This window comes from Rutidosis leptorrhynchoides, chromosome 8 (genome assembly GCF_046630445.1).
Source record: "Rutidosis leptorrhynchoides isolate AG116_Rl617_1_P2 chromosome 8, CSIRO_AGI_Rlap_v1, whole genome shotgun sequence".
Taxonomy (NCBI): Eukaryota; Viridiplantae; Streptophyta; class Magnoliopsida; order Asterales; family Asteraceae; genus Rutidosis; species Rutidosis leptorrhynchoides.
In genome coordinates this window covers 306,593,927-306,666,015 of record NC_092340.1, presented here as the reverse complement: position 1 = coordinate 306,666,015, position 72,089 = coordinate 306,593,927, and the positions used below count along the sequence as shown (strand labels likewise).

The 72,089-nt window shown below is 33.3% G+C and overlaps 1 long non-coding RNA gene across 1 annotated transcript; it reads left to right on the top strand.

Moving 5' to 3' along the window:
* Positions 1-34,332: 34,332 nt before the first annotated feature.
* LOC139861905 (uncharacterized) lies at positions 34,333-48,271 on the top strand. Its single transcript, XR_011763989.1, has 3 exons — positions 34,333-34,408; positions 34,498-34,627; positions 48,146-48,271. It is a non-coding gene; the product is annotated as an uncharacterized lncRNA (long non-coding RNA).
* The last annotated feature ends 23,818 nt before the right edge of the window (positions 48,272-72,089 follow it).

The following is a 72,089-nucleotide window of genomic DNA, read 5'->3' as shown; positions in this document are numbered from 1 at the left end:
ATATTAATATTACAAGTTATTAATTATGTAATATATAATATATATATATATATATATATATATATATATATATATATATATATTACATATTTATTTACAACCATTGTTCGTGAATCGTCGGGAATAGTTAAAGGTTAACTGAATTCATACAAACAGTTCAAAAATTTTGAGACACATGATAACAGACTTTGCTTATCGTGTCTGAATTATTAAATCATATATAGATTTGGTTCAAAATAAGTCAAAATTTTACGGGTCATGACAGTACCTACCCGTTAAAGAAATTTTGTCCCGAAATTTGATTGTGGTCATCATGGCTAACAATAAAAATATTTTCATGACGAATACGAGTTGAAAATTAGAGTTTTATTACCATTGGGTAATATGAATAAAATGATTCGATTACAGGAAGAGTATAAACGAAGCTATCGTAAAAGAGTGAAATGAGGAAATTAAATGTTCTCCTTAACTTTTGACGTAGTCACGATTGATTTCCGGAATTCAAGGAATTAAAAGAATATCTTCGTAATTTGTATAAGATTTGATTCTCCGGTAATTAAGGAAATTATGATTCTCTTTAATTAAATGCGGTAGTCTGCCTTGATTTCTATATCGGATATTTCGCTATAAATTAACCTCTTCCGTTTCATTATTCTAACCACTCCTATGCTTTCTTCCTTAATCCATACTTCCAAAGATTGTGAAAATGCTTAATCCAGTTCTGATTCTTGATATTTTCCTGGCTATCGTATCCTTCATTCTTCTTTTTCATCTGCCACCGGAGGAATTTATTTTCTTCTACTATTACCTTGGGGTTATAATGTTTTTAATTCTCCCGTCTCTTTATATTGCTATACGCATTGATATACACGGTTTGTAATTTCTGTGATGTTGTCGTTCATATTTATATTTCGAAGCTCAATATTTTTGTTTATCTTCTCGTCTTTAAGTAAGCGATTAAGACGTCTCGGATTCATAGATTAAATCTTTGAATTTCGAATGATCATGGCTAACGTTCTAAGAAAGAAATGGTAATAGCACGATCTGACTTGTTAAATTACCAGAATCACGGATGATAGAACTATCAAAAATTTATGTTCTTGATATGTTTAGAGGTTAGATAGAATGATAGAGTCGTGTACATGGCACATGATGATTGTAAGGTCTGTGAGTCATCATTGAAATTTAGCATGACTTACTGTAATATAACCATGTTGGCCCGGCGTCATTATATTATACTAACTCATGCTTCAATTCCCAACACATCTCCAGAAAACATTCATATTTTAAACTCGAATTTTATAGAATATAGAAACTAAAACAGTTTCCTTTATGATGTAATACAGATAGCACGAAGAGATAAATAATCTCGGACAAGATTAGTTATGAAGATATCTTCCAAAATATCAAGGATATTTATAACGAAAGATACGATGATATCTTAGAATTTCTAATATCGAAGGATGATAAAGAAGATTTGTCCGTAAAGGTTTAGAGTCGGGAGCAAGGTATTCGTTAATGACTTTAGCAAATACTGAATCATTTGGATTCTTTGAAGGTGAAATGTCCCGTTCATATTGATTATAAACGTTCCATATTAATTGATTTCGTTGCGAGGTTTTGACCTCTATATGAGACGTTTTTCAAAGACTGCATTCGTTTTTAAAACAAACCATAACCTTTATTTTATCGACAAGGTTAAAAAGACACCACCTAGATTATCCAGAAATAATAATCTAAAAATATCACACTTACACACTGCCAATACATATTGGTTTACAATATTAATATGTTACAACAAAATAAATACCGAATGCCGTTTTAAACAATATTATACAAGCATGCTGACACCAAATCTTGTCCATATATTAGCATGCAACAGCGGAAGCTCTTAATAATCACCTGAGAATAAACATGCTTTAAACGTCAACAAAAATGTTGGTGAGTTATAGGTTTAACCTATATATTTATCAAATCATAATAATAGACCACAAGATTTCATATTTCAATATACATCCCATACATAGAGATAAAAATCATTCATATGGTGAACACCTGATAACCGACATTAACAAGATGCATATTAGAATATCCCCTATCATTCCGGAAAATCCTTCGGACATGATAAAAATGAATTCGAAGTACTAAAGCATCCAGAACTTTGCATGGGGTTCGTTAGGCCCAATAGATCTATCTTTAGGATTCACGTCAATTAGTAGATCGATTTACTAATTCTTAGGCTACCAAGTAAAAAGGGGCATATTCGGCTTCGATCATTCACCCATATAATGTAGTTTCATTTACTTGTATCTATTTCGTAAAACATCTATAAAATTGCATGTATTCTCATCCCAAAATATTAGATTTTAAAAGTGGGACTATAACTCACTTTCACAGATTTTTACTTCGTCGGCAAGTAAGACTTGGCCACTGGTCGATTCACGAACCTATAACAAATATGTACATATATATCAAAGTATATTCAAAATATATTTACAATATTTTTATTACGTTTTAATGATTTGAGTTTATTAAGTCAGCTGTCCTCGTTAGTAACCTACAACTAGTTGTCCACACTTAGATGTACAGAAATAAAGCAATATATATTATCTTGAATCAATCCACGACCCAGTGTATACACGTCTCAGGCTAGATTACAACTCAAAGTATATATAATTTTGAAATCAACCTCAACCCTGTATAGCTAACTCAAACATTACTGCATATAGAGTGTCTATGGTTGTTCCAAATAATATATATACATGGGTCGATATGATATGTCAAAATATTTGCATACGTGTCTATGGTATCCCAAGATTACATAATATATTAGAATACATGTATAATACAATATAAGTTAGCTAAGATATGATTTGTATAGATTTGTTACAAATTTCACGTAGCTACAACAAGCAAAATTATCCAATCTTGTTTTACCCATAACTTCTTCGTTTTAAATCCGTTTTGAGTGATTCAAGTTGCTATGGTTTCATATTGAACTTAAGTTTATGAATCTAAATAGAAAAAGTATAAGTTTATAGTCAGAAATACAGGTTACAAGTCGTTTTTGTAAAGGTAGTCATTTCAGTCGAAAGAACGACGTCTAGATGAACATTTTGGAAAACATACTTCCACTTTGAGTTTAACCATGATTTTTGGATATAGTTTCATGTTCATAAGAAAAATCATTTTCTCAGAAGAACAACTTTTAATTCAAAGTTTATCATAGTTTTTAATTAACTAACCCAAAACAGCCTGCGATGTTACTACGACGGCGTATATCCGGTTTTACGGTGTTTTTCGTGTTTTCAGGTTTTAAATCATTAAGTTATCATATCATATAGATATAAAACATGTGTTTAGTTGATTTTAAAAGTCAAGTTAGAAGGATTAACTTTTGTTTGCGAACAAGTTTAGAATTAACTAAACTATGTTCTAGTGATTTCAAGTTTAAACCTTCGAATAAGGTAGTTTTATATATATGAATTGAATGATGTTATGAACATCATTACTACCTCAGGTTTTGTAGATAAACCTACTGGAAATGAGAAAAATAGATCTAGCTTCAAAGGATCCTTGGATGGATTGAAAGTTCTTGAAGCAAAATCATGACACGAAAACAAGTTCAAGTAAGATTTCCACTCGAAATAAGATTGTTAAAGTTATAGAAATTGAATCAAAGTTTGAATATGAGTATTACCTTATATTAGAAAGATATCTTACTGTAAATAAGAAAGATTTCTTGAGGTTGGATGATCACTCAAAGTGGATTTGCAAGATTGGAAGTAAGCTAGCAAACTTGCAAGTGTCGTTGGTGTGTTCTTGAGTAGTTGTTTTATAACTTGGTTTATGTATGGATTTATGAACTAGATTGAGCTAGATTTTGATGAAGATGATGAAGAACACTTAGAAAAATGGAAGAACACTTGAGAGAGAGTAATTTGATTCAAGAAAATTCTAAAGTGAATGTGTTTGTGAGTATGCAAGTTCACGTGAATATGGTGCTTCCATATAGGCTCCATTTGTTTGTAATTTTGTGAGATATTTCATGCTAGATGTTAAATGATGGTTCCCACATGGTTAGGTTACTCACATGGGCTGCTAAGAGATGATCATTGGAGTGTATATACCAATAGTAAATACATTTGGAAGCTGTGTATTGTACGAGTACAAATACAAATGCATACGAGTAGAATTGTTGATGAAAATGAATGAGGATGAAATCGTAAGCATTTTTGTTAAGTAGAAGTACTTTGATAAGTGTCTTGAAGTATTTCAAAAGTGTATGAATATATATTAAATCACTACATGTATATACATTTTAACTGAGTCGTTAAGTCATCGTTAGTCGTTACATGTAAGTGTTGTTTTGAAACCTTTAGGTTAACGATCTTGTTAAATGTTGTTAACCCATTGTTTATTATATCTAAAGAGATGTTAAATTATTACATTATCATGATATTATGATGTATTAATATATCTTAATATGATATATACACATTTAAATGTCGTTACAACGATAATCGTTACATATATGCCTCGTTTCGAAATCCTTAAGTTAGTAGTCTTGTTTTTACATATGTAGTTCATTGTTAATATACTAAATGATATGTTTACTTTTCATAATATCATGTTAACTATATATATATATATATATATATATATATATATATATATATATATATATATATATATATATATATATATCCATATATATGATATCATATAGGTTTTACAAGTTTTAACGTTCGTGAATCACCGATCAACTTGGGTGGTCAATTGTCTATATAAAACCTATTTTAATTAATCATGTCTTAACAAGTTTGATTGCTTAACATGTTGGAAACACTTAATCATGTAAATATCAATTTCATTTAATATATATAAATATGGAAAATTTCAGGTCACTACAGTACCTACTCGTTAAATAAATTTCATCCCGGAATTTTAAGCAGTTGGAGGTGTTGACGTATCTTCTGGAAATAAGTGCGGGTATTTCTTCTTCATCTGATCTTCTAGTTCCCAGGTGAAATCGGGTCCTCTACGAGCATTCCATCGAACCTTAACAATTAGTATCTTGTTTTTCTTAAGTCTTTTAACCTCACGATCCATTATTTCGACGGGTTCTTCGATGAATTGAAGTTTTTCGTTGATTTGGATTTCGTCTAACAGAATAGTGAGATCTTCTTTAACAAAACATTTCTTCAAATTTGAGACGTGGAAAGTGTTATGTACAGCCGCGAGTTGTTGAGGTAACTCAAGTCGGTAAGCTACTGGTCCGACACGATCAATAACCTTGAATGGTCCAATATACCTTGGATTTAATTTCCCTCGTTTACCAAATCGAACAACGCCTTTCCAAGGTGCAACTTTAAGCGTGACCATCTCTCCAATTTCAAATTCTATATCTTTTCTTTTAATGTCAGCGTAGCTCTTTTGTCTACTTTGGGCGGTTTTCAACCGTTGTTGAATTTGGATGATCTTCTCGGTAGTTTCTTGTATTATCTCCGGACCCGTAATCAGTCTATCCCCCACTTCACTCCAACAAATCGGAGACTTGCACTTTCTACCATAAAGTGCTTTAAACGGCGCCATCTCAATGCTTGAATGGTAGCTGTTGTTGTAGGAAAATTCTGCTAACTGAAGGTGTCGATCCTAACTGTTTCCAAAATCAATTACACATGCTCGTAGCATGTCTTCAAGCGCTTGTATCGTCCTTTCGCTTTGCCCATCAGTTTGTGGATGATAGGCAGTACTCATGTCTAGACGAGTTCCTAATGCTTGCTGTAATGTCTGCCAGAATCTTGAAATAAATCTGTCATCCCTATCAGAGATAATAGAGATTGGTATTCCATGTCTGGAGACGACTTCCTTCAAATACAGTCGTGCTAACTTCTCCATCTTGTCATCTTCTCTTATTGGCAGGAAGTGTGCTGATTTGGTGAGACGATCAACTATTACCCAAATAGTATCAAAACCACTTGCAGTCCTTGGCAATTTAGTAATGAAATCCATGGTAATGTTTTCCCATTTCCATTCCGGGATTTCGGGTTGTTGAAGTAGACCTGATGGTTTCTGATGCTCAGCTTTGACCTTAGAACACGTCAAACATTCTCCTACGTATTTAGCAACATCAGCTTTCATACCCGGCCACCAAAAATGTTTCTTGAGATCCTTGTACATCTTTCCCGTTCCAGGATGTATTGAGTATCTGGTTTTATGAGCTTCTCTGAGTACCATTTCTCTCATATCTCCAAATTTTGGTACCCAAATCCTTTCAGCCCTATACCGGGTTCCGTCTTCCCGAATATTAAGATGCTTCGCCAATCCTTTGGGTATTTCATCCTTTAAATTTCCCTCTTTTAAAACTCTTTGTTGCGCCTCCTTTATTTGAGTAGTAAGGTTAGTGCAAATCATTATATTCATAGCTTTTACTCAAATGGGTTCTCTGTCCTTTCTGCTCAAGGCGTCGGCTACCACATTTGCCTTCCCCGGGTGGTAACGAATCTCAAATTCGTAATCATTCAACAATTCAATCCACCTGCACTGCCTCATGTTCAGTTGTTTCTGATTAAATATGTGTTGAAGATTTTTGTGGTCGGTATAGATAATACTTTTGACCCCATATAAGTAGTGCCTCCAAGTCTTTAATGCAAAAACAATCGCGCCTAATTCCAAATCATGCGTCGTATAATTCTGCTCGTGAATCATCAATTGTCTAGACGCATAAGCAATTACTTTCGTTCGTTGCATTAATACACAACCGAGACCTTGCTTTGAAGCGTCACAATATATCACAAAATCATCATTCCCTTTAGGTAATGATAACATAGGTGCCGTAGTTAACTTTTTCTTCAACAATTGAAACGCCTTCTCTTGTTCATCTTTCCATTCAAATTTCTTCCCTTTATGCGTTAATACAGTCAAGGGTTTTGCTATTCTGGAAAAGTCTTAGATGAACCTTCTGTAGTAACCAGCTAGTCCTAAAAATTGGCGTATATGCTTCGGAATTTTTGGGGTTTCCCACTTTTCAATGGTTTCAATCTTTGCTGGATCCACCTGAATACCTTCTTTGTTCACTATGTGACCGAGGAATTGAACTTCTTCCAACCAAAATGCACACTTTGAAAACTTAGCGTACATTTTTTCTTTCTTTAACAACTCTAGCATTTTTCTCAAATGTTCTTCGTGCTCTTGGTCATTCTTTGAGTAAATAAGTATGCCATCGATGAAAACAATGACAAACTTGTCAAGGTATGGTCCACACACTCGGTTCATGAGGTCCATGAACACAGCTGGTGCGTTAGTCAACCCAAACGGCATAACCATAAACTCGTAATGACCGTAACGCGTCCTAAAAGTAGTCTTTGGAATATCATCCTCCTTCACCCGCATTTGATGATACCCAGAACGTAAATCAATCTTCGAATAAACCGACGAGCCTTGTAGTTGATCAAATAAGTCATCGATTCTCGGTAGTAGGTAGCGGTTCTTGATGGTAAGTTTGTTTAACTCTCGGTAGTTGATACACAACTTAAATGTACCATCCTTCTTCTTGACAAACAAAACAGGAGCTCCCACGGTGATGTGCTTGGTCGAATGAAATCACGATCTAAAAGTTCATGTAACTGACTTTGAAATTCTTCCAGTTCGTTGGGTGCGAGTCTGTATGGAGCACGAACTATTGGTGCAGCTCCTGGTATAAGGTCTATTTGAAATTCAACGGATCGGTGTGGGGGTAATCCCGGTAATTCTTTCGAAAATACATCGGGAAATTCTTTTGCGACGGGAACATCACTGATGTTCTTTTCTTCAGGTTTAACTTCCTTGATGTGTGCTAGAATGACGTAACAACCTTTTCTTATTAGTTTTTGCGCCTTCAAACTACTAATAAGATTTAATTTCGCGTTGTTCTTTTCTCTGTACACCATTAAAGGTTTTCCTTTTTCACGCACAATGCGATTCGCATTTTTGTAACAAACGACCTCTGCTCTCACCTTTTTCAACCAGTTCATGCCAATTATTACATCTAAACTCCCTAACTCGACTGGTATTAAATCAATTTTAAACGTTTCATCCCCCAGTTTAATTTCTCTACCCCGACATATATTATCTGCTGAAATTAATTTACCGTTTGCTAATTCGAGTAAAAATTTACTATCCAAAGGCGTCAATGGGTAACTTAATTTAGCACAAAAATCTCTACTCATAAAGCTTCTATCCGCACCCAAATCAAATAAAACATAAGCAGATTTATCGTCAATAAGAAACGTACCCGTAACAAGCTCCGGGTCTTCCTGTGCTTCTGCCGCATTAATATTGAAAACTCTTCCACGGCCCTGCCCATTAGTATTCCCTTGTTTCGGGCAATTTCTAATAATGTGGCCTGGTTTTCCACATTTATAACAAACAGCGTTGGTATTACTTGCTCCGGCACTATTCGTTCTGGCATTACTTGTTCCGACACTATTTGTTCTGTTAGTTCTGTAAAACCTTGGTCCGTAAAGCTCACACTTTATCGTGCTATGACCATTTCTTTTACACCTGTTGCAAAATGTCGTGCAAAACCCCGGGTGATTTTCTTCACACCTATGACATGGCTGATTTTGGTTTTTGTTGCCGTTGTTGTTATTGAGGTTGTTGTTGGGATTGTTATTGTTGTTGGAACGGTTGTTGTAGTTGTTGTTGTTGTTGGGATGTTTGTTGTAGTTATTGTTAGGATTGCGGTTATTGTTGCGATTGTTGTTGCGGTTGTTGGGATAGTTGTTGCGATTGTGGTTGTAATTGTAAAGTTCAATGGCATCATAGTAAAGGTTCCGAGTTTAATTGGGAGTCCGAAGAATTCGTGTTGGTTTACCTTCCCTCTTGTTATACGGCTTGGATCGCGAGGACGCGCTCCGATTCAAGTGGGGGAGAGTTGTAAGACCCTAATCTTCATTGTACAGCAGGGTATATATGGTACATAGCGTGTGGGTGAAGTTGTGTAGTCAAACAGAAGTCAGAAGCTGAGCTGGGCAAGGTGCGCTCAGCGCACACCTAATGGTGCGCGCCGCGCACTGTTCACTGTAGCCGGATCCAGCTCTTTTATTCAGATATTTTGATGGGCTTTTTGGTAATTTCACTTGTGGACGAGTTAAAGGCTAGTTGGTCAGTTTGTGGAGTATCATTAACTCCATTATCAACAACCTTATCCTCTTCACTTAAATTTTAGAGAGAGAGTGTGATTCTTGAGTGAGAAAGCTCAAATCCAAGAGGAAGAAGTTGTTCTCGGACCAAAGTGCGGGTATTAAAGTTGTTCATCTCCTCTCTAGCTCCGTTGTGGTTGTAGTGGTATGTTCTAACTTTAATTTCCTTACTTGATTTTGTGTAAGGGTTAGGGTTTGGGTAAATGAAGAACATAAAACCCGTATTTGGTGATTTTGGGTGTTCTTGGGTAAGATGGAGTCATGAAGACTCAATGGTGACTAACCTTGGGTTTTAAAATGTTATTTGATGTTTATGAGTTCTAATTGGTTAGTTAATCACTAGCACACCTAGTTAATTTAGTAAATGGGTGTTAGATGGGTTAGTAGATAACCCAAAATGGGTGTGTTGACTTTAAATTAGTCAAAGGGCTAATGATTGACCTAATTAGGAAATATGGGTATGAAATACCCTAATTGTGTAATGGTTAGCGTTGTTGGACCTTAATCACTAGCTTTTAAGTGATTAATGATGGTCTTGACCCTTAAAGGGCGGTTTTGGTGAAAATGGGGCATTTAATGCATTTAAGTCATTAAATGCACATAAGTGAAATTGTTGGTATTTAGTCCAACTAGTTATGTGGGTTGATTGAAGTACTTATTATATTAGGTACTTTGCTTTGAAGCTTGCGGAAGTATAAAACCGTCACCAAATCGTTAAAGGTGAGTGGAATGATTATATGCATATGTATGTAATGTATTTATTTGTATGCTATGGTATGAACCAAAGAGCCGGTAGTGCCATAGTATGTGCGAGCGTGCTATGATGTGAACCAAAGAGCCGGTAGCGTCATAGTACGTGTGTTATAGTGTGAACCAAAGAGCCGGTAGCGCTATAGCACGATTTGTTAGGGTGTGAACCAAAGAGCCGGTAGCACCTTAGCGCTGTTAGAGTGTGAACCAAAGAGCCGGTAGCACTCTAGCGTGAGTATGACTCGAGTTGTGATGTGAACCAAAAAGCCGGTAGTATCGTGACAAATGCGTATGGTGTGAACCAAAGAGCCGGTAGCACCATGACGCGAGAATGGTTAACCATGGTTGTGTATTTTGTTTTGTAGCATATTATATTATGTCGATTATATGTATTGACTATGCTAGTAGCGGTTTGTTGGAGACTATTAGCTTTGTACTTGAGATGGTATGCTAATTGTATTACTAGCGTGTATGCGGTATATGTGTAAGTGATTGCAAGTAGGTATGTTATATATATATATATATATATATATATATATATATATATATATATATATATATATATATATATATATGGGTATAATTATTGCATTCACTAAGCTTTGCTTACCCTCTCGTTGTTTATCTTTTTATAGGCTCCGGCGTTAACAAGGGTAAGGGCCTTCGATTGGATTAGAGATCCCGCTTGTTGTTTGGGGGACGCTTTTGGGATGTGATAGCTTGTGGAGTTTGACCGAGATTTGGGTAGTTTAACCCCAAACACCATGCTCATAGTGTCGTTTGGAATTTAAAAACTAGTGTGGTCGAAACTCGAACTTTTGTATGAAACTCGTAAAACGGCCGATTTGGGCCCCGTTTTGTAAAACTCATTTTATGTTTGAATCGTATGAGTTTTCCATATTAGAACATGTTTTGAAAAGCGTTTCGTCTAATTATGTCGAGAAGTGGGAGATCTTTATTTGAAAATTTGCAAATTTGGACAGAACTGAATTGGGGCCTGTGCGCGCCGCGCACCCTATGGTGGTGCGCATGGCGCACTCCTCTGTAAAAAAAAAAAAATTTGTTTCGCGAAATTAATTGGTTATTGGTTTGGGTTGTTACAAGTGGTATCAGAGCATTGTCTAAGGGATTTAGGCGACTTGAGATAGGTGCCTAGACTTAGATTTATTTGTATATGTGCTTTATGCGGGACTTGTAGGAGACGGGTCGGACCGGGTGTTGATTAGTGCTTAGGTTTATGTGAAGTAACCTTGCGCTAATTGTTTTGTGTTGTGTTAGCAATCATCAAGCAAGATAGACGTTGTACTAGCAAGTTAATGCGACGTGCTCACATAACAATGATTAGCTACCATTGTTACGGGTTCAAATCGTGTCAAACAAGCGATGTACGACGATTGTTGAGCAAGATGGAGTAGTGTGGTGTATATGTACATTCATATGTGTTAAGTTTTCTCGTTCGTTGCTTAACCATTTCCGTTTTATAGTATGAAGACGAGAAACGGACCCGAGATCAATGAAGGGGGTTCGAGCGAGGATGTTGAGTTTACGGCCAAGGTTGAGGCCATTATGCAAAGGCATCATGAGGCCTTCTTAGAGGATGTTAAGAAGATGTTCTTGAATTCGATTGACGAACAAGTAGTCAATCTAGTCAAGGAACAAGTTAAGATTGTTCTTAAAGAGGATAACGCGGGAAGACGAGACTTCCACTATAAAAACTTCAAAGATGCTCAACCTCCCACCTTTGAAGGTGAACGAGACTCGCTCAAGAGTGCTCGATGGATCTCCGATATGGAGGGGGCTTTTCGTACTAGTGAGTGCCCTCTCGATAAAAAGACGAGGTTTGGTAGTAGCATGATGAGGGGTGATGCCAAGTTGTGGTGGGACGCGAAAATCCGACTTTATGGCGAAGAACAAAGTATGAGTTTGACATGGGACGAGTTTAAAGAAGAATTTTTCAAGGAGTACCGAACTTCGGCCGATCTTTCAAAGCTTAAGGACGAGTTACGTACCTTAAGGCAAGGGTCAATGGATTTGAACACTCTCAAGTCCACTTTCTTATCAAAGACCCAATTTTGCCCGGAGTATGACGGGAACGATCACATGTTGAAAGAAGATTTCTACCGAACCTTGAATGATAACTATCAAGAAAGGATTAGTAGGAATTCGATGAAGACTTTTGATGAGCTATTTGATATCGCTAAGGGTTTTGAGTCGCTTGCTCCAAGAAAGAGTGACTTCACCTTTGGCAAACGAAAATTTGAAGCAACTAGCCACTCAAACAAGAAGAACAAGAGTGTGACTGAGAGCGTCGGTAGTGCAAAAAAGGGGGCTTCTAAGAGTTTTGGGCCCACGTGCTACAATTGTGGTCGACAGGGGCATTTGGCCAGTGATTGTACGAACTCATCTTCAAACAAAATCGTTTGTTTTAATTGTAACAAAGAGGGGCACAAGAGGCCGGAGTGTCCCAAATTGCGTAACGATAATGTTAAACGACTAGAGAAGGTGGCGGGTACAGCTAGGGTTGAAATTATTTGATGACCAATGAGGAGGCCAAGCAATCTAGCGAAGTTGTCTCAGGTACTTTCATGGTTAATTCCAATCCGGCAAGGATACTCTTTGATAGTGGTGCAAACTTATCGTTTGTGTCACCAAGATTTGTGCCTAAACTTAATAAACCGTTAGCTAAGTTAAGTCGTCCGGTAGAAGTTGAAATAGCGGATGGCAAAACGGTGCTAGTGGTAGATGTGTGTAAAAATTGTAATGTTGTGTTTGGTGTCGAAAACTTTAAAATTGATCTCATCCCGATGACTTTGGGTGATTTTAATATCGTTGTTGGTATGGATTGGCTCGATCATAATAGAGCCGATATTGCATGCCATGAAAAAATTTATTCGAGTAAAGACTCCTAGTGGGGAGAGTTAATTATTCATGGCGATAAACGAAGAAGACTTGTGCCGATATGCACTTTTGGACGGGCACGTCGTTTTCTTATTGGTGGTGGCATGGCTTTTCTTGCCCATGTTATTGATACTCGTGATGACCCACCACCCATTCGTGAAATTCCGGTGGTGAGTGAATTTGAAGACGTTTTTCCGGATGAGTTACCGGGTGTTCCGGCGGAAAGACAAGTTGAATTTCGCGTTGAGTTGATTCCAGGGGCTACCCCCATTGCTAAAACTCCTTATTGTTTAGCGCCGATGGAAATGCAAGAGTTGTTAAATCAAACCCAAGAGCTACTTGAAAAGGGTTTTATCCGACCGAGTGCTTCGCCATGGGGCGCTCCGATTTTATTCGTGAAGAAGAAGGATGGTAGTATGCGGATGTGCATCGATTATCGGGAGTTGAACAAAGTGACGATCAAGAATCATTATCCATTGCCTAGGATTGACGATTTGTTCGACCAACTCCAAGGTGCAACGTATTTCTCTAAAATCGACCTACGGTTCGGCTATCACCAAATGCGGGTCCGTGAGGAAGACATCGAGAAAATGGCTTTTCGAACGCGTTATGGGCATTTTGAATTCGTAGTTATGCCTTTTGGTCTTACGAATGCACCGGCGGCATTCATGGATCTTATGAACCGAGTGTGCCAACCTATGTTGAACAAGTCGGTAATTGTGTTCATCGACGACATACTTGTCTATTCGAAGAGTATGAAGGAACATGAACATCATTTGCGGAGTGTGTTAAAGACGTTGCGGAAGGAGAAGTTGTATGCTAAATTCTCCAAATGTGAATTTTGGCTAAGGGAAGTTCAATTCCTTGGCCACATTGTGAACGAAAATGGTATTCAAGTAGATCTGGGGAAAATAGAGACGGTAAAGAGTTGGGGACGACCGACTACGCCTACGGAAATCCGAAGTTTTCTCGGATTGGCCGGTTATTATCGTCGGTTTATCCAAGACTTTTCCAAGATTGCTTCTCCATTGACGAAGTTAACGAGAAAGAATGCGAGATTTAATTGGGAGAACGAGCAAGAAATTGCTTTTCAATTGTTAAAAGAGAAGTTGTGTCAAGCTCCGGTGCTAGTTTTGCCGGAAGGGGTGGAAGACATGACGGTCTATTGTGAGGCTTCTTTAAATGGGCTCGGTTGTGTTCTAATGCAAAGGGGTAAAGTCATCGCTTATGCCTCGCGATAATTAAAGGAACACGAAACGAGATATCCGACTCATGATCTTGAGTTGGCGGCGGTTGTTCATGCGTTGAAAATTTGGCGCCATTACTTGTATGGTGTCAAGTGTACGATTTATTCGGATCACAAGAGTTTGAAACATCTTTTTGATCAAAGAGATTTGAATTATCGTCAACGTAGATGGATGGATGTGGTGAAAGGCTACGATTATGAGATACTTTATCATCCGAGCAAGGCGGATGTGGTCGCGGATGCGTTAAGTCGAAAGAGTCATCACCCGGCGTTACGATTGGGATTGTTACGTATGATTATTACTAATGATTTTCTTGAAAAACTTGGTGTGATTCAAATTGAAGCTTACGTTCACAACAAGCATGCGGAACGAATTGTGGGGCAATCGGAGTTCATTACTATGGGCTCGTGTGGTTTGTTGTCTTTTCAAGGAAGAGTGTGGGTACCTAAGATGGGTGATTATCGACAAGTGCTACTTGATGAAGCACATAAGTCAAAGTATTCCATTCATCCGGGCTCGACGAAAATATATCTTGACTTAAGGAAAGATTATTGGTGGCCGGGCATGAAACATGATGTTGTAAAGTATGTTGAGCAATGCATCACGTGTTTGCAAGTTAAGGCTGAGCACCAAAAGCCGTATGGTAAGTTACAACCGTTAGAAATTCAGAAGTGGAAATGGGAGCACATTACCATGGATTTCATCACAAAGTTACCTAAAACAGCGAGAACCCAATTCGATTCGATATGGGTGATAGTTGATCGATTGACGAAGAGTGCCTTGTTTCTTCCCATTCAGGAAGCGATATCATCGGAGACTTTGGCTAAGTTGTTTATCAAAGAGGTAGTCGCTCGACATGGGGTTCCTATATCTATTATTTCGGATCGAGATACCCGTTTTACATCTCGATTTTGGGAAAAGTTTTATGAAGATATGGGCACACAATTGAAATTGAGCACGACGTATCATCCTCAAACGAACGGTCAAACCGAACGTACGAATCAAACTTTGGAGGATATGTTACGGTCGTGTATTATTGATTTCGGTGGTAGTTGGGATGAGCACTTACCTTTGGTGGAATTCTCGTACAATAATAGTTATCATACTAGTATCGGGATGCCACCTTATGAGATGCTTTATGGGCGAAGGTGTCGAACTCCGATTTGTTGGGGTGAGATTGGTCAAAAAGAAATCGGGAGTACCGATTTGGTATTAGAAACGAATAGCAAGATTGATATGATTCGGGATCATTTGAAAAAGGCGCAAGATAGACAAAAGTAGTATGCGGACAAGCGTAGACGAATGATCGAATTTCAAGAAGGTGACATGGTGATGCTTAAGGTTTCGCCATGGAAAGGTGTTATTCGGTTTCGAAAACGGGGAAAGTTAGCTCCTCGGTTTTTTGGGCCATTTAAGGTTTTAGCTCGTGTTGGTGAAGTCGCGTATCATTTGGAATTACCCGAAGAGCTTGCGGGAATCCATAATACATTTCATGTTTCCCATCTCCGCAAGTGTCTTGCGGATGATTCATCTTGGGTACCGTTAGACGAGATTGTGCTAAACAATAAGTTAGAATATATTGAGGAGCCGATTGCCATACTCGAGGAGAAGGTCAAAAGGTTGAGAAATAAAGAAGTGAGAACTTATAAAGTTCAATGGCGTCGTAGTAAAGGTTCCGAGTTTACTTGGGAGTTCGAAGAATTCGTGTTGGTTTACCTTCCCTCTTGTCATGCGGCTTGGATCGCGAGGACGCGCTCCGATTCAAGTAGGGGAGAGTTGTAAGACCCTAATCTTCATTGTACAGCAGGGTATATATGGTACATAGCGTGTGGGTGAAGTTGTGTAATCAAACAGAAGTCAGAAGCTGAGTTGGGCTAGGTGCGCTCAGCGCAAACCTAATGGTGCGCGCCGCGCACTGTTCACTGTAGCCGGATCCAGCTCTTTTATTCAGATATTTTGATGGGCTTTTTGGTAATTTCACTTGTGGACGAGTTAAAGGCCAGTTGGTCAGTTTGTGGAGTATCATTAACTCCATTATTAATAACCTTATCCTCTTCACTTAAATTTGAGAGAGAGAGTGTGATTCTTGAGTGAGAAAGCTCAAATCCAAGAGGAAGAAGTTGTTCTCGGACCAAAGTGCGGGTATTAAAGTTGTTCATCTCCTCTCTAGCTCCGTTTTGGTTGTAGTGGTATGTTCTAACTTTAATTTCCTTACTTGATTTTGTGTAAGGGTTAGGGTTTGGGTAAATGAAGAACATAAAACCCATATTTGGTGATTTTGGGTGTTCTTGGGTAAGATGGAGTCATGAAGACTCAATGGTGACTAACCTAGGGTTTCAAAATGTTAATTGATGTCTATGAGTTCTAATTGGTTAGTTAATCACTAGCACACCTAGTTAATTTAGTAAATGGGTGTTAGATGGGTTAGTAGGTAACCCGAAATGGGTGTGTTGACTTTAAATTAGTCAAAGGGCTAATGATGGACCTAATTGGGAAATATGGGTATGAAATACCCTAATTGTGTAATGGTTAGCGTTGTTGGACCTTAATCACTAGCTTTTAAGTGATTAATGATGGTCTTGACCCTTAAAGGGCGGTTTTGGTGAAAATGGGGCATTTAATGCATTTAAATCATTAAATGCATATAAGTGAAATTGTTGGTATTTAGTCCAACTAGTTATGTGGGTTGATTGAAGTACTTATTATATTAGGTACTTTGCTTTGAAGCTTGCGGAAGTATAAAACCGTCACCAAATCGTTAAAGGTGAGTGGAATGATTATATGCATATGTATATAATGTATTTATTTGTATGCTATGGTATGAACCAAAGAGCCGGTAGTGCCATAGTATGTGCGAGCGTGCTATGATGTGAACCAAAGAGCCGGTAGCGTCATAGTACGTGTGTTATAGTGTGAACCAAAGAGCCGGTAGCGCTATAGCACGATTTGTTAGGGTGTGAACCAAAGAGCCGGTAGCACCTTAGCGTTGTTAGAGTGTGAACCAAAGAGCCGGTAGCACTCTAGCGTGAGTATGACTCGAGTTGTGATGTGAACCAAAGAGCCGGTAGCATCGTGACAAATGCGTATGGTGTGAACCAAAGAGCCGGTAGCACCATGACGCGAGAATGGTTAACCATGGTTGTGTATTTTATTTTGTAGCATATTATATTATGTCGATTATATGTTATTGACTATGCTAGTAGCGGTTTGTTGGAGACTATTAGCTTTGTACTTGAGATGGTATGCTGATTGTATTGCTAGCGTGTATGCGGTATATGTGTAAGTGATTGCAAGTAGGTATGTTATATATATATGGGTATAATTATTGCATTCACTAAGCTTTTCTTACCCTCTCATTGTTTATCTTTTTATAGGCTCCGGTGTTGACAAGGGTAAGGGCCTTCGGTTGGATTAGAGATTCCGCTTGTTGTTTGGGGGACGCTTTTGGGATGTGATAGCTTGTGGAGTTTGACCGAGATTTGGGTAGTTTAACCCCAAACACCATGCTCATAGTGTCGTTTGGAATTTAAACTAGTGTGGTCGAAACTCGAACTTTTGTATGAAACTCGTAAAATGGCCGATGTGGGGCCCGTTTTGTAAAACTCATTTTATGTTTGAATCGTATGAGTTTTCCATATTAGAACATGTTGTGAAAAGCGTTTCGTCTAATTATGTCGGGAAGTGGGAGATCTTTATTTGAAAATTTGCAAATTTGGACAGAACTGAATTGGGGCCTGTGCGCGCCGCGCACCCTATGGTGGTGCGCGTGGCGCACTCCTCTGTAAAAAATAATAATTTTTTGTTTCGTGAAATCAATTGGTTATTGGTGTGGGTTGTTACACTATGTTTGTTGCAAGGAAAACACGGAAGTCTTCCTCGCTCATATTCAAATTCTGACGAGTCGTCGGTGCCATTTCCTTCAAAAATAGCCCAAAAGAATTTAGTTAATCATATAGAATTTTAAGAGTAGTCAATAGTATTTCGTAGCATAGTATGAACTCATTTATAAAAGCTTTTTCTTCATATTAGCGTTTTATAGTTTTAATTCGGGTAGTACCTACCCGTTAAGTTCATACTTAGTAGCTAATATACAATTCAACTACTACAATTCTATATGAAAAAACTGATTATAATAAAATTTCGCGTTCAAATTTTATACAATATTTTACAAACTTACAATACCGCTAATATACATATAGGATGAAATATAGCATATAATAACTTTGCTACTCGGCAGCTATAAAGGCAATTCTAGTTAATACGCAAGTTGTTCAACAAAAGAAATAAAGACACGTAATTCATAAGTCCAGAAACAAGTCATGCATTCTGGTTTTACTAAGACGACTTCCCATCCTTGGTCTTGTGGAAAGTAACCATTATGACCATTGGCTAGGCAGCATGTTGTAATGTCGTCAAAAGGACGAGGGTTTCGTAATGTCCAACAGCCCCGTAATAATCTAAAAACCTTGTTTCTCACCCCAACTACTGAATCCGTCACTTGTGGGAAGGTTTTATTTAAAAGTTGTAACCCGATGTTCTTTTTCTCACTTTGGTAAGAAGCGAACATCACTAACCCATAAGTATAACATGCTTCTTTATGTTGCATGTTAGAAGCTCTTTCTAACTCACGAAATCTTATGTTGGGATATGTTGAGTCAAAATAGGTTCTTAACCCATAGCGTAAAATTGCATTTGGGTTCCCCGCATTTAACGCTTTAAAGAAAACACGGCGTAACTTACGGTCTCCCCAATGTGATATACCTCACCTATCAAAGGAAAGCCTTTTATAAACTAAGGCATTTCTGGAAAGTCTTTCAAATGTTTGACAAGTTAATTTCGCCATAACTAAATGTGCTGATGAATTCTGACCGACTCTAGACAAGATTTCCTCAATCATATCCTCTGGTTGGTCTTCTAAAATATTCGGTTGTCTACCCTTAACGTCCATTTTGTTTTTATACTGTAAAATAGACAAGGATTAGATTCGTAAAAGATAATTAACAAACAATACAAGCAATTTTTACATAGAACATAAAAGTACAAGCACACTACAATACATATAATATACAACATGATTACAACCCTCTAATCTGAATCACTGGTTTCTTCTTCTTCGGACTTGGTTCGTTTTCCTAGTTTTCTAGGGATATATGGTGTTCCTCTAATACGAGCCGTCATTTTCCACAATGGTTTAGAAAAACCTGGTGGTTTAGAGGTTCCCGGGTTATTGTTACAATTTAGGAAATACGGATGTTGCCGATACATATAAAGTTCATCGGGGTTGGAATCAGGTTTCTCTATTTTTATACCTTTTCCCTTATTATTTTCTTTTGCTTTATTAAATTGGGCCGAGGTAATTTCTATAACATCATCGGAATCCTCATCGGGATCCGATTCATCGAAAAATTGGTAATCTTCCCAATATTTTGCTTCCTCGGCGGAAACACCATTGATCATTTTTAACTTTGGTCCGTTAGTTGAGGATTTTCTTTTATTTAATCGATTTACTGTAGGTATCAATATTTCTTCCTCCGGAACCTCTTCTTCTTCCGGTTCCTCCTCTTCCAGTTCCTCCTCTTCTGGTTCCTCTTCTTCCAGTTCCTCCTCTTCCGGTTCCTCCTCTTCCGGTTCCTCTTCAGGAATTTGTGAATCTTCCCAAAGTATATTCGACTCTTCATTATTATTAGGTGTCGATGGGATTTGTACTAGAGGTAGACATCTATCACACAATATCAAACACGTTAAGAGATTAATATATCACATAATATTTACATGTTAATAATATTAGTTTCCAACAAAAAATGTTAAGCAATAGTTTTTGAAGAAAAACACGGTTGAAGTCCAGACTCACTAATGCATCCTAACAAACTCGGTAAGACACACTAATGCAAAAATTCTGGTTCTCTAAGACCAACGCTCTGATACCAACTAAAATGTCCCGTTCGTATTGATTATAAACGTTCCATATTAATTGATTTCGTTGCGAGGTTTTGACCTCTATATGAGACGTTTTTCAAAGACTGCATTCGTTTTTAAAACAAACCATAACCTTTATTTTATCGACAAGGTTAAAAAGACACCACCTAGATTATCCAGAAATAATAATCTAAAAATATCACACTTACACACTACCAATACATATTGGTTTACAATATTAATATGTTACAACAAAATAAATCCCGAATGCAGTTTTAAACAATATTATACAAGCATGCTGACACCAAATCTTGTCCATATATTAGCATGCAATAGCGGAAGCTCTTAATAATCACCTGAGAATAAACATGCTTTAAATGTCAACAAAAATATTGGTGAGTTATAGGTTTAACCTATATATTTATCAAATCATAATAATAGACCACAAGATTTCATATTTCAATATACATCCCATACATAGAGATAAAAATCATTCATATGGTGAACACCTGGTAACCGACATTAACAAGATGCATATAAAAATATCCCCTATTATTCCGGGAAATCCTTCGGACATGATAAAAACGAATTCGAAGTACTAAAGCATCCGGTACTTTGGATGGGGTTCGTTAGGCCCAATAGATCTATCTTTAGGATTCGCGTCAATTAGTAGATCGATTTACTAATTTTTAGGCTACCAAGCAAAAAGGGGCATATTCGGCTTCGATCATTCACCCATATAATGTAGTTTCATTTACTTGTGTCTATTTCATAAAACATTTATAAAATTGCATGTATTCTCATCCCAAAATATTAGATTTTAAAAGTGGGACTATAACTCACTTTCACAGATTTTTACTTCGTCGGGAAGTAAGACTTGGCCACTGGTCGATTCACGAACCTATAACAAATATGTACATATATATCAAAGTATGTTCAAAATATATTTACAACATTTTTATTACTTTTTAATGATTTGAGTTTATTAAGTCAGTTGTCCTCGTTAGTAACCTACAACTAGTTGTCCACAGTTAGATGTACAGAAATAAAGCAATATATATTATCTTGAATCAATCCACGACCCAGTGTATACACATCTCAGACTAGATCACAACTCAAAGTATATATACTTTTGGAATCAACCTCAACCCTGTATAGCTAACTCAATCATTACTGCATATAGAGTGTCTATGGTTGTTCCAAATAATATATATACATGGGTCGATATGATATGTCAAAACATTTGCATACGTGTCTATGGTATCCCAAGATTACATAATATATTAGAATACATGTATAATATAATATAAGTTAGCTAGGATATGATTTTTATAGATTTGTTACAAATTTCACGTAGCTACAACAAGCAAAATTATCCAATCTTGTTTTACCCATAACTTCTTCGTTTTAAATCCATTTTGAGTGATTCAAGTTGCTATGGTTTCATATTGAACTTAAGTTTATGAATATAAACAGAAAAAGTATAAGTTTATAGTCAGAAATACAGGTTACAAGTCATTTTTGTAAAGGTAGTCATTTCAGTCGAAAGAACGACGTCTGGATGAACATTTTAGAAAACATACTTCCACTTTGAGTTTAACCATGATTTTTGGATATAGTTTCATGTTCATAAGAAAAATAATTTTCCCAGAAGAACAACTTTTAATTCAAAGTTTATCATAGTTTTTAATTAACTAACCCAAAACAGCCCGCGGTGTTACTACGACGGCGTATATCCGGTTTTACAGTGTTTTTCGTGTTTTCAGGTTTTAAATCATTAAGTTAGCGTATCATATAGATATAGAACATGTGTTTAGTTGATTTTAAAAGTCAAGTTAGAAGGATTAACTTTTGTTAACAAGTTTAGAATTAACTAAACTATGTTCTAGTGATTTCAAGTTTAAACCTTCGAATAAGGTAGTTTTATATATATGAATTGAATGATGTTATGAACATCATTACTACCTCAGGTTTTGTAGATAAACCTACTGGAAATGAGAAAAATAGATCTAGCTTCAAAGGATCCTTGGATGGCTTGAAAGTTCTTGAAGCAAAATCATGACACGAAAACAAGTTCAAGTAAGATTTCCACTCGAAATAAGATTGTTAAAGTTATAGAAATTGAATCAAAGTTTGAATATGAGTATTACCTTATATTAGAAAGATATCTTACTGTAAATAAGAAAGATTTCTTGAGGTTGGATGATCACTCAAAGTGGATTTGCAAGATTGGAAGTAAGCTAGCAAACTTGGAAGTGTCGTTGGTGTGTTCTTGAGTAGTTGTTTTATAACTTGGTTTATGTATGGATTTATGAACTAGATTGAGCTAGATTTTGATGAAGATGATGAAGAACACTTAGAACAATGGAAGAACACTTGAGAGAGAGAGTAATTTGATTCAAGAAAATTGCAAAGTGAATGTGTTTGTGAGTATGCAAGTTCACGTGAATATGGTGCTTCCATATAGGCTCGATTAGTTTGTAATTTTGTGAGAGATTTCATGCTAGATGTTAAATGATGGTTCCCACATGGTTAGGTGACTCACATGGGCTGCTAAAAGCTAATCATTGGAGTGTATATACCAATAGTAAATACATTTAGAAGCTGTGTATTGTATAAGTACAAATACGAGTGCATACGAGTAGAATTGTTGATGAAAATGAATGAGGATGAAATCGTAAGCATTTTTGTTATGTAGAAGTACTTTGATAAGTGTCTTGAAGTCTTTCAAAAGTGTATGAATACATATTAAAACACTACATGTATATACATTTTAACTGAGTCGTTAAGTCATCGTTAGTCGTTACATGTAAGTGTTATTTTGAAACCTTTAGGTTAACGATCTTGTTAAATGTTGTTAACTCATTGTTTATTATATCCAAATAGATGTTAAATTATTACATTATCATGATATTATGATGTATTAATATATCTTAATATGATATATATACATTTAAATGTCGTTACAACGATAATCGTTACATATATGCCTCGTTTCGAAATTCTTAAGTTAGCAGTCTTGTTTTTACATATGTACTTCATTGTTAATATACTAAATGATATGTTTACTTATCATAATATCATGTTAACTATATATATATATCCATATATATGACATCATATAGTTTTTACAAGTTTTAACGTTCGTGAATCACCGGTCAACTTGGGTGGTCAATTGTCTATATAAAACCTATTTCAATTAACCAAGTCTTAACAAGTTTGATTGCTTAACATGTTGGAAATACTTAATCATGTAAATATCAATTTCATTTAATATATATAAACATGGAAAAGTTCGGGTCACTACAGAAGGCAGGTTTGAGCTTTGTGATTTGTCAACAGTCTCCTTCATAGTTTGCTCAATCCGTTTTTCAGTTCCAAATATGAGCTTTTTCAACACGTTATTCTTTATTATCAAGCTTTTGGTCATTAAGACCATCTATAGCTTTTACTGCTTCATCAGCATTCTCATATCTGAATCATTGGTTATCAATCTGAATTGTTTTCAAGAATTTTGAAGAGTTTGAACGCAGATAGTAATCGTCAATATACATATGATGTTCTAGAATTTTTAACGACACGAATATTTTTCCGGTTTTTATGAATAGAAGTGATGTTCTAGTATAGTTTGAATTCAAAGTATGATTTTGAAAGATGTAGGAATTTAAGAGTAATGTCATTTGTTAAATCTTGACTTGGATTCTAATCTGTAAAATTAGAATATGTAATCGAATTTGAATGAGAATGATTGTTCTGATTTCTATGATAGAATATATATCGTTGTGAAAGTAGTGAGTATGGTTAACAATTTTTGAATTAAAATTGAGGATTGTACAGTGTAGCATATTAATTGTGAACTTATATATTTCTCGAGTATTACCTACCCGTTAAAAATTTCACAAGTAATATTTTGTACAAGATAATTTTTATTACATTCTTTATGAAAATGTATATTTTCTGCAGATGTAATATAGATTTAATGAGTTAATATACTATTAAACTCATTTGATTTTAGCTGGAACTAGAAATGAATAATCCCTAAAACTTTAGAAATTACGCAATCTTTGCGGATTATTTCTTCAATGAAATTATGAATCAATACTTCATTATTCATTTTATTGATATTTCCTCGGTGAATGATGTTGGTGCTCGTGGAATTCTTGTGAACTTCGCAAGGTACGAATGAAGTTTTCTAAAAAGTTTCGAGTACATCGAAAATGAAAGTGTACAATCAAACATGTATTTGAATAATACACTTAGTTTATTATGAAATGGAATTCGTTGAGTTGAAACAGAGATTGTAGTTAATGATGGTTAAGTCGTTAACGAAGGATGTACATCATAGCATATTAGTAATATAATTTAACCGAGTAGTACTTACCCTTTAAAATTCATACGTAATAGCTTAATACGAATAGGTACATAATGGTTTTTCCAAGATTCATATATTTATAATATATAAATTCTTTGGAAATAATGAGTTAATACTTCATAACTCGTTATTACAACATACTCATTGGTGATTGTGGTGTTGATATCTACAGTGATTGCGGAGTTTGCAGAGCTTGTGGTGCTGCGGGTGCTTACAGTGCTTGCGGTGTTGGTGATGTTGGTGGTACTAATGGTGGTGCTGCTGTTGCTGATACTGGTGGTACTGTCAGTGCTGGTGATGCTGCTGGCGCTCGTAAATTTTGCACCATATTCTGCAAAGCTGCTACTCGAGCGCGAAGCTCGTTGACTTCTTCTATTACACCGGGATGATTGGCGGTTCGGACGAGTGGATGAATAAGATCTAGAATTCTAGATATTATATAATCGTGACGGGATATCCTGGAAATGAGGGTGAAAATGGTGTTCCGAACGGGTTCGTGGTAAGTGCTTCAGGTTCTTCACCAATAGGGCAATGTGGTGGGTGAAAATGATCACCTTCTTCACTTCTCTATTGATTAAGTCGACTACGAACCCACCCCCAATTCATCCAGAAACTATGATGACTAATTAGTTGGTTCATTCCGGTTACGCTGCCATTGGAGCTCGAGGAGTTCGAGGAATCAAGTGAAAAATCCATATTATATGGTCGGATAAAGGGTTTTTGATATGAAATAGGTGTTGAATACTGAATGATATATTTGTCTCCTCGAATACGTATATATAGCAAAAAGATTTCCCTAATTTACGGAGGAAATTTAGGAAAAGTGTCAGACAAAGTCTATTGGGATAGATATGATAATATATGATTTGTCTATACTCCATTTATGCAATAATTGCAGTATGACGTGTCTAGATTAAAAATGATAAATATGTAATCAGATAAACTTTCGATTAAAGACTTTCAATTCGTAATGGCCTATTTAGGTCTAGGGGCTTGAGCTATAGGATCCTTTAAATCGGTAATCCAAACCCTTCCGTTCTAGAGTTTCGTAGACGCCACCCGTCAAGAAAGTTCAATGATAAAAAATAACGAGAAAACAAAAATTTTAAAAGTAATGAAATTATAATGTCTTTGAGTTATCAAAAATCTTTATGACATTTTTCAGTTCGCAAACCAATGCATAAAGGTATATGGCACATGGGTACGTGATATACCAAGGAGATTATATACGTATGAGTATGAGTAGTAACAAATATAGAAATTTCAAAAATCATGGATGACATTTCATGTAATACATACGTAATACACAAAACCAGGTTAGATGACATAGGAATGTCAAGAATTTCAGAAATCATGAGTGACATCCCTTGGTTTTACCAACCGAGGTGATCTTATAAAGATAAGTTATAGAATATTGTGAATCATAATGGGAGTTCCTCCCGGAGTGACAGAATAAAAGATATGTATATGTATGATGCAAATAATAACATTTTAAAGCTATAGGTCAGGCTGTAGACTAGACTTTAATGCACCCTATTAATCCGGGTTATCCACATTAAGACTGCCTAGTTCCCTACAACTACTGCTCTGATACCAACTGAAGCGACCCGTCCTAATCCATCTGGACGAAGTCTTCAACTGTTGGTCCCATTGCGAGGTACTGACCTAAATATACCATGAACGACTCCATGTAATATCTTTAAAATGAGCAAATGCACATCGAAAGATTTCTTTAATACCTGAGAATAAACATGTTAAAAAGTGTCAACCAAAAGGTTGGTGAGTTCATAGGTTTATCATAAACAATGATTTCAGTAATAGTAATAGACCACAAAATTTTAGTTTCCATAAATATCCTTACACCGCAGTGTAATAAAAAAATTCTACAACCATGGGCACTCGGTAACAAGCCTTAACAACAATAATAATGAATACCCCTGATGTATATATTGCACTGAATCAAGTGCGATAATAACCTCGAAGTACTAAACATCCATTGACTGCTAGCGCGACTAGCCCGGATGGGGTTGTCAAACCCGATAGATCTATCAATAGGATTCGCGCCTACCAGTTCATAAACCAATAGATTAATGTACCAAGCTAGGGGAATATTTGTGATTCTAACCCACGTATAATCAAGTTTAGTACTTGTGTCTATTTTGTAAAACAGTTATAAAACATTACATGTATTCTCAGCCAAAAATATAGATTGCAAAGCAATTAAAAAGGGAGCTATGAAAACTCACGATACTGTATTTCGTATTCTGTAGTAATTATGCATATGAGCGGCACTGAACAAGTGCAGAGTTGACCTAGGATTCACGAACCTATATCATTTATATATATATTAACATATAATAGTAATCGAATAATTTATATATTATCATTAATTGTTATTTTATTAAATTACTTGTTTCATTAATAACTTGCTTAACTATATTTATTTGGTAAGGTAATATCAATAATAATAAATAAATAAAAATTTATTTGGTTATAATAATATTATTAATAATAACATTACTAACAATAATATTAAATGATAGTAATAATAATGATAAAAATAATACTAATTATGATAAAATCATGATAATTCTAATAATAATAATAACGATAATTTAATCATAAAAATGATAATTTTAATAAAAATGATAAATTTAAAAATAATGATACTTTTAGTAATAATGATAATAAAAATGATAATGATAATAATAATAATAGTAATAATAATAATAATACTTATATTAATAATAATAATTATAATAACAGTAGTTTTTAATGAAAATGATAATGAAAATAATAATTTTGATAATAATACTTAATACTAGTAATAATAATTACTATAATAATAATAATTATAATAATAATACTTAATGATAATACTAGTAATAAGAATAATGATAATACTATTAATTAGATTAATGATAATAATAATCATACTTCTAAATGTTAGGAAATAATAACAATTATAATAATAATAATAATAATAATAAATAATAATAATAATAATAATAATAATAAATATAATAATAATAATAATAATAATAATAATAATAATAATAATAATAATAATAATAATAATAATAAAGAAAACTACCTTAGGAGCCTTTCTAAAAAATTGCCACAAACCGGGCTCGAACCCGAGACCTCTCGAAACCCAAAACACCCCTTAACCACTCTGCTATTTCTGTTTATCTGATTTATACCCAAACCATTTAAATATAACCCGTAATGTTTCTGTTTCCTATTCTTCTTCTTCTTCAACAGAACCAAGTCGACCAGAAACTCCAAATCACGATCAAAAGAATAACTTTAGATTTGAATTAAGATTTGAAACTTAATTATAAACGACCTTTGATGAATATCTTTGTTTAAAAATAAAAAAAATAAAAGGCCTGTTGTATCGAAGAACATACACAAACTTTAATTGTGATTTTGAATTTAAGAATGTTTTAGCCTATGATTTCTTCATGAAATAACTTTCAAACCTCTCCTAGAAACTTTTTGAATCGTTAATTTAACTTGAAACATCAAAGTGATTACAAATTTCTCAATGAACACTTTCTTTGACTTTTTGAATAAATAACTTTGACTTCAAAATTCGTACACGATATAATGAATTGGGTTTTGAAACTTTGCAGATATTTTGAGTGAATGATTCCTAACACAACTGCAATTCTAGTTTTTGAAATTGGATTTGAATTCAAGCTTTGGGTAAAACAAATACGCGTACAGGGGGACTACCTGTTCTTCTTCATTTTTTTTCTGCTAAATTCAATTAAATAACTGATGATGTAATTGATAATTGATAATTTATGATAGAAGTTGAATGAATTTATTATGAACACGAGCTAATCGATTGTTATATAGAGATGAAGGGGTCGACAGAAAGCACACATAAGAAGAAAGAAGAGAAAAAAATAATAAAAATATAAAAAGCAGATTTATATAATTAGTACATTGTTTTTGACTTTTATTTATTTATTTATTTTTTATTTGATATTATTATTAAATATATATATTAATAAATATATTAATAACTAATTAATAAATATGTTAATAATAATAATTTGATAATATTATTAATAAAAGTAATAATAATGATAATAATAATAATAGAAATAATAATAATAATAAATAATTATAATGATAATGATAAATATAAAAATTATAATAATATTATTTATGATAATAATAATAAATTGTATAAATAATAATAATAACTATATTAATTTTTTTAATGATAATGGTAATTATAATTATAAAAATAATAATAATATAACAAACTACGTATAATAAATTTCATATTGTATATTAATAATAATAATATTAGTAATACTGATATTAATATTAATATTTAATATTAATATTAATAATAAAGTAATAATAATAATATTAGTATAATAACTATATTTTTAACTTGTAATTTAATATATTAATATTACTAGTTATTAATTATGTAATATATAATATGTGTGTATATATATATATATATATATATATATATATATATATATATATATATATATATATATATATATATATATATATATATTACATATTTATTTACAACCATTGCTCGTGAATTGTCGAGAATAGTTAAAGGTTAACTGAATTTATACAAACAGTTCAAAAATTTTGAGACTCATGATAACAGACTTTGCTTATCGTGTCTGAATTATTAAATCATATGTAGATTTGGTTCAAAATAAGTCAAAATTTTACGGGTCATGACAGTATCCCTACTAGATGTTATTATCCGCATACTAACAGGAGCCAAAACCTACCCCAACCCACTATTCCACGTACGCAAATTTTTACTGCTCACGATTTGCACCTCATTTTAAACCACAAAAATTTAACAGAAACAAAAAGAAAAAAGAAAATTAAACAGTCTCCCTCTCCCATACCTCTTCCCCATCCCTCTCGCCCAACCCTATCGCCCATCCCTCTTCCATCTTATCTTCATCTTCTTAAGAATTTGTGGAAAACAACTCAGTTATACAATTTCAAACATCGCCCATCCCTCTCCTTTTTTCTTGCTCTATTTCTCTCATAATTTTTTCTTAAACAAACCCTATAATTTTTTCTTAAATTAACTGATACGGAGTAATCAAGAAGGTGAAACCTTAACAATGAATGATGTGAGTAAACCTACAAAGATCAGATTCGAGTACAACCCTAACCCTAAATCGTTCGTTCCAGACTCTTCACCAAGTTACAGGTACATTTTCTGAAGCTAAGAAACGCATCAAACCGATTCCACAAAATCCCAGTTATTTGATTGGTGGTTTAATTTTGTTATTTTTGTTTCAACAAATTGATTGATTAATTGTAGCAGAGAAGAAAATATGTGCGATGGAGCAAAAAGGGTAAACGAATAGCAGCGAATGATGATGATGATTCAAAGGAACCAATCCATAACGAAATCTCTAAAAAAGGTACGTACATCATTATTAATTTTTACGAGTATTATTATTTATTAGGAATGATGATTTAAGCTCAAATTTACTGTGCATAATTTATTTGCAGCATTCATTGAAGTTAGATAAGTAACTTGATTCGTTAAATTTGCTATTGATTAGAAAATTTGCTATTGAATTTGCTATTGAATCGGATAATAAATCTGTCAGGTAAGTAATTTGATTCTTGTTTATGTTTATTTTATGTTGATTTAGATGAATTTGAAGTGTTTTCTAGGGTTTATGTTGATTCAGGGTTTTTTTTAAGTGTTTTTATATTGAAATTATTTTAACGTTTAGGTGATTTTAGTTTTTCCTTTATTGTCATAGCAGATTCATGTGATTGAAGGGGATAACTGTTGCATAATGTTTTTTTTTTTTTTTTTTTTTTTTTTTTTTTAATTTGAACATTAGTCGTATTCATGCCCTATAATGATCTGCCATCAATAGATGACTCAACTAAGTGATGAGGATGATGTATCCAGTTGGGGTCTTCAAGTTGTTGGGAACCAGGTTTGCATTCTTAGAATAACCAATTGTCGATAAAGCTCTTGAGTTTAAGTATGATAATAACGCATTTAATTTCCCTTGAAAGTTACAGAAAGTCTTTCCATCGTTTGAATTTGGCGATCTTTCAAGCTGCTCACTTTTTAATTCTTTAGTGTGCAATGAAGTGAATTCATATGATAATCTATTGTTTATGTTGATTATTGTTTCGGTTGATTCAAGCAAATCGATTTAATTAGGAACAAAAATAGGGTTCAAATATGTCAGATGCAGATCGATCAGCCCTATTGAACAAAACTTATGTTTCTGATGTTTCAGAAAGAAACGACGAAGCCGCGTTCCCGTATTAAATTGAAATTAAGGTTATTCGTCGTCGCCATCTTTAACAATCTTTTATGTCCGTGTAGTTAAAATCAATTCCGGCAAGTTTGATTATCAATAAAGGTTTTATTGTTATTCAATTTCATTAATTAGGGATTTTTAATTCTTATACATTTTCTAACTTTTTATTTATATTTTATCTTTCAATATGGTATGTGTTTAATCGATTGATTCTTTTATATATCACACTTTTACATCTTTATTGATCTAGTTTGCTTGAATCAACATAATCGATTGAAACGAATATGTGTTTCTTGATCCATTCGTATTGATTGTGAAACAGTTTGCTGAAGCCTGAAGGTGATCTGATATGGTTTGGCATTAGAAGAAGGTTATCTCATTAAACAAAATGGATGAGTTCGATATGTACGTTTGGAAAAGTGATTGGTATACTTTAATACCCTATCTATATGTATTGTTGGATATTGATGTGATGTAAACATTTAGCTCTGCATTTTTTGGTTTCATGTGTATAGGAGCGGTGTTCACGAAGGATAAATAAATCTAATACAACAAAGATGTTCTATTTTGAAATCTTAGCGGTAAACAAATCTATTGTTTACTACTATATACATATGTTTGTTTATGTAATTTTATGGTGTTAATGGTATATTTTATGATGAAGTAGATAATTTTGCAAAGAAAACGTGAAGATAATTTCATCAATTGATTCATAATTTGTGGTCTGTGTTACCCAGGAGATTTATGTAGGTTAAAAGGACAGCTTTCGGAGACTCGGAGCACAATATACCGGACCTAAAAGAACTCAGGTTTTATGTTTCCATTTATATCATATATAAATTTCTCAAATGACACATCTATTTCAACTTCGCGTGTAATTCTTTATCTATATGTATTTGACTATTTTGAAATGGGTCGGTCAATGGGTGAGAACGAGTTGCATAGAAAATAAGTGATTTTTGTTACATGTTAAAGTGAATCGGGTCAGTTTAGGTTTACTCGAAGAACATCTTTACAGTGTGAGTCTCTTTTTTGGTTTATTAATTTCTATCAGAAGCGCGCATTGCAGTTATAGGTCGAATCCTATTGGGAGGTTCAATAGCGAATGCAAAGTGGCTCGATCAATTTCTAGCTTCGGTGATCCTGAATTCAATGGATTAGATCCACTATTTGGTAGCACGCATTGCAGGAACCCTTTGGTACCATGCTCATATTTCGTGGATTAGATCCACTCTTTACGGCCCAATTATCATTCTCCCCCGGGTTAACACTTCGTACCCATTTGTGAAGCCTTACAAGGAATTCCCTATTATATTTGGTAATACATAACCCATTCTTTTTAAATGCTGATACCATTAGTATATGTCATTTTATTGTACACACTAATAATGGTTTGATTAATAGGTGAGTGGTGGAAAAGTGATACAGAGGCTGTCATTAATCAGGCCCTTCAGACCGGAGCTGGACCGAATAATTCAGACTCTTATACCATTAACGGGCTGCCTGGCCCATTATACAACTGTTCATCACCAAAAGGTGCCTAATTCCCTACCAGTAAGAGTGTGCTTAGCCCATTATACTAGAAATGAAAATTTAATAACCTTAAAATTATATGCAGAAACTTTTCGTCTTAAGGTGAAGCCCGGGAAGACTTACCTTCTCCGTTTGATCAACGCTGCCCTCAATGACGAACTGTTTTTCAAAATTACAAACCATACTTTTACAGTTGTCGATGGTGATGCAAACTACGTGAAGCCATTCGAAACATATACAATCTACATCACACCGGGCCAAACGACCAACGTTCTTTTCAAGACCAAAAAACTCAACTCTAATGCCAAATTCTTAATGGCAGCCCGACCATATTCGACAGCTGCTTCTGGAACCTTCGATAACACCACTGTCGTAGGTATCCTCGAATTCAATACCAAAATTAAGTCATCATTCACCAATAGTACAATAAAAGGCCTACAACTACCTTCGCTCCCAGCTATCAATGCCACGTCATACGTAGCCAACTGGACCAATAAATTTCGTAGTTTAGGAAACTCACAGTTCCCTGTAAACGTCCCACAAACCGTTCAATACCACTATTTTTTTTACAGTCGGGCTAGGGACTGACCCGTGCCCCAAAAATCAAACATGTCAAGGCCCGAATGGTACCAAATTTTCGGCCAGCGTGAGTCTTTTTTTACAGTGTGAGTCTCTTTTTTGGTTTATTAATTTCTATCAGAAGCACGCATTGCAGTTACAGTTCGAATCCTATTGGGAGGTTCAGTAGCGAATGCAAAGTGGCTCGATCAATTTCTAGCTTCGTTGATCCTGAATTCAATGTAAGTTTTCCTTTACACTATTTACATTTTGATATGCAATGTTTGAACAAACCTATCTAGCCATTTGGTTATATTTCGAACGAATGACATTAGCAGTTAGCTTCAATTCATCTTATTCATAAAGGTGTTGTAAGCATACGCCCGAGCCCATTCAAAATTATAAGTTAACATGCCGACGTGGCTATTTGATTGTGTAGTAAATAATAGTAGCTAGACCTCTATGTTTATAGGTGTTGTAAGCTTAGAAATGACATTGAAAAAGATCATGTTTCTGAGTCCATTATTCTTTCTTTTAAGAAAGAGTGTATGATTATTTTACTTTTAAAATGTTAAAAATCAATTAAAAGCTGTTTGTAAAAGAGCTTTTACAGATTTCCCAGTCAAGCTGTTTGACTTTGACATGTGAAATATAGTCAAGTTGGAGTCAATTTATAAGATAATATTTTTAAAAAAAGAGATCGGAACTCAATTCAGTTAGTACACTTATTTTGTGGTACACTTATATTAACAAATTTGCTATTGAATCGGATAATAAATCTGTCAGGTAAGTAATTTGATTCATGTTTATGTTTATTTTATGTTGATTTAGATGAATTTGAAGTGTTTTCTAGGGTTTATGTTAATTCAGGGTTTTTTTTAAGTATTTTTATATTGAAATTATTTTAATGTTTAGGTGATTTTAGTTTTTTCCTTTATTGTCATAGCAGATTCATGTGATTGAAGGGGATAACTGTTGCATAATTGTTGCATAATGTTTTTTTTTTAATTTGAACATTAGTCGTATTCATGCCCTATAATGATCTACCATCTATAGATGACTCAACTAAGTGACGAGGATGATGTATCCAGTTGGGGTCTTCAAGTTTTTGGGAACCAGGTTTGCATTCTTTGAATAACCAATTGTCGATAAAGCTCTTGAGTTTAAGTATGATAATAACACATTTAATTTCCCTTGAAAGTTACAGAAAGCCTTTCCATCGTTTGAATTTGGCGATCTTTCAAGCTGCTCACTTTTTAATTCTTTAGTGTGCAATGAAGTGAACTCATTGGTTGAGCTTAGTACAGAATCAGGTCAGCGTGTGTTTTAAAAGAAGCTTCTCTTTGTTTTCACTTTATTGATTTTTTTTAAAAATTTTGTAGGAGAAACGTTCTTTGAAGGTTTGTTGACGAACGGGTGGCTATTGAAATTTGTCTGCAAATGTGGCAAAGTAGATGAGTTCTTAGCAAAATGGACATTTCACTTGAGTATGTCGACTATACCCTATCTTTTGCTAAAGTATTATTTGATATTATGTTTTTTTAACAGTATTTGTTGTTTACAGTGCTATACTCATCGAAGGAACTGTTAAGAAGTGCTGTAGTTGAATTTTCGTGTGGTATATTATTGCTGAAAAATGAGGTGTGATGCCATTGTGTTATTTATGGATTAAGTTAGTGTCTCCTATTTTTTTTTTTACTTAATTGAGTTTATTTGTAAGCCTTAATTAGGGAGACTCATTACCGTTAAAGATTAATTGGCTACCGAGCTATTCGGAACTCGTAGGTGCAATTGAAACTTACGGGTTCTTATTGCATTCACCTACGAAAGACTATTCTGATGCCGAGATGGTTTGTGAAGGTAATTGTGACGACCCGAAAATTTCCGACCAAATTTAAACTTTAATCTTTATATGTTTCCGACACGATAAGCAAAGTTTGTTAAATTGAATATCAATAATTTTAAACTGTGTTCATACATTCATTTAACCTCGACCATATTCCAATAATTCACGAACCATTATATGAACGGCTATGATTATATATATATATATATATATATATATATATATATATATATATATATATATATATATATATATATATATATATATTATAACTTGAAAACGTTAACAAAGTATTAGACGTATAATACTTTACATAAACGTATTTGTTTCAAAATATATTTAGAATAATTATCGATGGAATTAAAAGATAATATCAAAAGATTGAAATATCAAATACATTGAATTATGATTTCGAGTTTCTATTGAGAGGTCCACTTTGATTTAGAAAAACCTTTCCTTTTTAACGGTATTCGGAATAAATGGTAAAGTGATCTTCGAGTAAGGACAAAGTGTCAAGTAGTGAGAGCAAGTCAGATTGGTGGAAATTTCTGTTAAATTTCAATACATGCCTTACAATAATTGCTTCGTGACTTTTGATAAGATAAATTAATTAACCTTCATATTAGGTATTGTGAAAGTGAAATTAGGGATTATAGGTAAATTAGAGAATAGATATTGACAAGTTAAATAGATCGACATTTTACATTAAGATGATTCCTTACGTTTGATTTTCCTTTAGACTTAATCCTACGAGTCATGATTAAACTGGAAGTTAAAATCTTGAAACCTGATATGATTTATATATGATTTTTACTTTCATAAACGAAAACGTCATTTCGATATAATAGACTTTTTAAGAACGTCTTATGACATAACAACTTCTTCTATTATAACCGTTGTGATAAAATGATTTGGAATATAAAGTAATTGGAATATTAAAATGTCTTTGTAAACGTTTTATATAAATAAAGTATATCAAATTTAAACTTTAAAAATACAAATGTTACGAAATAGTAATTCTTGATATTTAAACAATTTCTAAATACATAAATTTTGAATATCATTAGTTTTGAAAAACTATATATTAAGTAAAGAGTTCAAACTTATATTTTGAAATGAAAATATATATTTTAACTTAGTCATAAAACGTCCTGATTTAAAATAATATATTTCGACAAACAAAGAGTCACTGATTTATAGAAGCAAATGATCACAACACTCAATTTTACAAGTTACATTTATCAAAAAATAATTTATTGATGAGTAAGTCAAATTATTAATAAGGGTACACGTCGCGTAACGTAAAAGGCTAGTTTTCTAAACGTACGAAAATGCGTTCGAAAAACCGAAAGTGGTACATGAGTCGAGTGACAACGTCCATGTCATTTGAGTAAAAATTACATTTTTACCATGAACGAGAATATAATATAATATTTAATTAATTCTAAAAATTTAATATATTATATATTAAATATTATATATTTATAACATATGTTGTAAAAGAGTGTCGGCTGTGGAACATGAACTGGAAATGAGCTGTTGGTTGGTATCATTCGATTACATGATTTTATCATATGGACTCCATGCGATCGCATGGAGTCAAGTTTCTGAAACTCTATATAAATCACTCGATCGTTCGCTGAAACACACACATATCAAACATCCATTTATATTACTCATTATATATTATTTACTTATATTATTTATATTATTATTATTATTATTAAGAGTAATGTTATTATTAATCTTATTAATATTAGTATTATGAGTGATATTATTGAGTATTATACATAAAATATTACGACGAGGTCATGAGCGAGCTATTTCAAAACTGGTTTTCGAGTAGGATAAGGCTAGGGAAATTATGGGTTATAGCTATGGAGGTGATGGGTATGGTTTATGGGTATGCTCGTAAGGTCAATTTAATGCTTATCATCTCCGTTGCGTCTACGTACCTTTCCTGCAATATTGAATCTCAATATTGATAAGTGAGTACTCATAAATTAACTTTTATATATTAATAGTGTATCCCTGAACTAGTGCTCGAGTATATAGGATTATGCATGCTTGTACTTGTACTTTTGATATTGCCATTAGATAGGTTATGTTAAATCCTAAGTTAGTTACATATGCGATTGAGATAAGGTATAAGATATGCATGTCGTTGGAAAGCTAGCGAAAAATTAAGAACTTTTCATTTAGATATCGAATGGTTTCGATGAACGGATTAAAAGTTATAGTCAATTAAATATTTGTATTATTATTAAAAATGATTATTATTATCGTCGTTATTATCATCGTTATAGTTTTTATTATTATTATTATTATTATTATTATTATTATTATTATTATTATTATTATTATTATTATTATTATTATTATTATTATTATTATATTATTATTATTATTATTATTATTATTATTATTATTATTATTATTATTATTATTATTATCAATAAAAAGTATTATCATTAAAAATTGTTATTTTTATTACTATCGTTATTATCGTTAAAGATATAATTAGTATTATCATTAAAATTATCATAATATTTATTATCATTAGTATAATTATAATTAAAAACTAATATTAGTAACACTTAATTAGTATGATTACTATTATTATCATTAAACTGAACGCGATATAAAAGACGATTAAAAGCTATTAAACGAATCGATTAGGAAATAATGAGTAAGAGTATCATGATGAAATTAAGATATTGTAAGATATTGATATAGACAAAATTATCGTTCTTATTATTTTTATCATCACTATTATTAAAAGTATCGTTAGTATTAAAACTATCATTTTAACAAAAATTATCATTTTAAATGAAATGTTATTGTTATTACAAAATATCATTATTATTATCATTTTAAATAAAATTATTATTTTAAAGTTAATATTAAAAAGTATCGTAAATATTAAAGTTATCATAATTAGAATTATCATTTTACCAGTATCGTAAATATTAAAGTTATCATAATTAGAATTATCATTTTATCATAATACCATTTTTCGTAATTATAAATATTGTTATTATTATTATTATTATTATTATTATTATTAGTAGAATAATAATAATTATTATTACAAAATAATATAACTTTTACTTACCATTGTTATTATCGATATTATTTTAATCAAATAAATATGTAATACAAAGATATTGTACTACGTGAAACATAATTACATTAATACTACCTATCATATTATTTTTATGATATTAAATGACCTTTATAAATTTTATTACTTAAAATATATAAAAAGTATATTCTTATTATATAGATTTTTATAATAATGAATTATATTATTTACTCTAATGAAATCTTTTAAAAATATTTAAAAATATAAAACGACGATATTTAAACTATATAATAATCATGTATGAATTTTGGAAATCATTTTAGGTCAAATTGACTTTTATTGACCTTTGCATATTAGTCTCGGGCATTAGGATTGTGGTACACTATGACTTGACCTAATTTGTTAGACAAATATTGACCAACATATAAATATATATACTTAATTTAGGTTCGTGAATCCGAGGCCAGCCTTGCACTTATTCAATGACGTTATATGTATTTTTACTACGAAATACAGTATGATGAGTTTCATTTACCTTTTTACCCTTTATATTTTTGGGCTGAGAATACATGCGCATCTTTTATAAATGTTTTTACGAAATAGACACAAGTAATCGAAACTACATTATATGGTTGAATGATCGAAGCCGAATATGCCCTTTTTTGCTTGGTAGCCTAAGAATTAGGGAACATCACTAATTTTGAGAATTAGTGTACCCCTAATTGACGCGAATCCTAAAGATAGATCTATTGGGCCTAACAAACCTCATCCAAAGTACCGGATGCTTTAGTACTTCGATGTTGTTTTATCATGTCCGATGGATGTCTCGAAATGATAGGGGATATTCTTATATGCATCTTGTTAATGTCGGTTACCAGGTGTTCAATCCATATGAATGATTTTTGTCTCTATGCATGGGACATATATTTATGAGAAATGGAAATGAAATTCTTGTGGTCTATTAAAATGATGAAAATGAATGATTATGATAAACTAATGAACTCACCAACCTTTTGGTTGACACTTTAAAGCATGTTTATTCTCAGGTATGAAAGAAATCTTCCACTGTGCATTTGTTCATTTTAAGGATATTACTTGGAGTCATTCGTGGCATATTTCAAAAGACGTTGCATTCAAGTCGTTGAGTTCAGTAAAGATTATGATTAAAACATTGATAGTTTGATATATTATGAAATGGTATGCATGCCTGTCAACTTTCGATGTAATGAAAGTTTTTATTTTAAAAACGAATGCAATGTTTGTAAAATGTATCATATAGAGGTTAGAACCTCGCGATGTAATCATATGTCATTGTATTAGTCCTTATGGATTAGGACGGGTCTTTACATGTGGTATCAGAGAAGTGGTCTTAGCGAACCAGGTCTGCATTAGTGTGTCTAACTGATAAGTCATTAGGATGCATTAGTGAGTCTGGACTTCGACCGTGTCTGCATGTCAAAAGTTTTGCTTATCATTTTGTGTCGAAAATTACCTACTATCACCCTTAGGAAATTACCTGCTTATCATTCTTAGTCTAGACACGTCTTGCTACATTGATTGCATGAATAGTGTATAGACAAAATTCATATCTTAGCGTATCTGCTAAATCATATCTTATCGTATCTGTTACTGTAAACTTTGCCTGACATATTCCGTAAATTCCTCCGTAATCTACAAAATCTTTTGATATATATATATATATATATATATATATATATATATATATATATATATATATATATATATATATATATATATATATATATATATATATATATATATATATCCTATGTAATTAGAATACCACCCGATAGACGGAAAATCAGTTTATATCGAAAAATCCTTTATCCAATCGTACGATATGAAATTCGTCATCAGTTCAAGTCACTCGGATTCCGAAATGGAATCTCACTCAAGCTCCGAAAGCAGTGTGACCGGAATGGATCAAACAATCAGCCATCATCTATTTTGGATGAATTGGGGATGGGTTCGTAGCCTCCTCAATCATTGGAGACAAGAAGAAGGTGATCCCTTCCATCCACCACATTGCCCTCTTGACGATGAACCTGAAGCACTTACCGGCGAACCTATCCGAAACACCATTTTCTCTCTCATTTCTAGAGTATCTCGTCACAATTATATACTACATCAAATTCTAGATTTTATTTATTCGCTCGTCCGAACCGACAATCACCCCGGTGTAATAGAAGAAGTCAACGAGCTTCGCGCTCGGGTAGTGGCTTTGGAGAATATGGTGCAGAGATTACAAACACTAGCAGCAGCACCAGCAGCATAACCAGCACCACCATCATTAACGCCAACAGTACCATTACCACCTCCAACCACGACCACGTCGTAAACCTCAACTTCACAATCTGTCCCATGAGCATCAACGTCATACGCACCATAGATACCAAGGAGTACCAACAACAATAACTGACGAAGTATTAATTCATAACTTCATTGGAGAAACATTCCGCGGCGATTATGTAATCTCTAAAGTCTTAGAAATTATCTAATCTAGCCCTAACCATAAATCGGTTAAGTGAGCCAAAATGATAGAAGGAAGAGTAGAAACCCTGACAAAAATGGTGTGTGGTTAACAAACTAAACTTGTTTTACCAACAACATCAACAGTACCATCAGCGTCACCAGCATCGTCAGTGCAGTCAGCATCGGAATCAACAACACCTATAACATCACAAACTCCGTCAGTTCAAGAATCACTGTGGACATCATTACGAATAAATAATGCGTATATTGTATCAACGAGTTATGAAGAATTAAATCATTCCCTCTGAAGAAATTATATGTATTATATATATATATATATATATATATATATATATATATATATATATATATTTTGAAATAAAAATAAATCTTTCCGTGCTAAGCTATTGTGTGTGAATCTTAACTACTCGGTTAATTCATATTACAAATATGAAATAAGGTACGTCCTTCGCCCGTAACTTAACCATCGTTAACTACAATCTCTGTCTCAATTCAACAAATTCCAAATTCATAATAAATCAAGTATATATTTGATTTTACACTTTCATCATCGATGTACCCGAAACTTTTCAGATAACATCATTCGTACTTTGCGAAGTTCACAAGAATTTAACGAAAACCAACATCACACCTCAACAAATAACAAAGTATTGATTCATAATTTCAATATATTGAAGAAATACTTATGTAATCTCTAAAGCCTTCAAGGGATTATTCAATTCTAGTTTCAACCGTAAATCAAATGAGTTTAATTTAATATTAATTCATTAAATCTATGTTACATCTAAAGAAAATATATATATATATATATATATATATATATATATATATATATATATATATATATATATATATATATATATATATATATATATATATATATATATATATTTTCATAAAGACTGTAATAAAATTTTTTTGTACAAAATATTAATTGCGAAATTTTTTTTTAACGGGTAGGTAATACCCGAGAAATATATAAATTCACAATTAATATGTTACATTCTTCGAATCCGATTCAACAATCATCAACTATACTCACCATTTCTCAACAATATACATTCTTTCATAAAAATCAAAACAACCATACTCATTCAAATTCAATTACATATTCTGATTTTGAAATCGCAAAACTCAATTCGAAATATAACCAGTATCATCACTATTAGATTCTTACATCTTTCAAAGCTATATTTTGACTTCAAAACTGTGTTAGAACATCATATGTATATTAACGATTACAATCTGTGTTCGAACCCTCCGAAGTTTCCGAAGACACTTCAAACAATGAACAATCGAAATGATGATCCAACCACATGTTACCCACAGTTATGTATCTGAAAAACTCTCGAACCCAAAGTCATAGTTTAACACGTATCCGTGTCAGACCCTTTGGCATTTATTAGCTAAAATGACTTTTCAATTCCTTTTCAATGTAGCCAGTTTTGTCACAGCTCCAGCAAGTCAACTTTGACTTTTCAGTCGAACTAGTCTTATTATAACCTCGATAGATACGTTGCCCTTTCACCATCGTTACTGGGGAACCTTTCATATTTCACCACATTAGCAATAAACTTACCGACAACTTCACTGATCTTTGACTTTCCGAAAAATCATTATATTTATCGAAACCCTATCATTTACTCATCCGCATCTTGTAAGAAGAATTTTCATGCCAATTATTGGGAATCAACAATCAGTATTTTGAAAATCTCGCAGCATGTGTACGCCAACAGTTATATGTATACATACAACATCTATCTCCTGGACTTATATACTTTGAATGTGAAGTTTCTGAAAAACACCCTGAACTGCGAACTAGTTCTCGAAATGCTGATGAAGCAGCAAAAACTATAAACGACCTTAAGAGTAAAAAGTTTGATGATAATGAATAGTGCGCTGGCAAAGCGCAGAAAAAGAGAAGTTTTGGAACTGGAAAACGGATTGAGCAAAGTATGAAGGAGGCTGTGGACAAATCACAAAGACTGAACCTGTCTTCAAAGAATCCAAATGATTCAGTATCTGCTGAAGTCATTAACGAATACCTTGCTCCTGATACTAAACCTTTACGGACAATATTCTTCATCATCCTCTGATATTAGAAATTCTAAGATATCATTGAATCTTTCATTATAAATATCCTCCATATTTCTGAAAATATTTCCATAATTATTCTTATCTGAAATCATTTACCTCTTCACGCTATCTGTGTTACATCATAAAAGAAATTATTTTAGTTTCTAAATTCTGAAACCGTCGAGTTTAAATTATGAATGTTTGAAGTAGTGTTGGGAACTGAAGCATGAGTTAGTATAATATAATGACACTTGATCAACGTGATTATATTACAGTAAGTCATGCTGAGTTTCTAAATGGAACGTGATGATTCACAGATCATAACATCATCATGTGCCATGTTATACTACTCTTGTATTCAATTTAACCTCTAAAATATCAAGAAAATATTTCTTGATGATTCGGCCTTTTTCGAGGTATTCTAGTAATTTGACAAGTCAAGATTGTGCCATTACCATTCCCTTCTTAGAACATTAACAATGTTCATTCCGGAACTTATATTTGTGAATTCTGGACCATTACAAACGATGCTTAATCGCAAGAAGAAGAAACGAAAGGACAAAGCTCCGGAATAGAAATTGGAGTATAAACCGCAGCAAATAGGAGAAAGCATTAACTGAGGATGACAAAGATTATAGAAGACAGAAGCAGGGACATCAAAATATAAGGGAAGATATAAAACCCAACAACAACCCAGAAACTATAAACCATATATATCGATGCATATAGCAATATAAAGACACGGGAGAACTAAAAACACTATAAAACCAAGTGTATAGTAGAAGTAAATAGATTCTTCCGGCGGTAGATGAAAAAGAAGAATGACCGATATGAAGGTTAGGAATATATCAAGAAGCAGAACTGGATGGAGCAAATTGATGAATGCTTTAAAGTATGAGTTAGAAATAATGGAAGGTGTGAGTTAAAAGGAAACGAAGGAGGTGGATTTATAGTAAAATATCTAACAAAGAAATCAAAACAGATGATCACATTTAAAGCAGATACTAATTCCTTTGATTATCGAAGAATCAAATCGTATTACGAAGATTTTCTCCAAATCTCTTGAACTAGGAAATCAATCCTATCTACGTCAAAAGATATGACGAATCTATACCTACTCATTTCACTCTTTTGGTGATAGGTTTACTCGTACTTTTCACAAACATCAAATGGTTTTATCCATATTACTCAATGATGATAAAACCCTAATCTTCAGCTTATATGCGTCATGAAAACATACTTATTGTCAGCCATGACCATCCCAACCAAATTTCGGGACAAAATTTCTTTAACGGGTAGGTACTGTGACGACCCGAAAATTTCCGACCAAATTTAAACTTTAATCTTTATATGTTTTCGACACGATAAGCAAAGTTTGTTAAATTGAATATCAAGAATTTTAAACTGTGTTCATACATTCATTTAACCTCAACCATATTCCAATGATTCACGAACCATTATATGAACGGATATGATTATATATGTATATGTATATATATATTATAACTTGAAAACGTTAACAAAGTATTAGACGTATAATACTTTACATAAACGTATTTGTTTCAAAATATATTTAGAATAATTATCGATGGAATTAAAAGATAATATCAAAAGATTGAAATATCAAATACATTGAATTATGATTTCGAGTCTCTATTGAGAGGTCCACTTTGATTTAGAAAAACCTTTCCTTTTTAATGATATTCGGAATAAATGGTAAAGTGATCTTCGAGTAAGGATAAAGTGTCAAGTAGTGAGAGCAAGTCAGATTGGTGGAAATTTCTGTTAAATTCCAATACATGCCTCACAATAATTGCCTCGTGACTTTTGATAAGATAAATTAATTAACCTTCATATTAGGTATTGTGAAAGTGAAATTAGGGATTATAGGTAAATTAAAGAATAGATATTGACAAGTTAAATATATCGACATTTTACATTAAGATGATTCCTTACGTTTGATTTTCCTTTAGACTTAATCCTACGAGTCATGATTAAACTGGAAGTTAAAACCTTGAAACCTGATATGATTTATATATGATTTTTACTTTCATAAACGAAAACGTCATTTCGATATAATAGACTTTTTAAGAACGTCTTATGACATAACAACTTCTTCTATTATAACCGTTGTGATAAAATGATTTGGAATATAAAGTAATTGGAATATTAAAATGTCTTTGTAAACGTTTATATAAATAAAGTATATCAACTTTAAACTTTAAAAATACAAATGTTACGAAATAGTAATTCTTGATATTTAAACAATTCCTAAATACATAAATTTTGAATATCATTAGTTTTGAAAAACTATATATTAAGTAAAGAGTTCAAACTTATATTTTGAAATGAAAATATATATTTTAACTTAGTCATAAAACGTCCTGATTTAAAATAATATATTTTGACAAACAAAGAGTCACTGATTTATAGAAGCAAATGACCACAACAGTCAATTTTACAAGTTACATTTATCACAAAATAATTTATTGATGAGTAAGTCAAATTATTAATAAGGGTACACGTCGCGTAACGTAAAAGGCTAGTTTTCTAAACGTACGAAAATGCATTTGAAAAACCAAAAGTGGTACATGAGTCGAGTGACAATGTCCATGTCATTTGAGTAAAAATTACATTTTTACCATGAACGAGAATATAATATAATATTTAATTAACTCTAAAGATTTAATATATTATATATTAAATATTATATATTAAATATTATATATTTATAACATATGTTGTAAAAGAGTGTCGGCTGTGGAACATGAACTGGAAATGAGCTGTTAGTTGGTATCATGCGATTGCATGATTTTATCATATGGACTCCATGCGATAACATGGAGTCAAGTTTCTGAAACTCTATATAAATCACTCGATCGTTCACTGAAACACACACATATCAAACATCCATTTATATTACTCAGTATATATTATTTACTTATATTATTTATATTATTATTATTATTATTATTATTATTAAGAGTAATATTATTATTAATCTTATTAATATTAGTATTATGAGTGATATTATTGAGTATTATACATAAAATATTACGACGAGGTCATGAGAGAGCTATTTCAAAACTGGTTTTCGAGTAGGATAGAGCTAAGGAAATTATTGGTTATAGCTATGGAGGTGATGGGTATGGTTCATGGGTATGCTCGTGAGGTCAATTTAATGCTTATCATCTCCGTTGCGTCTACGTACCTTTCCTGCAATATTGAATCTCAATATTGATACGTGAGTACTAATAAATTAACTTTTATATATTAATAGTGTATCCCTGAACTAGTGCTCGAGTATATAGGATTATGCATGCTTGTACTTTTGATATTGCAATTAGATAGGTTATGTTAAATCCTAAGTTAGTTACATATGCGATTGAGATAAGGTATAAGTTATGCATGTCATTGGAAAGCTAGCGAAAAATTAAGAACTTTTCATTTAGATATCGAATGGTTTCGATGAACGGATTAGAAGTTATAGTCAATTGAATTTTTGTATTATTATTAAAAATGATTATTATTATCGTCGTTATTATCATCGTTATAGTTTTTATCTAATTATTATTATTATTATTATTATTATTATTATTATTATTATTATTATTATTATTATTATTATTATTATTATTATTATTATTATTATTATTATTATTATTATTATTATTATTATTATTATTATTATTATCATTATCATTATCAATAAAAAGTATTATCATTAAAAATTGTTATTTTTATTACTATCGTTATTATCGTTAATGTTATAATTAGTATTATCATTAAAATTATCATAATATTTATTATCATTAGTATTATTATAATTAAAAACTAATATTAGTAACACTTAATTAGTATGATTACTATTATTATCATTAAACTGAACGCGATATAAAAGACGATTAAAAGCTATTAAACGAATCGATTAGGAAATAATGAGTATGTGTATCATGATGAAATTAAGATATTGTAAGATATTGATATAGACAAAATTATCGTTCTTATTATTTTTATCATTACTATTATTTAAAGTATCGTTAGTATTAAAACTATCATTTTAACAAAAATTATCATTTTAAATGAAATGTTATTGTTATTACAAAATATCATTATTATTATCATTTTAAATAAAATTATTATTTTAAAGTTAATATTAAAAAGTATCGTAAATATTAAAGTTATCATAATTAGAATTATCATTTTACTAGTATCGTAAATATTAAAGTTATCATAATTAGAATTATCATTTTATCATAATACCATTTTTCGTAATTATAAATATTGTTATTATTATTATTATTAGTAGTAGAATAATAATAATTATTATTATTACAAAATAATATAACTTTTACTTACCATTGTTATTATCGATATTATTTTAATCAAATAAATATGTAATACAAAGATATTGTACTACGTGAAACATAATTACATTAATACTACCTATCATATTATTTTTATGATATTAAATGAATTTATAAATTTTATTACTTAAAATATATAAAAAGTATATTCATATTATATATATTTTTATAATAAATGAATTATATTATTTACTCTAATGAAATCTTTTAAAAATATTTAAAAATATAAAACGACGATATTTAAACTATATAATAATCATGTATGAATTTTGGAAATAATTTTGAGTCAAATTGACTTTTATTGACCTTTGCATATTAGTCTCGAGCATTAGGATTGTGGTACACTATGACTTGACCTAATTTGTTAGACAAATATCGACCAACATATAAATATATATACTTAATTTAGGTTCGTGAATCCGAGGCCAGCCTTGCACTTATTCAATGACGTTATATGTATTTTTACTACGAAATACAGTATGGTGAGTTTCATTTGCCTTTTTACCCTTTATATTTTTGGGCTGAGAATACATGCGCAATTTTTATAAATGTTTTTACAAAATAGACACAAGTAATCGAAACTACATTATATGGTTGAATGATCGAAGCCGAATATGCTCCTTTTTGCTTGGTAGCCTAAGAATTAGGGAACATCACTAATTTTGAGAATTAGTGCACCCCTAATTGACGCGAATCCTAAAGATAGATCTATTGGGCCTAACAAACCCCATCCAAAGTACCAGATGCTTTAGTACTTCGATGTTGTTTTATCATGTCCGATGGATGTCCCGGAATGATAAGGGATATTCTTATATGCATCTTGTTAATGTCGGTTACCGGGTGTTCAATCCATATGAATGATTTTTGTCTCTATGTATGGGACGTATATTTATGAGAAATGGAAATGAAATTCTTGTGGTCTATTAAAATGATGGAAATGAATGATTATGATAAACTAATGAACTCACCAACCTTTTGGTTGACACTTTAAAGCATGTTTATTCTCAGGTATGAAAGAAATCTTCCGCTGTGCATTTGTTCATTTTAAGGATATTACTTGGAGTCATTCGTGGCATATTTCAAAAGACGTTGCATTCAAGTCGTTGAGTTCAGTAAAGATTATGATTAAAACATTGATAGTTTGATATATTATGAAATGGTATGTATGCCTGTCAACTTTCGATGTAATGAAAGTTTGTCTTTTAAAAACGAATGCAATGTTTGTAAAATGTATCATATTGAGGTCAGAACCTCGCGATGTAATCATATGTCATTGTATTCGTCCTTATGGATTAGGACGGGTCTTTACAGTAATGTGTATATATTTTTACAACTGTTTAGATACAAATGAAGTAATGTGATTATATATTGCTAAAATGAAGTTTAATATTGAAATGTCATTGTGAAGCTGCATGATTATTCTCCACTTTTATCTTAAAAAATATATATATGTTCCCTTAACTGAGTTTCTCTTAAATTTGTAATGGTAGGTGTTCTTTTGTTTAGGTTGGTGTGGGTGAGCTCCTTCATATTGCAGATATGTAAGATTTTTTAGTCTTCATTTACTTTTGTAAAAAGTTAGTTTTTGTTGATTTTTATCGTCTCATTGCATAACCTAAAGTTTTTGTTGGTGTAAAATGTAGTGTGAAATTGGCCCAGATGGAATGGGCGACGGATTAAAATAGCTTTGGGTCAAACAAGTGAATGTTTTTAATCGGGATGAATGTGTTGGGTTTTACAGTAGAATATATTTCAAATTTCGATCCAGTTTCTTAAATACACTGGTAGAGGGCGTTTTTACACATTACTGAATTAAATCACAAATTTGGGCAACTTTTGACCCACTTGAACTGTTCTGGTCTGAACCCTTTTGACCCATTTGAGCTGTTCTGGTCTGAACCCTTTTGACTCATTTGAAAATCTTGGAGTTCTTAGCGTTCATGTTTCAAAAAGATGCTGAAGAGTCAAAAAGTTAGCTTTTAACCATGTATTTAAAGTTGGAAGAATCTCAAAAGCTGTTGACCGAATTGTCTTCCAAGGAATCACAAGTAAGGATGTTTTTTTTCTTCTAAAATTTCATTTTGTTCATTACCATTATTACATAATACGGATGATTTTCAGTTGCTCTTTAATGGCAGGTTCATTTGCAACAGTCAGGCACAAATTGAAAATATCTTATCTGTATTATTTGATGAGAACCTTTCAGTGAACCCTGTTACTTTTGGAATACCTGTGTGTCTTTACTTTTCATTTTGATTCATGTGTATAGTGTAAACTACTTTTAGGTATATGATGTTAGTATAGATAAGAATGGTGAAACATTGTTTGATTAAGGTGGGTTGTGTGTATTATATTTGTGTAACTGATTGTTTGAATATATTTTGCACAATCATCAAGAATGGTGAAAAAAATACCTATTAATGTTCAAGTACTATTTATGTTATTACTAGGTGAATCGAAGTCTGTTTATGTGAGGAACTTGCCATATACTGTTACTACTCCGGAAGTTTTTGAAGAGTTCAAGAACTTTGGGAGAATTAAAGAGGATGGAGTGTTTTTAAAGATTCGCAAGATTTTTTCTTTAACGTTCTAACATCTATATTAACTTACAATTAGTACTCATTTCCTGTTGTACCAATGTTATTTCAATTACATATTGGTAATCTTGGTAGACATGGCATTTGGACCAATGTTATTTCAATTACATATTGAACAAATGATAGGTCGTTTTTGGAGACTATAATTGTTTTTGGTTGTAGTTTGCGTGCCCAAAAAAACATGAAGTAAAATGTGCCGTCTAAATCGATAGCTTGCGTTAAAATCGCATAAACCTTAGAGCAGCAACGCGCGAACCCTCAATTCTTGTTATAATCAATCAACACTTATAAATTCCCATAAGCTTGCATTAATTGAATCTAGTTGAATCATGTAATTATCATTAGCACTTAGCCTAGGTTAAAGTCTCCTAAAACCCTTTCGTAATCAAAATCGCTTAAGAAAAACAACTTCACTATGTTGACTAAGACCAATTGAAAACCTATCCAAACTAAGACCCCAATCCCTTGAAAGCCCTAATTTGATTGTCTATATCACCTAAGTGTTGAAGTACAAGTTGCTTCACTAATCAAATCCCTTTGAAGGTTACACAACTCATATAATTAAAGTCAAGTACAAAACAAGCATAATAAAGGATCTTGTGACTAATTCTAATGACAAACTACAATCATCAACTCAAATATTCATCCAAACACTATCAATAACATAGATATAAATAATCCTTAGCTATCAAGCTTCATAAACAAGTGCACATAATAAAATCTAGCCAATCATGGCTAAAATAAGATCAATACAAGTAATAAGAGTAAATGTAAACATCATTAAGCAATAAACAAGAGTAAATTGTACCAAACTTATGAAGATTACAAATTAGTTAAATGAAGGAGATGAAGATGGTGAAGAATTAGCCCTAGATCTTGATTCAATCTTCAAGTCCTTGATATAGAATGGAAGAATGGATGGAAACTTGATGAAAAACTTAATAAATTAACTATGAAACCCTAATTTGATCAGCCACCACGAACTAGATACTATTCTATTGATGATTGATATGAAAAACACCTTTTCTCATTCTATTTATACTCCACAAAAACTGCCTAGAAAATATAGTGGAACGTCGTTCCTCTTTCAGGAACGTCGTTTTTAGGCTCTTAAATGTGGAACGCCGTTCTTAACTAGGAACGTCGTTCCTAAATCGTGCTCTAAATGCCATCTTTTTCTGTTTCTATTTCTTTTGTAAATTTCCCCGGTAGAACATTGTTCTTGGCTTTGGAACGGCGTTCTTGATGATGGAACGACGTTCTTAGATAATGGAACGTCGTTCTTGTTGCCAGGATGAGCACTTTGCAGTTTTCTTGATCATTTTGCACACTTTGGTCAATTTTACACTTAAGACTGCAATTGTAATGACCCGGAAATTTCCGACCAAATTTAAACCTTAATCTTTATATATTTTCGACACGATAAGCGAAATCTGTAATATTGAGTCTAGAAAGTTTGAAATCTATATTCAGATAATTAGATACTCTTTGACCATGCCTGTCGATTCACGAACAACTATTTGTAAATAGATACGTGTGTATATATATATAAATAATAATTTGGAAGTATAATTTGAAATATTAAATGAATTGAATATAAAAATTTAGGGAATTTTAGGAACACTTTTATATTTTAACTGTTTAGCTATGGACACAATATAATATCCTAATAAAACCGTCAATACTAATAAACAAAACACATGGATTCTACTGTTTTCAATTTGAATTCATGAAAACTTTACTATACTAAATTTCTATGATTGAGAATTTTATTATTATATATTATATATGTTATATCTACCTAATTCCATCTATATATATATATATATATATATATACCCTATTATTGTCGAATTGGACTAATGCATTTATCTTTATTGTTGATTGATACCTCAATAGCCCCACACCAATTGATTTTTGGCAAAAAGGTCCAATGACATATTTTCACTATCTATTAACTAATCTTAATTTAATTTAATTAAGATAAATGAATCCTATGCATAGAGATGCCAACTTGAAACAAACCCCACTTGGAAATAAATGGCTAACGAACTATCATCTGTTTCTGTGATTTTCCTAACATCTCAATCACTACATAATATACTTTATTAGAATATATATATATATCATACATGTGGATATGCAATGAACGAATATATAACCATCACCTTTCTATTCTATTAACACATCCACTTGTTTGTCATTAAATACACTTTCTTTCTGTCATAATCCAACTCCCTATCATTCTATTTTTTTTCCTCCACCTTCCATTGTCTAATATAGTTGCTAGATATAAATATAAATATTCTATATAGATATTAGCATATATATGCATACTTATGAGATACTCACATATAATCACTCTTTCACCAACTCTTTTCTATTGCCATGATCACCATACTGCTCGTTTCTATTTCTTATTCCTCTTGGAACATGATTTATGTTCTTCTTTTGTTTAAACAACCATCACCAAGTACTTGCTCATTGTTTTGGATCAACTCAAACTAACACCACGATCCACCACCTCAAGAACCACCATCACAACCATCTCGCCTCTCATCATCTTCAACACTGCGCCACCACTACCACAAAGTCACCACCATTATCACTTGTATTCCCTCTTTTGTATTTCTGTTTATGGAAAATGAGTAAGACAACCACACAAACCACCACTACGATCACCATAAATTACCATTTAAACTATCACATTATTACTGCGATCAGATTCTGTTTAAACATATAAACCGCCACCAAAACCATCTTCTTCCATATTTTTCTTCTTTCCTTTTCTTCTTTTCTTTTCGTTGCACCATAACCCACCTTCATGATATTAACCACCTTAATTGCCGGTTCCTGTAAACATCGAAGCATCACTAGGCTGTTGTAAACTCGTCATTAATCTCATCACAACAGACCCATGACATCTGTTGCTATAGTTCTACTACTCGTTCCTATTTTCGGATTGAAACCAAACACCACCATCTTTAATCGTTAGTGTATCCCGTTTCAGCATCTCGTTTTTCTGTTCGATCCTCAACCAAAAAGACGGCTATCATTAGTGTTTCTGTTTCGCTGAAACGTATTGCCTGTTCAATGTTAGAACGAGTCACAAAAACCATCGGTTATGGTTTCCCTTAACAACCGAAATCTAAAAATCTTACATTTATTTTGATGGGCTCTTATTGGACTGCTTAATCATTTTTTTTAAACTGGGCTGCTAATCTTCTATTGAGCTGGAGCAAACCCAGTTTCATTTGAAGAATAAGGGGAAAACAGAAAACGGGTAAAAATATTTAAATCCTTAATATTTCAGAAAGAAGTGGGCGGAGCAGATGGTGTAGGTGTTGGGTGTTTAGCTAGATGTCTTGGGTTCGAGACCCGGCCTGGGCATTTTTTTTCAAATATGTTTATATGAGGTACCTATTTAATTATTATTATTACTTTTAATTTTATTATTATTATTATCTTTAATCTTGTATTATTGTTAAAGTAGCAAATAAAGAATTTTTAACTTAACTATATCAATACTTTAATTTATATAAAATTAATACCTTTAATTAAATAATAAAATATATAAATTATTAATATAAAAATCATATCACCAATAATAATATAAATATATATATATATATTTGCTTACGAGAATATGTATTAATATGCATTGATATATATACGAATGATATAGGTTCGTGAATCCGAGGCCAACCTTAAACGTGTTCAAAGATGTTATATGTATTTTTACTACAAAATACATTAGGTGAGTATATAGTCCCACTTTTAAACTCTAAATATTTCGGGATGAGAATACATGTATTTTATGTTTTACGTTATGGACACAAGTAACTGAAAAATATATTCTACGTTGAGTTGTACCACTGGCATACTTCCCTGTAGCTTGGTAACTGTTATTTACAGCGGTATTGTAAACGCGAATCCTGTTGATAGATCTATCGGGCCTGACAACCCCAACCGGACTGGACGACCAGTATTCAACGGTTGCACAGTACTTCGTTTCGTGACTACACTTGGTACGGTGTAGTAAGATTTCATAATAAAGGGAATATGCGACGTGATTAAATGTTAAGTATGGTTATCAAGTGCTCAACCACTTAGAATATTTTTATTAAACTGTTTATATATGAAATCTTGTGGTCCATAGTTATAACGCTGCTAGCAACAAACCTATATCTCACCAACTTTATGTTGACGTTTTAAAGCATGTTATTCTCAGGTACAAATTAAGTCTTCCGCTGTGCATTAGCTCATACTAAAGGCATTACTTGGAGTCGATCATCGCAATGGAACCAAATGTTGAAGACTCTGTCCAGATGGATAAGGACGGGTCTTTACAGGTGGTATCAGAGCGTTGGTCTTAGCGAACCAGGCCTTGCAATAGTGTGTCTAACTGGTAGTAGTTAGGATACATTAGTGAGCCTGGACTTTGACCGTGTCTACCTGTCAAAAGGTTTTGCTTATCATTTCTAGTCGGAAACTATCTGCTTATCATCTTTAGGAATTACCTGCTTAAGTCTAGACACGTCTTATTGCATTTACTGCATTGTTAATGTATAGACAAATTCATATCCTAGCGTATCTATTACGATAAACTTTGCCTAATATTTTCCGTAAATTTCTCCGTAATTTAAGGAATCCTGGTACTATATATATTTATGCATATTATGCATTGAGTATACCATCCAACTCTCATTGCTCTCACTAAGCTTTTTCATACCAAAAATCTTTCTGTGATCACGTACGATGGCCTCCACGAATCGACAAAGTTCCTCTGGCTCCGAAGATAGTGTGACAGGAGCGCATCAACCGATCAACTACCGAGATTTCTTTAGAAAGTGGGGATGGGTTCGCGAAATACTTACACTATGGAGAAATGAAGAAGGTACTCCATATCATGAGCCGAATCTACCGCCTAATGTCGGAGTACTCGACCCGCTCACCGGCGAACCTGTTCGCAATACTGTTTATACCCTCGTTGCAAGAATTTTTCGTCTTGAGGCTACCATTAACGGAACTAGAGAAGATATCCAACCTCCATCTCACACTAATAACCGGCCAGGGTTAGTAGAATAAGTCAACGAACTTCGCGCTCGAGTAGTAGTTTTGGAGAATATGGTGCAAAACTTAACAGCTTCAGCAACATCACTGGCACCAACATTAACACCAGTACCACCAACAACCCAAGTTTCAACATCACCTGCCTCAACATCTCATTCTGTACCTCGAGCCTAATCATCGTTTTACGTATCGTTCTATCTATTCTATCTTCGTTCTACATATCGTTCTACATAGATTATCTTCGCTTTACGTATCGTTCTACCTCATTTATCTTCGTTCGACATTGCAATTATGTAATCTTTAATGTTTTAGAGATCACGTAATTAAGTACTAACGATAAATCAAATGAGTTTAATATCTTATTGACTCATTAGATTCATAATTACATCCGAAGAAAAAAATATATGCAAGTATATTTTCATAAAGATTGTAATTAAAAATTCTTTCGTACAAACTGTTAATGATGAAAATATTTTAACGGGTGGGTAGTACTCGAGGAATATTTAGAATTCACATTAACAAGTTACACTGTACATTCTTCGAATCTGATTCAACGGTCATTTGTTATCCTACTTACAACCACCAATATTCATATCCGCTCACCCCAGAATAACCATTTTCATTCAAATTTCATATTCGGATCTTGACATATCGGAATCCAACAAGTGGCATAAAGAGGAAAACATTGAACAAAATAAAATTTGTTAGAAACAGACGAATTAATTAAATTGAAATATTGTTAGGAATCCACGCTAACTGTTCCTAGCTAACTGTTCCTAGCTAACTGTTCCCGGCTAACATTTAATTTATCGCAATTTACATTCTCGCAATTTTATTTATCGTCATTTAATTTCTGTTATTTACTTTTACGCACTTTAAATAACGGGACACGTATGCAAGGTTTCGACTTATCATATCGACCCATCTATATATATATATTTCGGAACAACCGTAGACACTCTATATGTGAAGATGGGAGTTGGCTATACAGGGTCGGAGTTGATTCCAAAATATATATATACTTTGAGTTGTGATCGACACCGAGACCGGTACACGGGTCACGATACGTATTATTTAATTCGAATATTATATATTAAATTATATATGAATCATTGCACCATCGGACTATTGGACTGCTAACTTTGGACAATTAAAATGAATTGAATTAAAATATTGATTATAACATATGAAACTAAACAATTCTTCAAGTTGCCACTTGAATCCATCTTAAACCTCATTCGTATTTTGACGATTACAATCCACGTTCAAACCTATCATGATTCTTGAACACACCTCGATCGAGAAGTTGAACCAGCTGCACCTCATCTATGGAAGAGAGATTTGTGCATACAGTTATGCGCCTGAAAAACTTTCGAAATCAAAGTGATAGTTAAAACCTATCCGCGTCGAATTCCTTATCATTCATTAGCAAAAACAACCCTACAATTCCTTTTCAAGAAGCTAATTTTGTCACAGCTCCATTTCGACTTCTCAGTAAGACTACTCCTACTATAACCTCGATATTTATACTTTGTCTTTTCACCGTCGTTACCGGAGAACCTTTTATATATCACAACATCATCAGCAGATATTCCAGCAACTCGTCATCTCTTTGACGGAGCTCGCAATCAGTATTTTGAAAATCTTGCAGAATTTTTCCCGTCATGCCTAAAACGTCTATCCCTAAGAATTTCACACTACGAATGTGAAGTTTCTGAAAAACACCCTGGACTATGAAGTAGTTCTGGAAATGCTGATGAAGCAGCAAAAACCGTAAACGACCTTAACAGTCAAAAGTTTACGATGAAGTACAGCATGTTGGAAAAGCTCAGAAAAAGAGAAGGGTTGAAACTGGAAAACGGATTGAGCAAAGTATGAAGGAGACCGTGGACAAATCATGAAAACTAAACCCGACTTCAAACAATTCAAATGATTCAGTGCCTGCTGAAATCGTTAGTAAGAACACTACTCGATATTCTAAACCTTTCCGGATGATATTCTTCATCATTACCCTATCCTAGATATTATAGGATACCTTCATATTTTCTGTTATACATAATCTCCATATTTCAGGAGATATTTTCACAACTACTCCTATCTGCGATCATGTATCTCTTCGTAATATCTGCGTTACAACATAAAAGAAACTGTGTTAGTTTCTAAGTTTTAAAACCTTCGAGTTTAAAATAGGAATGCTCTGAAGTGTTGGGAACTGATGCATGAAATAGTATAATATAATGAAACTTGATCAACTTCATTATATTACAGTAAGTCATGTTAAGTTTCTAATGGAATATGATGATTCACAGTACCGTCATGATGTGCCATGTTACACGGCTCTTACATTCCATCTAATCCCCAAACGTATCAGGAACATATCGTCTTGATAGTTCTATCTTTTCCAGGGTATTCTGGTAAATTAACAAATAAAAATTGTGCCAATACCCTTTCCTTCTTAGAACATTAGCTATGCTCATTCCAAACCTCATATCTACGAATTCCGGACCATTACAAAAGATGCTTAGTTGAAGAGGAGGAAAAGAAAAAGAATGAAGCTCCGAAATAAAAATTGTAGTAAAGATCGCAGCAATTAGGAAAGAACATTAACTGTGGATGACAATGATTATAGAAAACAAAAGCAATAACATCGAAGTATAAGGAAAGATATAAAACCCAACAACCACCCAGAAACTACAAACCGTGTATATCAATACGTATAAGACACGGGAGAATTAGAAACAATATAATTCCAAGGAAATCATAAAAGTGAATAGATTCTTCTGGTGACAGATGAAAGAGAAGAATGAAAGATATGAAAGTTAGAAGTATAATAAGAATCAGGAATGGATGGAGCATATTAAGGAATGAGTAGAGGAAGAAAGAATAGATGGTATGGAGAATAAGGAAATGAAGGGGTGAATTTATAGTGAAATATCCGACAAGAGAAATCGAAACAGATTGGCGCATTAAGTCAAAGAAGATCATAATTTCCTTATTCGCCAAAGAATCAAATCTTTTAGATTTTCAAGATTTTCTTTTAAATTCCTTAAATTCCGGAAAATTCACTGTGACTACGTCAAAAGTTAAATCTCTATTTTAATCTATTGTGACAGCTTCACTCGTAAGCTTCACATAATTGAATTGTTTTACCACTATTACTAAATGGTGATAAAACTCTAGCTATCAATTCATATTCGTCAGTCATGACGATCTCGATCAAATTTCGGGGACGAAATTTCTTTAACGGGTGGGTACTGTAATGACCCGGAAATTTCCGACCAAATTTAAACCTTAATCTTTATATATTTTCGACACGATAAGCGAAATCTGTAATATTGAGTCTAGAAAGTTTGAAATCTATATTCAGATAATTAGATACTCTTTGACCATGCCTGTCGATTCACGAACAACTATTTGTAAATAGATACGTGTGTATATATATATAAATAATAATTTGGAAGTATAATTTGAAATATTAAATGAATTGAATATAAAAATTTAGGGAATTTTAGGAACACTTTTATATTTTAACTGTTTAGCTATGGACACAATATAATATCCTAATAAAACCGTCAATACTAATAAACAAAACACATGGATTCTACTGTTTTCAATTTGAATTCATGAAAACTTTACTATACTAAATTTCTATGATTGAGAATTTTATTATTATATATTATATATGTTATATCTACCTAATTCCATCTATATATATATATATATATACCCTATTATTGTCGAATTGGACTAATGCATTTATCTTTATTGTTGATTGATACCTCAATAGCCCCACACCAATTGATTTTTGGCAAAAAGGTCCAATGACATATTTTCACTATCTATTAACTAATCTTAATTTAATTTAATTAAGATAAATGAATCCTATGCATAGAGATGCCAACTTGAAACAAACCCCACTTGGAAATAAATGGCTAACGAACTATCATCTGTTTCTGTGATTTTCCTAACATCTCAATCACTACATAATATACTTTATTAGAATATATATATATATCATACATGTGGATATGCAATGAACGAATATATAACCATCACCTTTCTATTCTATTAACACATCCACTTGTTTGTCATTAAATACACTTTCTTTCTGTCATAATCCAACTCCCTATCATTCTATTTTTTTCCCTCCACCTTCCATTGTCTAATATAGTTGCTAGATATAAATATAAATATTCTATATAGATATTAGCATATATATGCATACTTATGAGATACTCACATATAATCACTCTTTCACCAACTCTTTTCTATTGCCATGATCACCATACTGCTCGTTTCTATTTCTTATTCCTCTTGGAACATGATTTATGTTCTTCTTTTGTTTAAACAACCATCACCAAGTACTTGCTCATTGTTTTGGATCAACTCAAACTAACACCACGATCCACCACCTCAAGAACCACCATCACAACCATCTCGCCTCTCATCATCTTCAACACTGCGCCACCACTACCACAAAGTCACCACCATTATCACTTGTATTCCCTCTTTTGTATTTCTGTTTATGGAAAATGAGTAAGACAACCACACAAACCACCACTACGATCACCATAAATTACCATTTAAACTATCACATTATTACTGCGATCAGATTCTGTTTAAACATATAAACCGCCACCAAAACCATCTTCTTCCATATTTTTCTTCTTTCCTTTTCTTCTTTTCTTTTCGTTGCACCATAACCCACCTTCATGATATTAACCACCTTAATTGCCGGTTCCTGTAAACATCGAAGCATCACTAGGCTGTTGTAAACTCGTCATTAATCTCATCACAACAGACCCATGACATCTGTTGCTATAGTTCTACTACTCGTTCCTATTTCCGGATTGAAACCAAACACCACCATCTTTAATCGTTAGTGTATCCCGTTTCAGCATCTCGTTTTTCTGTTCGATCCTCAACCAAAAAGACGGCTATCATTAGTGTTTCTGTTTCGCTGAAACGTATTGCCTGTTCAATGTTAGAACGAGTCACAAAAACCATCGGTTATGGTTTCCCTTAACAACCGAAATCTAAAAATCTTACATTTATTTTGATGGGCTCTTATTGGACTGCTTAATCATTTTTTTTAAACTGGGCTGCTAATCTTCTATTGAGCTGGAGCAAACCCAGTTTCATTTGAAGAATAAGGGGAAAACAGAAAACGGGTAAAAATATTTAAATCCTTAATATTTCAGAAAGAAGTGGGCGGAGCAGATGGTGTAGGTGTTGGGTGTTTAGCTAGATGTCTTGGGTTCGAGACCCGGCCTGGGCATTTTTTTTCAAATATGTTTATATGAGGTACCTATTTAATTATTATTATTACTTTTAATTTTATTATTATTATTATCTTTAATCTTGTATTATTGTTAAAGTAGCAAATAAAGAATTTTTAACTTAACTATATCAATACTTTAATTTATATAAAATTAATACCTTTAATTAAATAATAAAATATATAAATTATTAATATAAAAATCATATCACCAATAATAATATAAATATATATATATATATTTGCTTACGAGAATATGTATTAATATGCATTGATATATATACGAATGATATAGGTTCGTGAATCCGAGGCCAACCTTAAACGTGTTCAAAGATGTTATATGTATTTTTACTACAAAATACATTAGGTGAGTATATAGTCCCACTTTTAAACTCTAAATATTTCGGGATGAGAATACATGTATTTTATGTTTTACGTTATGGACACAAGTAACTGAAAAATATATTCTACGTTGAGTTGTACCACTGGCATACTTCCCTGTAGCTTGGTAACTGTTATTTACAGCGGTATTGTAAACGCGAATCCTGTTGATAGATCTATCGGGCCTGACAACCCCAACCGGACTGGACGACCAGTATTCAACGGTTGCACAGTACTTCGTTTCGTGACTACACTTGGTACGGTGTAGTAAGATTTCATAATAAAGGGAATATGCGACGTGATTAAATGTTAAGTATGGTTATCAAGTGCTCAACCACTTAGAATATTTTTATTAAACTGTTTATATATGAAATCTTGTGGTCCATAGTTATAACGCTGCTAGCAACAAACCTATATCTCACCAACTTTATGTTGACGTTTTAAAGCATGTTATTCTCAGGTACAAATTAAGTCTTCCGCTGTGCATTAGCTCATACTAAAGGCATTACTTGGAGTCGATCATCGCAATGGAACCAAATGTTGAAGACTCTGTCCAGATGGATAAGGACGGGTCTTTACAGCAATAACACTCAGAACGCGATTAAACCCATGATCATAGCTTTTTGAGCACTTTGGAAATGAAAACCGAGTAAAACGACGTAGATATTGCGTGAGAAACATAGCGTGGATGAGTAATATCAATGAACCACGGCACGCCTTAACACTAAAACGCACTTTTTCATGTTATTTTGATATCCTTCACACATCCAACAGACCATAAAAATGCAGGTCCACAAGTGAGAAATTTTTGGTCATGACCGATTTACTTGGGCTTGCAACCTTGCGACTTAGGCCAAAAACCAGATACAGGAGGTGAAATGCCCCGTTCATATCGATTATAAACGTTTCATATTAATTGGTTTCATTGCGAGGTTTTGACCTCTATATGAGACGTTTTTCAGAGCTTGCATTCGTTTAAAAAACAAACATGTAAGTAACTAGAGGGGGGGGGGTGAATAGTTACTTAATACGTTTTTACCACTTTTTCGATTGATCACCAAATTCGATTAACTATGATCAACCAATTCAACTCAAACTTGATGTGTGTAGTGTATATGTTCAAAATGATGAATGAAGTAATGTAAAGAACATAGACACAAGGATTTATAGTGGTTCGGGTGGATGTTAACTAATCCACCTTAATCCACTCCCCGATTACACTAATCGAGATTTGTTGCTTCACTAAGCACTTTTCTCCAAACCCGGTGGAGATCCAATTTACATGTATTCAACTTCTTTGGTAGACAACAAACCTAATCTTTCTATCCTTTTAAAAGATCAACTCCAACTTAGATCAACTTGTCTTCACCTTGGACATGTATTAATCTCCAAATAAGATTAATCAACTTCCTAAGTCCCTTTAAGGAAGTAGATCACTAAGCTAGCCTATGCTTCTACTAATTGAAGTTACAAGACTTATACACTTTGTAATGATGATCCTAAGACAATACTAGGACATACATTACACTAAGTAAACTCACAAGATTAATGATTTTGATTAGTAAGTTTACAACAACCAAATTCTATGTCTATAAGATCATAGAATCTTCTCTTGCTTGATCATATTTTAGTAGTAATTAGAGCCCTTGTGATCTATGGAAATAATCCTTTAAAATATGCAAGAGGGTCAGCTTCAAATGCGCTTTAATGTTTGCCTTTTATAGTGGGATTGAAAAAATAGCCGTTGACATACGGTTGCCAGTACAATCGACCGTGGTTCGACTGTGCGTGCTCCAGTCCAAATATGGTATCCGTTGTATAACCGTTTGACTCAAATTTGAACACCACATTTTGGCACCTTTACTCCTTCTAGCACCTGCAAAAGAAACCAAACATCCTATGCAAGTACTATATGCATTAATTGTGTGAGATTTGGTCTTATTGTGTGAAAGTGACTTAACATTCTAAAAGTGGTAAACCCAACATTTTTGGAGAAGTGTCTTGATGGATATTTTGGGAAATATCAGTTTGATCAAGACTTAGTTAGTCACATTAATGGCTTTGGTTCAATTCTAAAGATAGTCACTATGTCATTAACTTCCTAGTTTCAATTAATCACAAGTTATGTTCTATTTGAGTTTAGGTAGAGATTAAATGAATGATGTCTTTCTAAGATAATCATTAAGTATGTAGAGACATCAAAGTTAAGTCATACTTGAATAAGCAATCACACTTAGTTACTTAGACTAGACCAAATAGACAATTGACTATAATTTCATTGTGAACCATTTTACACTTAATTTATTGGAGTAGGTTAGTTACTTGAATCCTAACATAGCAAACATATTAATCAAGTTGACAAATTTATGAGTATTAAGCATATTGGAAAGTAGCAAGTAATACTCACACATAGCAAGATATAGTTACTCTAAGATCAATCATATAGATATTTTCACAACTTGTAATTTAAGCTTTTAGCAAGCTTACTTGTAATATAACATATTGCATGATTAATGTGTAAGCACACATTAATGTCCAACACATGCACAAGGGAAGAGCAATCTCTAGTTGGGACTTGGTAACCATTCTAAATGTATCTAAGTGTATTTTAGGATTACAAGTCTTTACTAGTTACACTTGAAAGCATTTCCCTTAATTAATCACTAAGTCATCTTTAATATTAATTATTGTTCTAGTGAGATTGGCTTAAGTGTGTTGGTACTTGATGATCATACTAAGGATGTCTAGATAAGAATTAAGATCACAAGTAGTAGATTAACACTTCTGTGTTATGCCTAATCTTGGTTAATTTGTCATTAAGATGTCATTGGGCGTAATTAACCACGATTAGTGTTTTTACGACCAAAACTCAATTGAGTATGGATAAGACATCTATAATAAGTGTGTTGAAAAAGGTTTCTTGAATTATAGATGTCAGAAACTAGTCAAACTTTATTTGGTCAAAATTGATAACAGAGAAAACTACGGTCGCACTGCGGTTGACCGTGGTAGCGACCGTGCAACTTGTTTTCACAAAACTGCGTTGCAATTTAGTTTGGGGTTCTACAACTGGCTATGCGGTCGACCGTGCCTTTGACCGTGTATGTTGCTAAACTTTTAATTATATTCTTTTAAGCTATGTTTGACTTGGTCATTTGCAAGATAAAGTATGGATTAGTGACCTTGCGTGTTTTATGTTAAGATGTCGGTCATCACTTATGCATATGTATGTGTCATCATCAAAACATATTCTTTGGTTAATCATCATACTATTCTTTGGTTAATCATCATACTTAACTTTGTCGTTTAGTTCATTAACCAACATTCAACCAACAAAACCATAACCTTTATTTTATCGATAAAGGTTTAAATGACATAATATAGATTATCAACCAACGATAATCTAAAAGTATAGAGTTTTCATGCAACAGCGGAAGCTTTTTAATAATCATCTGAGAATATGACATGCTTAAAACGTCAACAAAAATGTTAGTGAGTCATAGGTTTAACCTATATAATAAATCATAATAATAGGCCACGAGATTTCTTTTAATAACTTACAGGAATCACGTCTGTATAAAAATCATTCATCTGATGAGTTGCCTGGTAACCGACATTAACAAAATGCATATAGAATACATACAGGAATCACATCTGTATAAAATCGAAGTACTAAAGCATTCAAACTCTCAGAATGGGGATCATTAGTTCCCATAGATCTATCTTCAGGATTCGCGTCAATTAGTGGCAATTATAACAAACACTAATTCTTAGGCTACCAAGCAAAATAGGGATATCTGGTATAACAATTCAGTTATAGAATGTAGTTTCATTACTTGTGCCTATTTTGTAAAACATTTCTAAAATAGCATGTATTCTCATCTCAAAATAATTAGGTAGTAAAATTGGGACTATAACTCACTTGATGAATTTTTCAAATCGTTAAGAAATTAAGACTTGGTTTCGATATTGTTGATGCATTTTCTGTAACTCCCTAGACATCTATCCTACGTTTGTGATTAGTACTTCAGTTTATGGGCTACCATGATCGCTCGTTATTATCCTATCTGTGTTTAATGTGGTTACAGGTACTGCAAGAACGCGAAAAGGATGTTTGACTATATTAGACTCAGTCAGACGTACGAGTGAAGGCTCACTCGTACGACAGACAAGCTCATACGCACGGTTGAGCTGAGCTGAGTCACAGATCTAATCTGAGTATACATACACGAGTAAGTGATCACCCGTACGGCTGAGGCAGCCCACTCGTATGAGTGACGACTGACTCGGACGGTTGACTCAACAGCAGGGGTATTTAAGTGTTATGTTCTTCATTTTAGGTTAAGCCTCTCATTACACACACATCACTCAGATCTAGTAGCCTTATCCGATTATCTCTCAACCCAAATCACTCAATAGGTAAATAATAGCTCTAGGCATTAATCTAATCACACATCTATTGTTGTGGTTTGACTTAATTAATTCCAAAAAGCACAATATTCACTAGAATGGTTTGATTCACTAATTCTGCCTTTGTGTGAATTAAACCTGTTGATTTCGAAGTTCCTAGTCATGTTTCATCATTGGTATCAGAGCATTGGTTGTGATTTCAACATCATCTAGTGATTTTTGGTGATTAAAGAGTTTGTTATTAAAGAGTTTGTTATTTTGGGTTTTTGACTTTAGAGTGATTTCAACAGCATTGGTTGTGACACGTACGTTTGAGATAGTCACTCGTACGGTTGATATCCTGAACTGTACGGTTTACCTTTTGGTAAAATTTTCAAGATGTTTAATTCAAACGATTACGCGTTAGCTGCACCGTTAGTTCAGAGTATTACGAATATGACTCAACGATTACTCCTTGCTGAGAGTGAATCCGGAAGTGGTACGAAATGTCCGAGGTTAATGAATATGGATAATTATTCTACTTGAAAGTCGAGATTTAAGATTTGGTCCGATGGTCAGGACACGAAGCTTTGGAAGTACATTGAAACCGAATTTCAATGGCCACGTTCACCTGTTACAAATGAATTGTATACATTGCATAATATGCCTTCGGAAGAACGTGAAGAATATAACTTGGAGAAGAAGATGTACTGTAACTTGATAAGTGCTCTTGATGGTCCGATTTTCCATCAATTTCTGTGTCATGATAACTCATTCAAGATATGGGAAGCACTTCGTACTTTCAATGAAGGAAATACATCTTACAGAACTAGAAAAGGTTTAGAGTTGAAAGCTGAGTTTGATCATTTTCACTGGCAAGTCGGAGAATCTATTACAGAATTGGTTGAAAGATACCATTATTTGCTAGTTGAACTACACAAGCATGATGTAACCACTGCTGAAAAAGATAAAGTGACGTGTCTAGCTGAAGTATTACCACTAGAATGGAATGGTTTCGTACTAACTATGAAAATAAGTGGGGAACTTGCTACTGTTACAGTGAACTCGTTTATCGCAAGACTTCAGGAAGAAGAGTTAGAGTTGCTAAACAAAGTTAAGAGGTCTAAACAAGTTCAAGACACCAAAATGTACTGTCCAAATGGTTATACACCACCAAAATCAGCTCATGCACCATTTCAAATAGCTTTTGCTATAAACAATCAGAATATGTATGGTTTGAATGTTAGCAGTACACCTATTCAACAACCTTCGTATCCACCACAAGTTTCACCATGTTCTCTCAATACTCAATCACAGCCTACTTCCAATACTACAGAGTCATCTACACCGACTGCATCAGATGTTATGTCTGCACATAAGATCGAGAACATAAGGAAAGCTGGGAAAGAAAAGATTAGCGAAGATATAGCTTTACTATCAAGTCTTGTTAATTCCTATGATAGTTATACTGATGGTCGTGTGGGTAACATTCATCTAACAACAGAAGATTATCATCAACTTGATAAAGATGAAGCAGAAAAGATGGATATTATGTGGGGTATGGCAAATCTTGTGAGAAGAGCAAGAGATTACGAAGAGCGAACTGGAAAACCGATCAGTCTGACCAAAGATATAAAACTGGGATTTGATATGAATACTGTTACTTGTTACAACTGTGGAGAATTAGGTCATTTTTCAAGACAGTGTACAAAACAGAAGAAGCAGGGTAATCGTAATCCGTTCAAGAATCAGAACTACAGTTTTCAGAGTCAAACAACTAAGCATGATCAACAACCTAAAGCTAACATGGCAAAGATTACTGAAACTGAAAAGGACTGTGTCTCAAATCGAAAATTAATTGAGAAGCTGACTGCTCGTGCTGAAAGAGCTGAAGAATTGTTTCGAACCATTCGAAAGGAGAAGATTCAGAAACAGGTTAAAGACAAATTCAAGAAGGCACGTGATTCAGTTCCTCGCACACTACAACAGTTGGAAGGATAGATATGGTGATACCTCAGTGTTTGAAGACAGTCAAGAAGCTGATCAAAGTGAAAAAACATTGGTTGATGCTGACAAGGAACTAGACGAATGGGGTAAAATGATTGCAGAAGATTTGGAAATGTTAGTTCTCATGGGTGAAGATTCAGATCTTCAGAGTGTAAATTCAGAAGATAATGATTCAGATGAAATTTCAGATTCAGAAGTTGAAGTTAAAGCTGATCATACTGGACGTGATCAAACTGATTTTGATGCACTGAACAAGAAAGCAGTAGATTTACTAAAGACGTGCTTATCAAAAAGTGATCTTGAGAAGGTCACCGGGTTAACAAAAGCTAAGGATATTTGGGACAGACTTGAACAGATTCATTTGGGAAAAGATGCTGATACATCAGAGTTTCTTACAGATTCATCAGAATCAGAAGATGAGCTCGATGATGGGAAGAAGACAAATTTCTTTGCATTTATGGCTGAGAATTCTTCATCAAATAACGCTCAACAGGTATCTTCTGATCCATCTACTGATAATGAATGTGTTAAATGCGCTGAATCTAAAATAACCATATATAATTTAACAAAGGCTTATGTGGAGATGAAAGAAAAATGGCACGCAGACCATGTGACCATTAAGGTTGAAAACGAGTTGAAAGAGCAGATCAAAGTTTATAAAAAATAACTTCATTATCTTAAGTGTTATAACTTTGACATAAATCAAGCTTTAATTAAACTTGTTGACACAATTAATGAACTAAAGAAAGAAAATGAATGCGTTAAAGCTGATTTAGAAGCAATTTCAATTAAAATGCAATGTTGGGCAAGTGCATCACAGTAGAATGCATTAATGGTGGAAATTAATGACACCAAGGGTAAGGGTATTGGATATAAGTCTGCATCTCCTCCTTTTCAGAACACATATGTTAATGCAAACGTAGTTGATGGTCGACCAGAAGACTGTATTCCTCCTAGTTATGAAGATTACGTTGAAAAGAATAAAAAAAATGTAGTTCAACTAAGAATACAACTTCTGATGATACTGCTGAAGGTGCTCTAGATCATGAGGAAGATAGGAAAACTGGTTTAGGAGATAACTCTAAGACAAGTAGGTTTAGAACACCAAAAGGTCCTGTTAAAATTTTAAGAAATCCTAGATTTGCTGACAGACCTGTTCCTCCTGTTACCCCTAAGCCTGTTTCAAGAGATAAGCCAAATGATTCTCCTGTGTTCGTAAGAAAAAAAGATCCTTCATCTTCGAACTCTAATAATGTGTATGAATTTAGAGGACATAGGGAGTTTCGTCAATGTTTTAATTGTGCTGTCTTTGGACACATTGCTGCTTATTGTCCTAGAAGAGTTCGTTCCACTAGACATAAGATTGACTTGTCACATGATAATTTTAGATCATCTTATGCTCATAGAACAAACTCACTAGTAAGTAATGAACGTTATGATAAGAGGTTTAAGACAAATGTTGTTTTTGGAGACCCTAAGAGAAAGAATTTAAATAGATCTGTGTAACCTGTGAAAGGTAAAATTCCAAAGAGAAGTTTTGAGGAAAATGTGACATGATTTCGTAATAAAGAAAAACCTTTTGAACCAAAGGCACGATCACCCTCACAAAAAGCTAGTCGTCGAAAATACTTTTCTCGTAACAGACCGCAAATGAGTCGCTCCGAAGATGAGAAAAATGTGAAAAACTAGAAGAGCAATATTGCTACTTCTAAACTGTCTAAGTTTATGGTTTCTAATGATGATATTCCACCGGACTCAAATGGGAAATGGATGGAATTTCAAGCTATGGGTGTTAACGGACAACCTACTACCGTCCGAGCGTGGGTTCCCATTATCAATTAATATTCTTAATGTGATATGCAGGGAACCAGGGTACCTGCAAACAAAACCTGAATAGTGGATAGCGGCGCTTCGAGACATATGACTGGATAGCTATCTCTTCTTTCGGATGTACACCCAATTAAAGGAGGTTACGTTGCATTTGCCGGAGATAAAGGAGGTCACATTTCAGCTCAAGGTTTATTGAAGAATGAGAAATTTAGTTTCGACAAAGTGAACTATTGTTAAGAGCTTGCAAACAATTTGTTGTCGGTTTCACAAATCTGTGAAAAATCTTTCAAGGTAGCATTTGATGACGAATTCAGCTACATTTTGAAACCAGAGTTTGTGATTCCTCCTGAAATGATTTTGATGAAGGCTCCTAGGCAAGATGATTTATACATGCTAGATATGAATGTTGCTACTTCAACTGCTGAACATCATCAAGCTTTTGTTTCTAAAGCGACTGAACAAGATTCTATTACATGGCACAAACGCATGGGTCATTTAAGTTTTCGGAAAATGAATCACCTTGTCCACAACAATCTTGTAGAAGGTGTTGATCTTCGATCTTTTCAGATTCTAGGAACATGTGTTCCGTGTAAGAAGGGTAAGCAGAGCAAGAAAGCTCATAAGCTGGTGAAGTATAATCCAATCTCTGCTCCACTTGAATTGTTACATGTGGATCTTTTCGGTCCAATTCGTTTTGAAAGCATTGATGGAAAGACAGGTTTTAATCTAAAGGTAAGAAAGATTCGTTGCGACAATGGTACAGAATTCAAGAATCAGTATCTTGCAGGTTTCTGTATTGAAAAAGGTATCAATATGCAGTTCAGTTCTGCATACGCTCCTCAGATGAATGGTGTTGCTGAAAGAAAGAATAGGGTATTGATCGAGACAGCTAGAACAATGCTGGCAGATTCATCGTTACCTGGTCATTTTTGGAGTGAAGCTGTTGCTAATGCGTGTTACACTATGAATTGAGTTCTGACTATTAAACGACTGGGTAAGACTTGCTATGAGTTATTGCATGAGAGAAAACCATCTTTGAAGCATCTAGAACTATTTGGTGCACCGTGTACCATCTTGAAAAGAAAACCAGGAAGTAAGTTTAATTCTAAAGTGGTTACTGGAGTATTTCTTGGGTATAGTTCTCCTAACAAGCGAGTTTTCAACAATGAAACAAGATGTGTTGAAGAATGGTCTGAAGTTGACGTCCAAAGGAATCAAACGAAGAGTGCTCCTAAGAGTCATCCTAGGATTTATAACTATGATGAGTCGATTGAATCATTTAATCTTGCTCCAGATCAGACGGAGAATGAAGTAGAGTTACAAATGTTGTTTGACTTACAGAATGAACCAGAAGTGTCTGCACCTACTCCAATTCCAACTCCATTACCAACAGTCAATGAGCCAGTTCAAGATTCAAATCAAGATGTTGATCCAGTGTACGATACCTGCGGATCTGATATTTCAAGTGAGAGTTCCGACAATCCTGAAGATATTGGTGATACTAAGAATCTACATCATGAGATACCTGTTCCTGCACAACCAGTTCCCAGAACTACAGCTGCTCATCCTAGAGAAAATATTATTGGAGATACAAATGCATGTGTTAGAACAAGAAGGCAAGTTCAGTTTGATGGTCAAGTTGATACTCATATGATAGTTGCTGCTGCATACTACGAGTACTCATGTCATATTTCTAGAATAGAGCCAAAGACAACAAAAGAAGCCTTGAAGCATGTTGATTGGGTAATGGCTATGCAAGAAGAGATTCAGCAATTTCATCTTTTAGATATTTGGAAGCTAGTTACTAAGCCGCATGGTGCTAAAGTAATTGATCTCAAATGGGTTTGGAAGTGCAAGTTTGACGAAGATGGCAATGTTATCTGTAACAAAGCAAGATTAGTCGCTAAAGGTTATCAGCAAGATCCTGAATTCGATTATGATGCAGTTTTTGCTCATGTTGCCAGATTGGAAGCTATTCGCATTTTCTTGAATTTTGCTTCATTTATGAAGTTCAAAGTGTTTCAAATGGATGTCAAGAGTGCATTTATTTATGGCAAGCTTAATGAAAGAGTATATGTCAATCAACCACCGGGTTTTGAAGATCATCTTCATCCTGACAAAGTTTACCGTTTACAGAGAGCCCTATATTTTTTACATCAAGCCCCACGTGCTTGGTATGGACGTCTGTCAAGTTATCTGATTGAAAAAGGTTATCAAATGGGCACGGTAGATTGTACTCTCTTCACGAAAGTTAAAGATGATGATATTATCTTAATTCAAATTTATGTGGACGACATTATTTTCGTTGCTACTAAGCAGGAACTCATTGATGAGTTTAAGCAGGTGATGAAGGACGAATTCGAAATGAGCAAATTGGGTCTCTTACACTACTTTCTTGGTTTGCAAGTCAAACAGACTGATAATGGAATTTTTCTTCATCAAACAAAGTATGTAAATGATATACTCAAACGTTTCGGTATGACTCAAGAACGTCCTGTGTTGACCCCGCTAGCTGTGAATCACGGTATTTCGTTAGACTGTGAAGGGGAGCTTGTTGATCCTACATACTATCGAGCAATCATCGGATCGCTCATGTATCTCACTGCATCTAGGCTGGATATTATGTTCGCAACATGTCTGTGTGCTCATTATCAAGTTAATCCGAATATTGTTCATGTTACAGCTGCCAAAAGAATTCTACATTATCTGTTACATTCTCCAAATCTCGGCATCTGGTATTCAAACGAAGGCAAGTTTGATCTTGTAGCATACAGTGATTCAGACTATGCAGGTTGTAAAATCAACAACAAATCTACATCAGGAGGATGTCAATTTCTAGGTGAAAGGCTGGTGACCTGGAAATGCAAGAAACAAACTGCAGTTGCGCTTTCCACGTGTGAAGCTGAATATATTGCTGCTGCAAGTTGCTGTTCGCAAGTTGTTTGGATTCAACAACAACTTCGCGATTACGGACTAAGAATCTCTTTCTCTCCTCTTTATATTGATAATACTGCTGCTATTTCAATTACTAAGAATCCTGTGCAACACTCTAAGACTAAACACATAGGTGTTAAGTATCATTTTCTTAGGGATTGCCATGAGAAAAAGATAATAGAGGTTAAGAGAATAGGTACTAAGGACCAGAGGGCTGACCTTTTTACTAAGGGTTTTGATAAACCTAGGTTCGTGCTACTTTTAGAGATGAATGGCATTGTTGATCGAGACAAAGTAATTTCGGATGTTGATTGTGAGGTTTAATCAAACTTTTAGACTTTGCATGTAGGATGCATGACATATAGATTTTAGTTTCTTATTATCTGTACTGCATATTTTTGCTTTCTGTCTACATTTCCTTGCATGATTTGTTTCATGTTTGCATGCTAGTCTGTAGCTATTTTCTGTTTCCTTTGTTTAAAATGCTAAAAGACAAAAAGATTTTATGTTTCAGTATGTTAGGGGGAGTATATGTTTCAACAAAAAATACCTAAAAAGTGTAAAATGCCTCATCAGAAAACCATAAAAAGTTGAAAATTCCGAAAATGAGCTTGTTTTGATTAATTTGTGGGAGATGAAGAAATTACTGTACTGAGAATTGATATATTTGATTAGTAAGGACTGATTTGAACGTTTATGTTTATCTGTTGTGTGATGTACTGATAGATGTGACTTATGAAATCTTGACATTAGACAATCATAATAAGAATAACGATCATCTAAGATTCAGAAGTCATGGACGATCTGTAGCGTTTGAAGGTAGTCACCTAGTTATCTCCGAAACTGTATCTAATGATAATTATTGAGGAACTCAACAGTCGATTGAGGGTATCCCCTATCATAATTGATAATCACTAGAAAAGGTTGGGGTGGATTTAAGGTTGA